Source organism: Miscanthus floridulus, chromosome 3, assembly GCF_019320115.1.
Source record: "Miscanthus floridulus cultivar M001 chromosome 3, ASM1932011v1, whole genome shotgun sequence".
In the NCBI taxonomy this organism is placed as follows: domain Eukaryota; kingdom Viridiplantae; phylum Streptophyta; class Magnoliopsida; order Poales; family Poaceae; genus Miscanthus; species Miscanthus floridulus.
In genome coordinates, this window is record NC_089582.1 from 90,015,451 (window position 1) to 90,078,366 (window position 62,916).

Genomic DNA, 62,916 nt, shown 5'->3' on the forward strand with positions numbered 1-62,916 from the left:
TGTGCAATTGATATTTGAGGTCATTTTATGAATTCTAATCATAAGCACATATTAAGGGAAGCCTCTCATAAATCATTGAATCCAAAAGCTTAAATGTTTATATTCTTTTGTAAGTTTTAATCAAGTTGTCATCAATCACTAAAAAGGGGGAGATTGAAAGTGCATCTAGCCCTTTAGTGGGTTTTGGATGATTGAATGACAACATGATTAAAGGTCTAACCCGTTTGCTAAGTGTGGATAGGTAATAGGTTATCTCATAGGTACTTAGTGAAAGCCAAAATGATGTGTTGTTGTATAAACAATCTAGTTTAAGCACAAGACAACAATGTAAATAGAATTCGTGCAAAGGTTTATTTATTGTACTATGTGAAAGTAAGCCTGGTAAAAATTAGTTGATGAGACATCAGGGATTGCATATGGAATGGTCTCATATTTGAAGCTTGCTAAATTAAAATGAAAAAAAAAACAATACAAATGAATGGATAATTCAACACAAGATATGACTTGATGACTTGAGATGGTGAAGATAGCAAGAAAAAGGCTTCGAGGTACTAAGCAAAGATGAAGGGCAAGCGATGGCTTGGCGGCCGAAGAACCTAGCTAGGGTGAAGAAGAAAGTACTTGCATTTAGTTGAGGTACTAATCAAGCTATGATGGTGAAAGCTCTAGTTTGATTTTGATGAATTGATGAAACCCTACGTGCTAACCTAGTTTATCAAGTGATCATGAGATAGGTAGCACACTCCAAGTGATGAAGCAAATGAAGATCATGACATGACAATGATGATGCCATGGTGATGATCAAGTGCTTGAACTTGAAAAGAAGAAAGAGAAAAACAAAAGGCTCAAGGCAAAGGTATAAATGATAGGAGCCATTTTGTTTTGGTGATCAAGACATTTAGCGAGTGTGATCACATTTACGATTGATAACCGTACTATTAAGAGGAGTGAAACTTGTATTAAAATGCGGTTATCAAAGTGCCACTAGATGCTCTAACTCATTGCATATGCATTTAGGATCTAGTAGAATGCTAACACCCTTGAAAATGTTTATGAAAATATGCTAACACATGTGCACAAGGTGATACACTTGGTGGTTGGCACATTTGAGCAAGAGTGAAGAAGATATAGCTGAAAAAGAGCTAGTCACGATAGTCACGTAGTGACCGAACGCTGGTCTTGGATGGACCGACGTGCCCGGTTAGTGGCAGCAAAGAACGCGTAGGCGTCGATCTTTGATCAGACGCTGGCGTTGAAAGTGACCAGACGCTGGCTGGGTGCGTTTGGTCACATAGACGTGGTGGCACACTAAGAGGCAGTGGGTGACCAGACGTTGGGTGTGTCCAGTCGGACTTGATCGGATGCATCTGGTCATGTGTGGAAGCTTACTGGAAATGACCGAACGCTGAGGTCCTGCGTCCGGTCGTGATCCAACTGACGCATCTGATCGCAGTTGGAACCTTACTAGAAACGACCGAACGCTGGTATTGGTGTGTCCGGTCACTTTGAGCAGCGCGTCCAGTCAACACTTGACGTTGAGATCTGATGAACAGAATTTGAAGCCGATGACACATGGCAAGCATCGGGCGATCGGACGCTAAGGTCCTACGTCCTGTCGATCTGAGCAGAGCGTCCGATCACCCCGAGCAATGCCCAGTAAAGGGGTACAATGGCTCTATTTCGTTGAGGCTTCTATTTAAGCCCTATGGCCGGCTCAAGCTCACTCTCTTGGCCATTTGCATTAACATAGCAACCTTGTGAGCTTAGCCAAAGCCATCCCACTCATCTCCAGCATTGATTCAACATCTTTGTGAGATTAGGAGTGAATCCAAGTGCATTGCTTGAGTGTTTGCATCTAGTGGCACTTGATGTTTGTGTTTCACTATGAGATTCGCTTGTTACTCTTGGTGGTTGCCACCACCTAGATGGCTTAGAGCAACGAGGATTATTGAGCTAAGGTTGGTGATTGTCTCTGGCTCCGATCATGGTAATTGTGAGGGGTTCTTGACCTTTCTCCGGTGGAGAACCAAAAGGTACTTTAGTAAATTACTTATGGCTTATGTGATCCTCATCTTGTGTTGGTTGTGCGGTACCCTATTAAGGGTTTGACGTGTGATGCCAATTAGCTCGTGAACTTCTAAGTGAGTGAATCGCCACAACGAGGACTAGCTTGCCGGCAAGCAAGTGAACCTTGGTAAAAAATCATTGTGTCATCATTTGATTCTGAGGTGATTGGTCTTCATTGATATTCATTCTTGTGATTGATTGGTTTCTTCCTTGACACGGCGGTATAACTATCTTGCTCACCTTACATTACCGTAAACTAGTTATCAAGCTTTTTAGTGTAACTAGTTGTGAGAGCTTGTTAGTTGGTTAGTGTGGCTCTTTAGTTAGTCTTTGAGAGCACACTAACTTAGTATAGTGCCATAGTCATTGTGTGGATAGAAACTATATAAACTAGAATTGTGGTAGGTGGCTTGCATTTTTAGTAGGCTAGCGCAACACTTGCTTTGCCTCATAATTATTTAACCGATTTATTAAGTGTTGTTGTAGAAATTTTTAATAGGTTATTCACCCCCTCCCCTCTAGCCATTAGGACCTTTCAGATGGTCATATTGATGTGGAGGATCAAATCTATAGTGGATAAAGTGTTAGAAGTGACTTGATGCATTTGGAGTTATTCATATTTAATGAATGAAATCAAGTCACGTGCTCAAGATGGCTATGTTCAAGTGATAAAGATCAAAGTTGATATGTTGGCATCCTCACTTGATAAAGATTGGAATACACGGCTTCGGTTGAAAGAGATCAACTCAAAAGGTTTAAATTCATTATACTCTTTAAATTGGAGTTAATAGGAATATCGTACTATTAAGAGGGATGCATCATGTTGATAGATAATTATTCATGTGAGTTTTGAGTGTTTGAGAGACAAAAGGGCTAACCAGTTTTTTGCTGGTCTGGCAATACTGGACATGTCCGGTATTTGCCCAATAATGGTAAAGTTGTTGTTCTCGGGTTGGTTCGTCGGTAGTTTCGATGTAAGTCGAAAGTTTCGATGGTCGAGAGTTCTAGCAATGGTCAGGAGTTTCGACGTCTCGTGCTTAACTGACTTGGAGAGTTCACTGTGGTGGTCATACCAGACATGTCTGGTATTGACGGCCAAAGGCCAATGACCAGTTTTTCAAATGCCTTGAGGGTCGGGAGTTCTGGCATGTGTCGGAAGTTTCAACACCTCATATACTTTAACTCAGTTACCATAGTTTTAAAATGCGTTGAGGGTCAGGAGTTTCGATGTGAGTTAGGAGTTCAGATAGTCGGGAGTTCCAACATTCATCGAGAGTTCCGACGCCTCACAACGTTACTGTAACTCAGTTACTGTTGGCGCAGTGTAAATCATACCGGACGTGTCCGATATGTTCGGTATGGCAACGACTATAAAACGGCTAGTTTTTCCAAGGGGGCTATAAATACCCCAAGCCTCCACCTTTGGAGGCTGCTGATTCTGCTGACAGTCTAGCACGTTTTGAGCTTTACCAACTCTCCCAAACCCTCTCTTAGTGAGTGTGTGATCCAAATTGCCAAATCAATTAGTGGGTTGAGAGAAATTCAAAAAGAGAGCAATCCAACCATTTGAGCACTTGTACATATTGTCAATCCCATGATTCACATTTGTTACTCTTGGACTCTTCGGTCCTAGACGGCTAGACGTCGCCGGAGAGCACCCAAGAGATTGTGGTGTGCCTCAGAAAGTTTGTAACGGTCGATTCCGCCATCTCGGAATCAACTAGTGGAAGAAAGAAAAGAAGTTGGAAAAGACTCTGGCTAGAGTGACCTTCATAGTACCCTCTAGGGCTGACCTTCGCTGGGTCGCCCGCAGCCCTCTCAACGGAGAGTAGGACTTGAACGAGTCCAAACTTCGGTAAAACAAATATTGTATCTCAATTCATATTTTATTTAATATTTGTGTTGCTCTAGCTCTTGTGCAGGTTCTCTGTGTTTATTGTCATCTCTAGTAGGCACCTGCAGTTGGGTTTGAAGATAGAAATCGAAAGGAGCAAGTTTGGGTTGTTCTACAGAAATCGTGTATACCGGACACGTCCGGTATTTTCTACTTGTGCTGAAAATATTTATTCTCTATTCTAACTTTGAGTTGCAGGGTTGTAGCTTCTAGATATATTCTTTATACCTTGTATACTCTGTGGCTAACCTGTAAGGGGTGGTATTACTCTTAATTTGGAGTCCCTTCACTAATCATTTTCCGCTTTTAAAAGGTGTTAATTTTCAAAAATGTCTATTCACCCCCCTCTAGATGGCATCCTAGGTCCTTTCAACACTTATGAACCACATGATCAGATAGGGATTACTCATGTACTGACTTATTCATTGAATCCATGATCTTGAGACCAAAAAATCTGGTTACTACTAACTGTTTGATAATTGTTTTGGACTTAGGTATTAATACTTGGCTGAGTTAATTTTTAAGTGGACTTCAGATTTTGAAAGTGTTTATTCAGTGGATTTAGAAGGAATGAGTGATCTTTTTAGTGCTTTTTATATGTACCTTGCAATTATTTTAATTACTTAATTAGATAAATAGTTCTGATTTTAGGTGGTTAATCTGAAGCAATTTTATGTGGGCTACATGAGGCCGTAGGAAGTATTATGGTGATCCTTTCATTAGTAAGTTATTTTTTCTTCGTATTAAATCTTCATCATTTGTAGTTTTAGGTTTCTTTTGTGAATTTGTGGGTACTGGATAATGCAAAGACAGACTATAGGTTTCTTGATGAATTATTGACAATTGCTTGATGTATTATCCTTCCGGTGATTGTTGCCCACTATTTGCTGTACGGCTACATAAATATATTTCTGCAGGCTGTTTTTTGTTTGACTCCAAACAGAGATCATGGATGCATGTATGTGTTGTACTAGCTGAACCACTGAATTGGAACTAATCTTTTATTTTTTGAAAGTGAAGTGGAAATGATATTCTTAATTTGGAATGAGAAAAACTAATGTATCATGCTACAAACATAATAGGAAGGGAAGATCCTCTGACTTCTGTATTGTTACTCTGGATTCATGAGTGCAGGGATTTAGAAATTGTTTGGAACCATTAACGCACTAGCATAAGTTGATGTTGCACTAGCTAGCTACAGAGGAACTCGCCTTTCTTTTTTTAATCTATCATATTTGCACTGTATGGCTCAGATTTATAGTTTTTTTTTGGTTAATTTGTGGATGGTACATCATGTTGCAGCTGCAAGAAGGGTCTTAACAGGTTATTCCCGTCTGACATCTCATGGAATTTGGTTTGTCTTAAGAAATTCAGAAAATCAAAATATCAGGTACTTCGATTTATGTTATGTTTGTTTCAGCTCTTCGCTTTTCTATTTGAAGAACATCACTAACACATTTTTTCAATTTGATTGAATTTCAATTCAAATATTTGGATTGCATTTCCTAGGAATTTTTAGGTGGATATCACCCTTTGCGATTCAGAACAATCCCTTGTGCTGGTTGCTGAGTATATCAAGTGGGACCTAGGTCCATGGCTTAATCTCAGTGAGGCATTTAGAGCGTTCTTCTGAAGTACATATCTTGGGTTGGCATTTAGCAAAAAGCTCGAAGCTTTGCTTTCTTTAATCCTAGATTAACTTAGCATTTGCTATATATGTTTACTCAATTTGTATGAGCGTGTTTTTTTGTTGCTTGTTTTTGTCACTAGAACTGGAATCTCAATGTGTTACTCTTATATTCTTGCTGAATTATGTTGCATCTCATAGAACATCAAGTCTCGAAAGAGGAAGAGGAAGGCAAGGCGAATGACCCTGGCATCATGTTTATTGAAACCAGTGCTAAAGTTGGGTTTAATATTAAGGTATGCTTCAGAAATATAAACTGCTAGCAAATAGATTTATAGCTGGTGGAAATTTTATGAGTGCTCTCTGTCATTTAAATTAATTTCTACTTTATAAAACACTATATTGTGATGACTTTTGTTACTTGTTGGTTTATGAAGAGTGGTGACTGTTTGAAGACATCTAAGTCAAGGTGGTGCCAGTCTCAAGCTAAACCTGAATCAAAATAGAAGCTTGTCAAGAAGAAAGCGGCGGTGGTTTTAAGAATGGGCAAAGTATATGTTACTTGATTGTGTAGTTCTCCTTGTTAACTGATACAGTTGGTTTTAAGAAACATCATCGTTTTGTTATTTTAATGTACGTCTCTGAAATGCCACCGTGACATTAGCACGGGCACTATACTAGTGCTAGAAAGAGGCCGGTGACATTCAAAAAATGCTAGTAAGAGGGATAACATAATTTTCTTAGGAGAAAGACCTGTTTTTTTTTGGCATGACATATGTCCAATATATTAGGCTGCTGGTTAATCTTGGGCCAAAATTGAGGGCCACAGTAAAGAATAAAAAAAGACACAAAAAAAAATTAATTTATCTTCCCTCAACTTTTACAAAAGTCTCTTTTGCATGGAGGGCCTAGGCATCATCGTGCTGGGCTCCAAGCCCATGGCCAATCAACAAGGATCTGTCTATCTGTCACTAGAGTGACGAATCACTCGATTTTTTTCTTCACTGTTCATCTTCCTCCTCTTGACGCGCCGGTCTCGCCGGACCTCTGCGTCCGTGGAGCTCTAGCGAGATCCTTACCACGCCCGTGGGGGTCTCCTTCCCCTAGCCCCTTCCGTCGCCGCCATGGCCATAGGCACCCTCATCCCGACCTGGTTCGGCGGCCTCCAACATCACCGGAACCTTAACACCGCCCTCCTGTTGTCCCTACCTAGTCCGGTAGCCTCCAACATCACCGGAACCCTAATACCATCCTCCTGCCGTCCCTACCGTCTAGGCGGCCTGTCTTTCCCGAGCCCCTTCTAAGGCTGACGGACTTGGAGAAGAAGGGGAGGAGAGGCTGGATTTGGAGAAGGGAAAATTCGAGTGTTGGATTGCTCCAAATCACTCGAGTGATTTATAGCTTTATCAAATCAGCAAATAAGGTTGACTTTTGAAAAAAAAAACAGATGAGGTTGTGCGTTTGGCGTGTTTCCAAAAGTTGTGGTGAGTGCTGGCTGTCAGGTATTACAGTTGGGGGAAATAAAAAGTTGACTATCATCCCGCTACGGTTCAGATAAAATGGACCTTTTTAAGACGAAAATTCCTCTCTAAAACAAACTAAGATAAAAGTAGGCAGCAGAAAAGCATAAGAATCTCACCTAAGTACATGCATGAATTCTAGTTTTAAAGTTCTTCATGAAAGTTGTTTACTTTTACCCCTCACATTTCTTTACATTTTCTGTTGTTACATTTGTTCTACATGGCCTATATATACTGATAGCTCTCCAAAACATTATAGAGCGGGTGTTTGCTATAAAAGGGTCCAACCAATATTTTTTCTTTAACAAGCACAATCCAATGATTAAGAAAACACAATCGAGATGTCCTACTACAAAAAATAAGCTATATAATTAAAACCAATCATACGTCACTCCGAGAGTTCCATGAAGCACATGACTGCAAAAAAGAATAAAATCCTTTTGATTCTGGCCAACATTTCAAAACGCTAAAGACACAGCAAAAGCAACACATAGGACACCCAAGCAGCCATTTTATATATTGAATCTTAAAAGAGAAATACAGCCAATTATATGTAGTATCTGTCCATTGTATTGTATTATATAGTAAACAAGTTAATGCTATGTCTAAAATCTCTGTCAACACAATCTCACAGAGGTGAGAAGGTAGATTTTTTTTGCTTTTTAATGTTTGGCATAGATATGGACTTTTTGTGTGCGTATTGCCTGTGTCTTGGTATATCTAATTGTTACTCCTCTTACATGATTTTTTTACGCACGCGTGTCCTCGTACTTGCATAAAATAGGGTAGGTCAACTTGATGAACAGAAGAAATAGTTGTTAGGGATGAAAATGGATCAAATCAGAGGTGGATAATGTCACTCCGTTTTTTTGTCAAATAGTATATATGTGCATATGTAGAAAATTACATACTTGTCAAGAAATAATTTAGTAAAAAGACAATAGCAACTAATACACAAATAATCTTGCATAACAATTCATTTTGTGGCTATCACACAGACAATTAACATTTACTAGGGTACACTCATAAATGATAAGTTATTAGCAACAAATTCTCAGTTCGAAATTTAGCACATAAAACAACCACATTGCAACATAAGATTTCTCAATTAACGAGCTGTTCTTTATCATGAGCTCTTTTGTTTTTTTAGGCTCCGTTCGGCTCGCTGAAACTTGACTGAAATTGGTTGAAAACACTGTTCTAGCTGAAATGTTGTGAGAGAAAAATACTGTTCCGACTAAAAAAAAAAGTTGAACAAACTGAATATAGGATAAGCCGAACGGGACCTTAGTCTAGGTAGTGAAACTAGCGCTATCCTATTTAAAACACTCGATAATCCATATTCATGTCCATTGGATTTTGCCGATTTTATATCCTACCTTGCATTCGCATACAATCAGAGTTAGATTATCTATTCTTTTTTATATCCACCGTTATAAGATTCGGATTTAGATCGGATGCTAGTCGCGCTCCCAGCTTTTGTGAGGGTGTCATTGCCCTGGTCCCTGGGCGTGGAACCAAGAGATGAACGAAGCCAAATAAACTAGGGTTTAACCGGGGCCACACGTCAACCTCCACGCCGTGGTTTTCTCCGCCATTATTCTCCCCCCACCTCCACCTCTCCACCCATCCGCCGCCTCCCAATCATCCTTCCCCGACCTCCCTCCCACCCCGCAGCATCTCCACGCCGCCACACCTCGTCGCGTCCCGTCGTCACCGGCGAGAAGATGGTCGGGCCGGGCCTCTACACCGAGATCGGCAAGAAGACCAAGGGTGGGTGCCCTTCCGTCCATCTCGCCCCTCCTTCCCCACGGATTCCTTTCAAGCTCTTGGGGTCGGGGGTGGAATTCGCTGGTTTATTCTCTTCTGTTGGTTTGCTTATTGTTTTCGGATCGCTTTTTCCGCAGATCTGCTGTACAAGGACTACCAGACTGACCACAAGTTCACCCTCACTACCTACACCTCCAATGGCGTCGTAAGTGCTCCGCTCCGTTCAAAACACCACCTCTCTTCTTCAGCTTCGGTCCTTTGCGCTAGGGCGTTGCTTTGCAGTGCTTTCGTCGGACTGGAACGAATCTGGTTGATATAGCCGTGGGATGGGTTCATGATCTTCTATTGGATTCGTCTGTGGGGTTCGGATCCTGTTGCTCGATCTTAGCGAGTGAGTGGCTGTTTGGTAGCGAAAGCCAGCACAAGAGATTATTGATTAGATTGGGTTCCTGCATAGCCTTGAGTTGTGCTCTATGCCTATCTGCTTGTTCGTTTTTTGCTGTAGGGTATAGGATTTGGCAACGTGTGATTTACATGTGATGCTCTTTTTAATGCTTGTTTTGAATAAGTGGGTCGCTAGAGAAACCCCCTTAGCCGGGGGAGAAAAGGGTTCGAATAAAAAAGGACGGTGGAACCCCACGCTGTTTTGGCTCTAATAAAAACTGGGAGGTGATGTGAAATAGCAGCCAGCTTTAGTTATGTAACTGGTGTCGGGCTCAATTTTCAGGGGATGTAACACATGTTGGCACTATCTGGATAGTGGGAGGACAGTGGGTAGTCAGTTATTGAGTAGAATAATTGTAAGTAGCTGAGCGATGTCAACACGGCTCGGTGGATTTCCTTCCATGGTTGGGATGTGAGTAAATTGTAGGTTTTGATGGGTTTTAGACTTTTAGGAAAAATGTATCTGTACTGAACTTAAACAATTGAGGATAATAAAACTATAATTGAAGTACCAAACACCTGAAAAAACGATTGTATTGAACCCCAGGTATGCTGTTACCATAATTATGTTTCTCAACTCATGATGACTTTTGCAACTTGTATTTTCCGTTGATGTATTGGAGTCTGGAATTACATATGTTGTGGTCTAAATGGTAAAGGCTTGGGTGATTTAACAACTAATTGTTTGGTTTGCGTGTATATATTTGATTGTTCTCTTAATGCTGCCTACATGCTTGTACTGAAAATCATGACTATGTTAGAATTATTTGCATGCATGGCTATCATATTCTTATAATTTTAATATCCTCTGTTGCTTTTTTTCATGCAGGCTGTCACTGCTTCTAGCACAAAGAAAGCTGACCTGATCTTTGGTGAGATCCAATCACAGATAAAGAACAAGAACATTACGGTAGATGTGAAAGCAAACTCAGAGTCAAATGTAAATCTCTCTCTCTGTATATGTATATACTTAACCCCTGGAAATTGCATGCTTTGCTCAAAATGGACCTGCAACATGTTCATTTCTTGTGATATCACCTAGACTAATAGTAGTAGTTTGACAAAATATTATCAAGCATGCTATTTGTGTTGGTCAACAATTTGCTCTTTGACTAATTAGTTGATCTGTCATATTTCTCACTGTTCGAGTTCTGTTGACTGCTTGCTTTGACGTGCTGTTCAGATCATTACTACAGTTACTGTTGATGAGATTGCAACGCCAGGACTGAAAACCATCCTTAGCTTTGCTGTTCCTGATCAGAGGTCTGGAAAGGTAATAATCTAATTCAGTTTATTATTTCTTAAGTCGAAGGTTATTCTTCAATGTATTCATGTATTTATTTCTGGTTGCAGGTTGAGCTTCAGTATTTGCATGATTATGCTGGAGTTAATGCAAGCATTGGTCTGACAGCCAATCCTGTAGTCAACCTCTCTGCTGCCTTTGGCACTAAGGCTCTTGCAGTTGGTGCAGATGTCTCACTTGATACTGCCACTGGGAACTTAACCAAATACAATGCTGGACTGAGGTTCACTCATGAAGACCTCATCGCATCCCTGACCCTGTGAGTTTTCAAAGTGTAGTAATCTTATATATTTAGGCACTGTATGCGACTGTTATTTGACAACACTTGAGCTTATTTGATACTTGTAATTTCTTTTTTTATGGTTAAGTGCAAATCCCTGCTTAATGCGTCTCAACTTCAAGCCGTTGTGTAGCTGGTTTAGTGCATAAAAAATAGTCAAAATATTAATATATTGTCACCATGATTTCACCTTGTGAGACATTTCTCAAATGGAGTTTTTGAAAGAAACAACTTTATAATTTTGCTTCACTTATATTTGTTTGCAACAAACACGAGTTTCTAACTCACTCAGATTATTGCATGTACAGAAATTGGTGAAAGTTACTGACTTTGCTAAGTGTTTATTTTTTTGTTTCATTGAAAAAAGGGATCTTTTGCAGTAAGCTGGTGGCAATATGGCTAATATTGAGCCGTGCCTCCAGGAAGGGTTTGATGCTCAGTATTTTGGTTTTCTAATTGAGTGAAAAGTCCTATGTATAATTTTGGGTTTGATGCTCAGTATTTTGGTTTTCTAATTGAGTGAAAAGTCCTATGTATAATTTTCTTATATTAAATGAAACTGATGTCATAGCTCCTCAACAGATATAATCCCGTTTCTTTTAGGATGTTTACCGTCTTATTATTGCAGTGCCTTTCCAAATTTCATGTTACTGATCCAACTTTCTCTTGCAGGAACAACAGGGGAGACAGCCTTACTGGAGCTTACTACCACAAGGTGAGCGAATTGAGCAACACAGCTGTTGGGGCAGAGCTTACCCACAGCTTCTCGACCAATGAAAACACCCTCACCTTTGGCGGGCAGCACGCTCTGGACCCACTAACCGTCTTGAAGGCCCGCATCAACAACTCTGGCAAGGCCAGCGCCCTCATCCAGCATGAGTGGAGCCCAAAGTCACTGGTCACCATCTCGGCCGAGGTCGACACAAAGACCATCGAGAAGAGCTCGAAGGTTGGGATTGCCGTGGCCCTCAAGCCCTGATTGGTTATCGAGACCATTTTTTTTTCCTTCTAAGCTCCTAGCACGACTGTTTGGATCAGATCAGGTCAGCTGGGGAAAACAAAACTGTTGGGGTTCCCGGCATCTTTCGGTCGTTGCAGTCTGTCGATTTCATGAACTGTGAAATGTTTCATTGAGGAAATTTTTCGGTCGTCTGTGTAGCGCTCTGTTCAATAAGCAACGTTTACAATAATTCAAGCTCGGTAGAATTCTGAACTTGTTTACAATGGTTGATGGTGACTTGTGTTAATTGAGGTAGGGGTGGTTATGTTTTCTGCAACCGGTTGTCTGTCTTGTGTCGGGGACTTCACCCAATCGATTGATGTGTTTTTTGTTGGTGCTGTACTTAATTCATGTCATATAGTCCGATCAGTTTATGCTGAATGCAGTTGATTGTCAACGTCATGCTTGGATAGTTTGTAAATTGGTACTACCAGGTAGTCGGTTTTCACCCATGGTCTGTACCCATGTGAGAGACGTCTTTCATCTGACAGGAGTATGAGAAATCATAATATAGTCATCTTTCCCTGATAGGAGCATGATAATTCACTTCATATTATACAGGTTTGTCGTTCATATTATACAGGTTTGTCGTTCGATGACATGCGTTGCTTTGTCGTTTGTCAAGAAAAGGTCATAATGATGCATTGGATAACGTATTTAAACTATGCTTTTAGAGCTTTATTTCAATAATTGAACGCTCCTTTATCTACAATTCTTCTCCGGGACGACCACGTTGCTAATTTTCATCCGTAGACCTGCTTATATATATACAAATAAAAAGTATCATTGTTCAATGATTGATGACAAATGCAATAGCAAATTTACTTTCATTAATTAGTTGGATTGGATACTCATAAAGATGTTGGTACTCAAAGTCCGGATGGAAAAAAAAAATCAAAGTCCAGACATGTTTTAAAGTTTATTAAAAACATATGGTCTAATTGGTTACTCGCATAAGACTTGCATTGAGATTTGCAGGATAGGTTATGCCTACATGAGTGAATGTGGTTAGGCGGATCAAATCTGAGCTTACTCAGTTGTAGAGACACCGAGCTGCTTTGAACCGAGTGCTAGCCTTTATAACGGCAGTCCTAATGCTATATCTATTAATTTCTATGGACACTATACAGAAACCATAATCCGGATAGTTTTTATAGAACAATTTTTATCCAATCACATACATTCTCTCTCCATTCTCTATCAATTACGTCCCTTCATATTTTGGTTCTCGTGTAGACATGGTTTCTAACTTAGACCTGGTTTCTATGATTTTGGCTCTCTTTTCAATAACTACCTTGCCACATCAGCAAAATATTTATATGGTAGTATAATTAATGTCCATAGAAACTATAATAATTTTTGTATTGGGAGTGCCCTAACGAGATATGTAGAAAATCAAACTACTCAGATTTGTATTACAGCATCCTGATAAGGAGATATACAAGCAACTAAGACGCATAATGGATGGCACTAGGAATTCTGATTTCCTGAAGCCCTGCCCTTGGGTTGCTTTTTTTAGCCCTTTTTTGAAAATTTTTCATAAATATGTCTCTGGATGTAAGATTTCAAAATCTGTACCCTTAGCTCGGCGCCAGAGCTCTCGGGCTCGAAGCAGACGTGGCGGTGACATGGCAGGCATCTCGGCGCCAGTAACCTTGGCGCCGTAGATCCTGGCGCCGAGCTCGGCGCCAGGGTCTATGGCGGTGAGGTGGTGTTTTAACCCCGACCCCAACCTTCCTGCCCGAGCCTTCTTCCTCTTCTTTCTTCTCCCTCTCGGATTTTCTCTCTCCCCACTTCGTCCTACCTCACGAATCGACATATTGGACCTTGGAAACTTTGATTTGATCCGTAGATCTTCGAGAGCAAGATATCCTCACCCCCTCCTAGTTTTTTCCGCATCGATTCGGTATATATTAGTCGGATTTTTCAACCTAAGAATCGTCATTACTTAGGGTTTCATTCTATCCCTCAATATTTGTATTATACAACCGTATGATGATGCCAATGCGTGGAAAAGCTAGCAAATCTAGGTAACCGCAGCGCATGTAGTTATGTTATGGGTTCATTGTTGTGCATCAAATGAAAAACCCTAGGTTTAGAGTTTAATATTAATTGCTTTCGGTTCTTAGAACGAAATTGGTTGTATTGTAGTTATGGTTCTTATTGACATTAATTTGTGATGTTTTGTTTTTTGTTTGTTAAATTACATCTGTTTTGTTAGATGCAAGAAATGTATTGGGAGGAGTTTTGGCGAAAACAGAGTCGTCCTCGAGAATTATACCCCGACGCGTCTAGCAAAGATGCTCCCGTCCCTCCTGACCTCCCTGTCCCTAACTGTGACTGTGGTTTCCTGGCCCACGTGTTTCAATCGAAACATCCGGACACAGCGGCGCGTTGCTTCTACATATACAGTCGTTTTAATGTAAGAAATTATTTCCACTATCTTTTTTTTCTTTTTTTTGTGTAAGTATGCTACTAATATTTTGTTGAAATCTTGTTGTGTAGGACCATGAGAGGTGCTTTTTCTTTCAGTGGATCGACGGTGCAGACAAGTTTGACCCTAGGTACCTCCTTTTCGATGATTGGTTTAGAGGGATACATCCACGTGAGCACTTCAAGCGATGGGTTCCACCCCCTACCCCCCCCCCACCAATGACGGCTAAGGAGAAGCACCTAGCCGCAGTTAGACGACTCGAGGAACCTCCTCTGTGCGAATACGGAGATCGAGCTGTGATAAACCTGAGAATACATTGGAGTTTGTGTGTCCGAACAAACACGAAGTAAGTGGAAAATGTATCTGTTTAAATGTTTAGCTCTATGTGTGCGTGTATTAATGTCTCCTCTTTTAGGTGTATGGATTTGCGAAGTGTTGTATCAAGTAGTGACTCTATGGTTCTAAGAATCAATGGCTGGAGCCACCAAAGGCAAAGGAAAAGAAGAAAGAAATGTTAATTTACAAAGCACCTCCAGTCAAGTGCGAATATGGTGTTAAATTCAACTACGGTCTAGTGTCTTCGGAGCTTGGAATAGGCCATTATTGCGGACATATGGTTGACTATGATGAGGTTGGTTATTTTTGTGGTTAACATGAAATTGTTTTTTGTTTCTTTTGCTAAGACATATATGATATAATTTTTCGTTTGAATAGAGTACTAGGAAATGCATGTGGGAATGTTATGATGGTCAAGCTAAGTTCTTGGATGAACTGAAGGGGAGGCAAGTAATTGCACAGAAGAGGGATATGGACCTGACTACGTCAACCTATTCGTTAAACATCATAAAAACAAGATGAGCGAGTTTGCTATACAACGCGGTATTTGTAACCCGATCGATGTTGGGCTTGACAAATGGGGATTAAAGAGATGAATGACGTTAGAGAAGGAGAGGGTAAGGAAGGAGGCAAGAGTACAGATACAGGTCTTGAACGAGCATGTTGTTGTATTATATGCCAGTGAGTGCTTGTAAGATTTTTTTTCGTGGGCGCGGGCCCTAGAGAGCGGCACGACGGGCGCGGGCGCGGTGCGGCCACGGCACGGTCACGGCGCCGGCGCGGCGGGGCGTGGCCAAGGCGACCGCGGGTGGCACGTCGGGCGAGGCGAGGGCGTGGCGAGGGCGCTGGGACCGGCGAAGGGTCCGGCGCGGGCACGGGCGCAGTGTGGCACGACGAGGGTGGCCGGGCGCGGCGCGGCGAGGCTCGAGCGCGGGCGGTCGGGGGCGGGAGAGGGCACGGGGCGACAGCGGCGGTGCGCTGCTCGGGCGATGCGAGGGAGGTGCGAGAGAGAGAGGGAGAGTAAGAGAGAAAGGATTGGGGTCCATACGTAAGACAGGCTTAGCGCCAGTAACCCTGGCGCTGAGCTCGGCGCCAAGATTAGGGATGAAAACGGTACGGATATTTTTCGACCGTATTCGAAATCGAATCCGCCGGATATCCAACATCCGATACCATATCCGTATCCGAATACTCAAATCGCAAATTTATGATGTCGATATCCAATCGTATCCTATCCGACATAGTTGACGCTATCCGTATTCTAATTCGAATCCGGACAGAAATATGAAAACAAATATAATATCGGTGATATCTGTCTGAATCCAATCCGTTTTCATCCATAGCCAAGATCTACGACGCTGAGCTCGGCGCCAGGGTTACTGGCGTCGAGCTGCCTGCCAATGTCACCGCCACGTCTGCTTCGAGCCCAAGAGCTCGGCGCCAGCAACGATGACGCCGAGCTAAGGGTCCAGATTTTGAAATCTTACCTCTAGGGACATATTTGTGATTTTTTTTTAAAAAAAAAGGGCTAAAAAATAAAAATAAAATCGCTGCCCTTGGTGACATGTCGCATGTGTGCCCACGCGATGAGCGCCGAATAACGGTTGTGCCACTTATCCCCATGCGAATCTTCTCTTATCTCCTCTCGCGACTCACGAAGGGCAAGACGCGCGCGCGTGCCGCTATGCTGCACCGCCAGTGACCCAATGTGCCGTGCTGTCCGGCCCCCGTCCTCATCCCACAGCTCTCTCACTCACAGTGCTGCTGCTGTCCGGCCTCCATCACCTCACGCTTGACGCGCGCTCGCGCAGCGCACCATGCCGCCACCGTCTTCCTCGTGCTACTCCCCGGGCCGGCTACTCGCCGCGCGCCCGGCGTCCGCGACCACGGCATGCTCCTCGTTTCCGTTACTTCCTTTTGGCCTCTTCTTGCCTTGGTCATCTATGCAGGCGGACCGTGTGCTCATATGTTTTGCACGTGCACACATCACAGGTGGGGAGATGGGCGCGCCTGTCGTGCTCGCTGTCCATGAACGGGTGCGCGCCGGGCGCCGGGGACCGCGGCGCGGTGTGCGTGCGCGAGGCGCGTGCGCTGCCGGCCGCGCCGGCGCCGCACGACGCCGTGGGCCAGCTCAGGGCCGCCGTGGACGCGCTCATCGGGTCCGAGGAGCCGCCGCCGGCCGCGCCCTCCGGCATCATCCGCATCGAGGTGCCCATTAGGCAGCGGGTGGACGCCATCGAGTGGCTGCACGCGCAGACCGCGCTGCCCCGCTGCTTCTTCTCGGCCCGGGCGCCGTTGCCCGACGCGCCTGCGCTCGCCGGCACCAGCAGCTGCGGCAACGGCAACGGCAATGGCCATCGGCAGCAGCTGGTGAGCGTCGCGGGCGTGGGCTCGGCGGTCTTCTTCCGAGGGACGGAGCCCTTTTCTCTCGCTGATTGGCGCGCAATCAAGAGGTAAATCGGCTCCTTTTGTACTGTGGCATTGACTGACGTACGTTTCCGTTTCCAGATGATGTTACTTCTTGTCTGGCTTTTTTAAACCACAACAAAATGGGCATCATCATATTTTCTGAAATTTCCATGTTTGTATGGTCGACACTGAACCTGGCTGCTTGTTGTGTTTGCAAATTTGTGTGTCTATGAAGATTTCTTCCAAGGGACTGCCCACTGATCCGTGCATATGGCGCCATCCGTTTCGATGCCACGAGTGATGCTTCAGTGGAGTGGGAGGACTATGGCTCATTCTACTTCATTGTTCCTCAAGTAAGTGGCTCTGCAACTGCTAAACTAGGAGATGGAACGGGATGCTGTGATCTTACTCTGAATTTTGTGAAACTGTCTGAAGTCTGAACTATGGTGTAGGTTGAGTTCAATGAGCTCGAGGAAAGCTCCGTCCTTGCGACGACAATCGCTTGGGATGACTCGCTTTCATGGACATGGCAGAACGCCGTGGAGGAGCTCCAATCAACTCTGCGAAAGGTGCACATTTCTCTTCGTCCAGTTTTTTTTACCACCTAGAAGATAGTAACAGTCTGTACGTTTCTCAGATATCGACTTGTTCTGTTCAAGGGAACAAGACCAGCCTACAAACAGCCATAGTAAGTCTGAATCATGTCCCAACAAAGGCATCTTGGGATCTTGCAGTTACTAAAGCTCTTCAGATGATCAAAGGGAGGCAAAGAGAATTGGTAAAGGTAAGCCGTTCTGTTAACTTTGATCCTATTATATTAACAGCCAAAAGCATCTCTGGATTTAGAGGTTGTCATTCCATCTAAACAAAAAATGCATAGAGAAAATAGAGAAGCATAATGATCAACATTATTGATTGTTGCTTGTTAACTGTGGGCCCGTGACGGAGAAAACAGACAAGTACAGTTGACACTTTGACAGAGTGCACAGGTTCATTGCTTGCTTCTCTAGCCAATAGGTTTCAAGTCGGACAACCTTATCAATTTTAGAAAAGTTCATGTATGATTGATGTAAATCCATGTTGAAGCTATTATTGACTTAATTTATGATTTATTATTCTACTTTTCTTCTATTATTTGTTTAGAGCGTGTCTGAAACTATGAATGGAGTTACCAATCTTTTTCACAGGTTGTACTGGCAAGGTGTAGCAGATACATTACTGATACTTGCATTGACCCTGTGGAACTGCTAGCTTGCTTGAAGGTCTGTATGCTTTTTCCCCTACCTTGCACTTTCAAAATCGGTTTTATTCTATGAGAAAATCACTCTGTAATTTAACTATACAGGTTGAGGGCCAAAATGCTTATCAATTCTGCATACAACCACCAGATGCTCCTGCGTTTGTTGGAAATAGCGTATGTTTACTCTGTTCTTTTTTTTAAAAAAAAATCATCGCTGCATACTTGAGTTTTTTCTTCTTCTATTTAGTTAGAAAAACTGTCAGATGTATTTCCTAGTTATGTTGCAGAAATGCTAAATCATCATTTTCTAACTAATGTTAATTTTATGCAAACATTCTGAATAGCCAGAGCAACTATTTCACCGGAAACACTTGAATATTTCCAGTGAGGCTCTAGCTGGTACTCGAGCAAGAGGAAAAACAAGGGCAGATGACTTTCAAATCGGTCAGGATTTGCTTCTAAGGTTCTTTTCCCTCCTTAGAATTTATAACTTACTATGATCGAGGGAGTCAGTGTGAAATCAACACCTTGTACTAAAATTGAGCAAGTACTGATGCAAAAGTTTCTTGCAGTACCAAAGAGGATATCGAATTTACTATAGTACGGGACAACATAAAGAACAAGTTGGAGGCAAGTTTAGTTCTAGAAATACTGGCGCTCGACATGGACATAATGCTTTTCTGTGAGGGGGATGGTCCCTGCAATTTAATAAACTAGCCTCTGTAATCTGATCTGCAGATGATCTGTGATGAGGTGGTTGTCCATCCCAGCAAGGCTCTGCGGAAACTTCCAAGAGTACAGCATTTGTCAGCGCAGTTAGCTGCGAGAATAAGGAACGAAGATGATGAGGTAACCTATGAAATGAAAGCACTTAGAGGCTGGGACCTTTGTTACGTTATCTAAAAAAATGTTTGTATGTAATCGTCAAGAACATGAACCACTCACAGTCAGAGTACACTAAAATAATGATAACAAGTTGTCCTGGCAATGCAGTTTGAGATTCTAAATACTCTTCATCCGAGTCCAGCTGTTTGTGGCTTGCCAACTGAAGAGGCGCGCCGATTCATACGAGATCATGGTATGTCTAAATAGTTTTTTTGGATAATTTGTAGAATGTGTATTTACCAGTCTTTCTAAAATAAGAACAGCACAAGAATTAAATTCAGTGATTTACAAATACTAAGTTTTGAATATTCTCAGAAATTTTTGACCGTGGAATGTATGCCGGTCCTGTTGGTTGGTTTGGAGGAGCTGAAAGCGAGTTTGCTGTTGGGATTAGATCAGCGTTACTTGGAAAAGTAAGCAAAACTACGAATCTGTTAAAAGTTTACCTACTATGCAGTTCCCATCTTGTATTCTAACTTGTTTTACCAGACTTGCATATATAGTTGATTAGTTGTCGTATTTTACAGTTACAAATCTCCAATGATTCCAGGGTCACAGCACTTTAGTGTACGCCGGTGCGGGGATTGTTGAAGGTACAAATCCATCTTTTGAATGGGATGAACTTGATCTCAAAGCATCTCAGGTACCATTTTGTCGAACTCATGACAAAACAGTGTGCTGAGTTTTAATTAAAGAGTAAGGCTAATGCATTCAATTTTTGGGTTATTTTCAGTTTGCAAAGCTGTTGCGGTACCAAGAACAACATATTCGCTACCAAGAGGCTGAAAATTTGGGAACAGTAATCTGAATAGAGAAGTACAGTAGTAACTAGTGAGTCATCACAAAGTTCATCATTCATTTAGCTAGTTATCGTACACTTATTTGTTTGATAGTAAACTAGAAGGGTTTCAGTTGAAATTGTGTAATTATGGGATTCAGAATGGGAGTGCTGAAAAATACATTGATTGAATCAGCACGTGAATGTAACAGAATATATTTATAGCATAAACTATTTGATTGAATCAGCACGTGAATGTAATAATAGACTATATTTACAGCAGAAACTCATGGCAATTGAAAGTTTGAAACATTCCATTTTGCAACTTCGCTCGGTCCTTGTATATAGGCGGCATACTATTTGACTAAATATCTGATGAAATTATGTGAAATTTGTACTCGCTGGATCAATAGTAAATCTTCTATCCAATATAAGAGCAAGAATGATACGGTTTCATACAAGCATTGTGAAAGCTGAGGTTGTAACAATCTCCAAGCTATTTGTATTAGAGAGAAATGGCAACAATGGTGCTGGTGTGCTGATTATAACAAACAAGTCCATGCCTCTCAAGGTCTTACATTCCTACAGGAATATTTTGATTGGATTATGACAATTCCAAGATGAAAGACTTGTCCTCGTAGAAACTATCAACGACTCAGGCAGAGTGTGGTGATACGGAAGTTGCAAAACGTAAAGAGATCCATAGAAAGTACTTGACATCAGTATATGTACAACAGTTGTGATTTGCAAGAACCCAGCTATCCAAAAAGCCATACTGAAGAGTACTATTCACCGATGCGTGGGAGAGGGAAACACCGTAGCATGAAGGATAAGCCAGCGGATAAGTTCAAGCGACCGGGAGTGTACAGGTATACAACTGTATACTCGAACAGTCGAATCCTCCAGCCTACTTCTACTGGGTGTTGAAGTTGTTTATACAGCGAACACCATAATGATTTCAGCTTATTCTCTCTCACATAACACTATTCGGCTAATATAGTCCTGGCTTTTTCAGCTTAATTCTCTCACATCTATTCAATCATCCAAAATCCAGCCGAAATCCACTGTTGATCGGACCAGCCGAACACGCATACATGAACGTACAGAGCTTTGTACACAAACACAACCTGCAAAATCAAGAAGAAAAAAAACTAGGCGGGCAGGTAACTGAAAAGAAGCAAAAACAGGTCACATAGTACCTTGACATCTATTCTCTTCATGCTGTGGGCTGTGGCTGTGGGCTAGTCCGTCTTCTTGACCCCAGGCAGGGGCAAGCCACCATAATGATAGAACAGCAGCAGCAGCAGCATGAGGAGGTATCCGACGGCGACAAGCGCGACCAACCTGGCGTCGTCCCTGGCCAGGTACGCGGAGAAGGCCGAGTGGACGGTGAGCACAGCGAGAGCCGTCAGCCGGAGCCATGGCGCGGCGCGATCGCCATGAGCTGCAAGGGAGGAGGAGGAAGAAGCACCGCCAGCTCTCCTGGTGTTCTTGGATTTCTTGGCCATGGATGGTGAGAGGAGAGCGCTGCTCCGCTCTGGAGAGTGGAGGGGAAAGGGGAGCTCAATTTCCCCGGGACGATGGACGAGTAGCTTTCAGCCTTGCTCGTCCCCACATCGAAGGATCAGGCCTACGTGACCACTGACAAAGTTTTTGCTCTGCCCCGTGACGACGTTCTTTTGACTATACGGCGCACAAAAAGTGTAGGGATCTGGTGCTCTCTCTTTACAGAAAAGAACGAAATTATAGAATTTATACGGGTTAAATTAACTTAAGTTTAACTAAATTTATAGCCAACATCATTAATATTTATATGTCTCTAAATAAATTTATTATAAAAATATATTCTATGTTATGTGGTGGGCTTTGGACAAACATAAAGTACCAACGAAGTACGTCGGGCTCATTAAGGACATGTACAGCAATGTTGTGACTAGAGTTTGAACAAGTGATGGAGACACCGATGACTTCCCGATTATGATAGGACTACATCAAGGGTAAGCTTTGAGTCCTTATTTGTTTGCTTTAGTGATGAATGAGGTCACAAGAAACATACAAGGGGACATCTCTTGGTGTATGCTTTTCGCGGACGATGTAGTGCTAGTTGATGAAAGCCGGACAGAAGTGAATCAGAAACTGGAGTTATGACGGGAGACTTTGGAGTCCAAAGATTTTAGACTTAGTAGAACTAAAACTGAGTATATGAGATGTGACTTCGACATTACTACTGAGGAGGAAGATGTTAGTTTGGAAGGTCAAGTGGTGCCTAAGAAGGATACCTTTCGATATTTAGGATCAATGCTACAGAGGGATGGAGATATTGATGAAGATGTTAGCAATAGAATCAAAGCAGGGTGGATGAAGTGGCGGCAAGCGTCTGGTGTCCTATGTGACAAAAGGGTACCACAGAAGCTAAAAGGCAAGTTTTATAGGACGGCGATTAGACCTGCTATGTTATATGGTGCAGAATGTTGGCCTACGAAAAGACGACATATTCAACAGCTAAGTGTCGCGGAAATGCGTATGTTGCGTTGGATTTGCGGTCATACAAGAAGGGATCGAGTTCGGAACGATGATATACGTGAGAGATTAGGGGTAGCGCCAATTGAAAAAAAGCTTGTCCAACACCGGTTGAGATGGTTTGGACATGTGCAACGGAGACCTCCAGATGCACCGGTGCGTTGTGGAATCCTAAGTCAGGATAGTAACGTGAAGAGAGACAGAGGAAGAGCGAAGTTGACTTGGGTAGAGGCAATAAAAGGAGACTTGAAAGGATAGAATATACCCAAAGACTTAGCCTTAGATAGGAGTGCTTGGAAGACAGCTATTCACGTGCCTGAATCTTGATTGCTTCTGTTGGGTTTCAACTCTAGCCTACACCAACTTGTTTGGGACTTAAAGGCTTTGTTGTTGTTGTTGTTGTTGACTAATCTAACGATACTAATTTTGTATCATGAATGTTAGTAATTTTTTATATAATTTTAGTCAAAATTCAAATTGATTGACTTTTTGAAAAACGAGAATTGCATTCTTTTATGGGACGGGAGTAATAGAGATGAGAAACCATACGAGTCAATGTCACGACTCACGACCCAGTGAAACACTATTACCAAATAGTCTCTGGTGGTGTGGTGTCAGGGCATTAATAGTTTCTCCATACGCTTATTACATATCTTCTCACAAACTCAGCTGATTTGGGGACAATCTCACAGCTAATTTCTTTAGTTTAGCTAGCCCCTTCTCAGCTTCAATGATGATGTATAATTCTCTCAAACCTTTAACTCTCCTTCTATATTAAATACAAATATATCATGTCTCATGCTAGCTTTACAGTCAGAGGCCGTTTGGATCATTTCATTTTGGAAGAATTGGATTCTACTTAAGTTGCGTTTGGAAAAGACATTGAGGCTCTGGAATTGGCATTGGTATTGGATAGCACCAAATGCCGCTGTTTGGATGTCTTAGGTATTGGAATTGGAAATCACCCTCAATGACAAGAGGTATTGGCTACAACTACACCCAGTCACCCCCAATACAGAGCATGCACCCTCCGTATTGGGCGGAATTGGAGATGAGCGCATCCATGACTGGGGTCGAGCGAGCGGTCACGAAGGCGGGCTCCTCCATGGCCGGTGGAGTCGAGCTCCCCCATGGCTGGCGGGGTTGAGCTCCCCCATGGTCGGGCCGGGGTCGAGCTCCCCCATGGCTGGGCCGGGGCCGAGCTCCTCCATGGCCGAGATCCTCCCCATCCGACGCGAGCTCCCCTTCTTCCCTATGACCGACGGCGCACCTCCCCTTCTTCTTCCCCATGGCCGGCGGTGCAACTCCCCTTCTTCCCCACACCCGCCGGGGCCAGGCACAAGGTCGTGGCCACCTCCGCCTCCGCGCCCGAGCTCGTCGCGACCAAGGTCGGGGCCACCTTCGTGCCCGAGTTCATCACAGCTGGGGCCAGGGCTGGGGCCACCTCTGCCTCCCCTTGCGTGCTCGAAGCCGAAGCCAGGGCCGAGGCCACCTCTGCCTCCACCTGCACGTGCCCATGGCTGGGGCCAAGGCCGCCTCCACCTCTGCGCTCGAGGCCGTCGTGCGAGCGGTGGGGATTGGAGAAGAAGACAGTGAATTCCTAGAGGTGTACATCCAAATATGAAATGGTATTTGATGTGTCACTCGATTTCAGCTAGCAAATTCATCTACTTCCAAACAACAGATTTGGTATTTAGTCTATTTCCAATACTAGCCTGATTTGGTAATGGTACCAATTCAATTCTAGAGTCTCAAATATCTACATCCAAATGAACCCTTAATGAATTCAAGGCTGCTAGTGCCAGGACGTGAGGCTCTTGGCTACGTCCGAACACTGCTCCTAGCTGTCCCATTCAAGCGAGCGGAACCATCAAATCCCACGTCTTCCTCTAGAACGTCTCGTTTGTCCACGTGATTCCTCCCCTGACACAAGAGCGCATGGTGCGACGTTGTGCCTTGTCCCAACCATGCTGCATTCGTCGCGCCATGCCCCGGTCTTTGTCTATTGCTACAACATGGGGAATCAACAAAGTGCAACATACAACATTCAACTACAAAGGAGATGATATATCCTTAATGGACAGGCAAAATCATCGGTTACTACATCATAGTTTTATTGCTCTGCATCATAAGAAATCGATCATGGTAATATCTTAGTCCGTTTGCTGTAACATGGTAAATCAACAAAATGCAACATCAAACAGACAACTACTACAACATCAAAATAAAGGAGACGCAACATCACTAATCAACATAAGAAAATGATTGCTTACTGCAACACCAAACATGATAGTTTGTTGCAGCAACATGAGAACACCAAACAATCATGTGACGCAACATGCTAGTTTTGTTGCAGCAACATGAGAGATCATCTACTAAAACATCTGAATTTGTTATCAAAACATGAGAAATCTCCTGATGTAACATAAAAACAACCAATGCAACATCCCAAAACCATATGCTGAGCAACAATAGCCCTAGATCCGAGAAGGAGGGTGTGGATCTGGGCCTCCCCAAGCAGCACAAAATCTCCAGCTTAGAGCATGAGGATAGTAGCAATGAACAAGCTCATAATATGCCGGCTTACCGAGATGGAAGAAGGCAGACGGACGGGGCAGAGATAGAGAGAGAGAGAGAGAGAGATGATGTTGCTTGCTCGCCGTTCTAGATGGGAGCTATCATTGGAGTCTAGAGAAGGAGCAAAGTGGGCAAGAGACATGGAAAGGGAGGAAGGTTGGCGCTTGCGGTAGGGCGCGGTGGAGAGGGTGGCCAGCGATGCCGGGTGAACCACGAGAGAGGAAAGCAAATGACTAATATGGAGATTTGGGAGAGAAGCTAGTACTGATGATAAAAAATACGTCCCATGGGTAGAGATGTGAGGTTGTTAGTGTAGGGTCTAGATGGCAGACTAGAGGGGGGTGAATAGTCCTTTCTAAATTTAATCACGCCGGCTAACCAAAACAAATGCGGAATTAAAACAATCGGTCTAGCCAAGACTACACCCCTCTATCAAAGTTCATAAGCACCTTATAAAGATCCTAATTAGGCAATAAAGGTGCCGGGCTAGCTAGAGCTCACCTATCCAATTCAAGGAGCAAGGTCACACAAACCTATGCCACTAGTATTTTGCACACCGGGGAGCACCTACACAATTCTAGTAAGCAAAAGCACAAAGCTCCTAAGCTCACTAGCAATGCTCAATAACAAGACAACTAATGTCAAATTAGAGAGCTCAAATACTTAGATACACAAACTAAGCAATGTGACTAACAAGGTTACACAAACCAAATTAGCCATGCAAGGGAGCTACTTCTATTCTACATAAGCAAGAAGGTAACTAGTGAGCTACACAAAGCTAATTAATTGCAAGAGCAACTATACAAGCACAATGTATATGAAAGTAATTACAAGCTTGTGTAAGGGGATTGCAAACCAACGAGAAGAACAATGTTAACATGGTGATTTTCTCCTGAGGTTCATGTGCTTGCCAACACGCTACGTACCCATTGAGACAAGCTCCAAGGTTATCGTCGGTCCTCTTGCTAGTGGTGACCCGCAAGTCACACTCTCTCATGTGGAGTGCTTACCACAAGCTCTAGCACTTGACCTAGTCGGATCACTTGTCGCCCTTTGTGTCTCGCTCTACTAGAGTTGCTCTTCGTGGCTCCCGCGGGGCGAGTACAATACCCCTCATAAAGTTCTTCTCCGGAGCACCGCACAAGATTCTTACGGGCTTCAATGGAGACCACCACCAAGCTGTCTAGAAGGTGGCACCTCCAAGAGTAACAAGCACCACCAGCTTGCAACTCACTCACCTAGTGCCACTTGATGCAACCTCACGATGCAATCGCACTAGAATCGCTCACTCACTCAATCGGGTGAACACTATCAAGCTAAAGTGAGTTAGAGGGCTCCTAAGTACTCTCAAGCATGGACACAAAGTCCCCCAAGGTGCTCAACCTCAGCCATTGCTGAGACCACCTTCTATTTATAGCCCCATGGGCTAAAATAGTCGTTACCCCTTCACTTGGTGTTTTTTGGGATGACCGAACGCGCCGGTCAGATCGACCGGATGCACCCTACCAACGTCCGGTCATGCTACGCCGTCCACATGTCACTCTACGTTCAACCGAAGCCGCCCGATCCCAACGGTAACTTCACGCGCCAACGGTTAAGTTGTGACCGGACACAACATAGTGAGGATGACCGGACGCTGCTACGCCTGAGTCTGGTCATTTCCAGAGAGCTCCTTGAGCCTCTATTTTGTGAACGGACACGTCCGGTCCACCATGACCGGACACAGCCCAGCGTCCAATCAGCTCTGTGCCTGTGCATCAACTTCAGCACTGCCTATGTCACCGTACATCACACGCGACCGAACACATCCGCTCCTACATGACCGGACACAAACCAGCCATAGTTCGGTCATTTCCAGATAGCTCCCCGAGCATCTGATTTGCGATCGGACGCAGCACCTGAGTCCAGTCATTCTCCGACTGCCATGCATCACTGTTGTTCCTCATGCCACCATGTCAGCGTATGTTAGCACTGACCAGACATAGGCTCTGAGCGTTTGATCACTCTTCACGCCAGCGTCCGGTCATGAGACCGAGACCGTGCGCTCACTGCTGCCACTGACCGGACACACTGGTCCTACCGAGGCCAGCGTCTGGTCACTCACAGTGACCCCTTATCGCCTCTATTTCTTCACCGAGTTGATCCATTTCAACTCCAACTCCTTCTCCTTTGTAAATATGCCAACACCACCAAGTGTACACCACTATGTGTGTGTTAGCTTTTCACAAACATTTTCCAAATGATTAGCCACTCAACTTGCCATGCCACTTGATCCTAGTGATGATGCACAGTTAGATCACTTGAGTGGCACTAGATGACCGATACACAAACAAGTTTGCCCCTCTTGATAGTACGGCCATCTATCCTAAACCCGGTTATTAACTTCTCTACACACCTATGACGGTGAAATAAAATACCCTAGGTTATACCTTTGCCTTGCGCATTCTATTCCATCTCCTCTAATGTCGATGCAACACATGCACCAACACGATCAACAATGATATGATCCACTTCATATCATCACGTGATCATATTGGTTCATCGATCTTGACTTCACTTGCTTTTCACCGTTGCCTTCGTCCATCGGCGCCAAGTCTTGCTCAAGCTTCATCGCCATGTGGTCCATCGCTCTAAAGCCTCTGACTTGCCCTTCACTCTTGCAATCGGTCCATCAAGACAAGTCTTGTCTTGATCTTCTCTACCTTGATCACATGACTCCATGTCATGTCCCATATGCAATAAGTTCCTTCATCGTCACATGTGTGAGCTTCACAACATCTTTGAGCCATCATCACCATCATGGCATATGTTGCTCACACACATGTACTTGTGGACTAATCACCTATGTTGAAAGGATCAAAATGCCCAAGAGGGGGGGTGAATTGGGCTAATTCTAAAATTATTTGCAATAATTAAACCCTACACTTAGCCCACTTCACCCCTTGTGCCTAGAATGTGTTCCTATTGTTCTACCGCACAAAAGTTTTGCACCCTAGGTTCCAATCCTACTCTAGCATGGCAATTCTAAGAATGTAAAGATAAGAAATAAATTGCTCAAATATAAATGCTTAAAGTAAAGAGAGGAGAAGGAATGCGGTGATGTTGTGCCGAGGTATCAGAGAGTCACCACTCCCCACTAGTCCTTGTTGGAGCACCCGCACAAGGGTGTAGCTCCCCCTTGAATCAACGTAAAACGTGGAAGCAAGGCAAATGAGCATAACCAAGTGACATGACATATATATAAATCAAAGTAGAGAGCACACATGTCAAATAAGTATCACAATCACATGTATGTAGTTCAATGCATGAAAGTAATCGTGAATGCATAATGTATCACACAAAAAGAGCCAAAAGAAATAAGCCATATGCTCCCCTAGATATAACGCTCCCCCTAGATCTAACATATTCGATCCCTCTCCCCCTTTGGCGTCAAGCACCAAAACCTAAGGGTCGGACAGTAGGGTAGGAGCAGACGAGTCAGGCGCTGAGGTGCGGTAAGAAATCTAGAACTGTGCAGCATCATCCTCTAACCTTGAGCTTTGAGCGGTCTGACCCTCTATCGCTGGAAGTGAAGCTGAAGCGGTCTAGGTCTGCTCTAGGACCGGTGCGACCTATGACTATAGAGGTATCACTATAGGCAGTGGCTCTGATGATGCAACAGATGATGGGAGCGTCTTTGTAGTCCTAGTAATCGGAGCAACTATGGTAGGTACAGGGACTCACAACTCTAGCGGTGTAGGCAGCCCTGTAAGCTCACTGAATGTCACACCAAGACTCCTGGATATTGGGGTGTCAGTACTAGCACTGAGGAGCTCTGAGGCAGAGTGAATCCCATAACAATGGGAGTGAAGTGAGGACCTTGGGCTATCATTGGCGAAGCAAACCACTAGGATACCTGCTCTATAGGTGAAGCAAATTAAGTAGCTGGCTATCCCTGACTTTGAAGCCCACTAGGCTATACAGCGGGAGTCACTAAAGTGGTGGCAGGCTAGCCTATCTGAGGTGTAGTCTATGGAGGAGCGACAACAATAGCAGAGAAAACGTGCTTCATGAACCCAAGTAACTACTGCTGCATCATGAGCTGCTGCTGTTGCATAGCCTGCTGCTGCCACTAGAACTCATCCTGTCGAGCCTAAACCTATACAACTATAGCTATTGTTTCTTGTGCCTGGCATGCCTAGTCCCGCCTCATCAGCTCAAGTACTGCAAGAAGAGCTAGATCTGTCTACGGTGGCTATGGAGCAGAGCTAGAGCCACTGGCCTCTCTGTCGTGAGGTCGAGGAGGTATCTGAGGAATAGGCTGATAATCATCATCTAAGCTATCACTAGGGTTGCTCTCGATCACACCCTCCTACTGAGCATCTAGTTGCTCCTCCTCTATCACTGCAATACCCCTGGTGATCTTATCCCACTGGGCTGCTGTCTCCGGGACCTCTGGGCATCGACTCGGCTGGCAAGGTGTCCTCGCACTACTATGGCGGAGCATCTGAGCCATGTTATATGGAGAGAACTCTATAGTAGCACCTGTGTACTCAGCCATCATCTCAGTGGACTTCTGAGTAACTGTCTTTCTAATCAAGAAGGTAATCTAGTTAGCATAAGGCAGCTGCCGGTGAACTCTAAAACCCTCAGCAAGTGTGTCTGGAAACCGCCACCGTTCAACAGGCGGAGAGCTCTGCATCGCGACACCGACTCATGGCCTCTCTCCCCACTAGGGGAGTGGGGACACACCAGATGAATCGCTCCATCCACTCACTGCTACAGCCACCAAGCGTGGCATAGAAGGGCGCAGCTGCGCCATAGGCTGACCCGGTACCCGCTCCACACCGACCGCCTATGCGTGAATGCCTCGGGCCAAACCAAGACACTCATAGCATCATCAGCAACTGGTGTTAGGTCTAGCATGATGATGACATCCATCGGGTAGCAGTGAGAGCAGATGACACGGGCCCTGCCCGGACCATCGAGGAGACTAGGGAGACGCACCCCAAGCGTGGTCACCGATCGGACGACTGGAGCCCCAGCCCGAATGGCCCAGGACCATGGGCCTTTGGCCGGCGCATCCAAAGAGCATTGTTCCCATAGCTCTTTCGACCACCTACCAACATCGCCAAGTATACTAGGGAGACGAACCCTGGAATATGGCTAGAAGACTTTCGGCTCGCCTGCCGAGCTGGAGGAGTGGATGATGATCACTTCATCATTCAGTACCTCCCCATCTACGTGGGGGAACATGTTTGAGCATGGCTCGAATTCCTCCCGCACGACAGCATCTGCGACTGGGCGGATCTCAAGAGGATCTTCGTCAGAAACTTCAAGGGGACGTATGTCCGCCATGGGAACTCCTAGGACCTCAAGAGCTACCAACAGGAGCCCAATGAGTCCCTACAGGATTACATCCATAGGTTCTTGAAGTGGTGCAACTCCTTTCCTGATGTCGTCAATGCGGACGTCATCAGTGCATTCCTCACTGGGATGACCTGCGAGTCCCTGATCCACAAGCTTGGCTACCTAAAGCCCCGAACCACCCATGACCTGCTCAACGTCGCCACGAACCACGCCTCCGATGAGGAGGCAGTCGGAGTGGTCTTCAACATAGGCTAGGACAAGGGCAAGGCCAAGCATAAGGACCAAGATAAGGGTCCCTCCACGTAGAGGGGCAAGAAGAACAAGAAGGATCGGCATCGATCGGCCAACTCCGCGCTAGTCACCGTAGCTGATCGCGTGGGCAAGCAGCCCTAGTAGGGCCTGCCTAACCACTTTGGCAAGCTCATGGATAGCCCCTACACCAACCACGCTTACCTCGTCAAACACCTCTACAAGGACTGTGAGCTCCTTAAGCGCTTCCTGCAACAGGCCGGCGGGCCGAAAGAAGGAAAGGGCAAGGAGGCAGCAGCCAAGAAAGGAGGCACAACGGGTAAGGATGGGGATGGCTTCCTTGACCCCGAGGAATGCATCATGATCTTCAGGGGATCTGATGTCGTCTACTCTAAGCGCCAGCACAAAGTGCGCTACCGAGAGGCGAGCGTCGCCGAAACAGCCATCCCCTCCTTCCTTCGCTAGTTGAAGTCTCCGATTACTTTTTATCAGAGGGACCATCCATCCCACGCCACTAGACTAGGATGCTACCCGCTCATCATTGACCCCATCATTCGTAAGAAGTGCCTCACCAAGGTGCTGATGGACGGAGGCAGCGGCCTCAACATCCTCTATGTCGACACCCTCGATACCATGCGCATCCCCTGGTCAGAACTCCAACCGATGAGCTCTCCTTTCCATGGCATGATCTTAGGAGTGTAAGCGTACCCGCTCGAGCAGATCGACCTACCCATCACATTTGGCGACTGAGCCAACTTCTACTCAGAGGTGCTTACCTTCGAGGTGGTGTACTTCCTACAGTCTTACCACGCCATCTTGGGGCGGCCATGCTATGCCAAGTTCATGGTGATCCCCAACTACACCTGCCTGAAGCTAAAGATGCCAGGACCAAACGACATCATCACTGTGGGTAGCACCTTCTCGCATGCCTTCACATGTGACTGTGAGCATTACGAGCTCGCCACTACCATCATCAACTCGTCCGAGCTCCCACGGCTTGGGGAGTCATTGACCTCAGCAGGCCCAGACTACAATAGGCCAACCTCTTCGACTACCTCCCGCCCACTCGAGGAAACTAAGGTGGTGAGGATCAACCGCACTGACCCTACCAAGACGGTGTGGATCGGGACCTAGCTACTAGCCAAATAGGAATGCGAGCTCACCAACTTTCTGCACGTCAATCGTGATATCTTCGCATGGAAACCTTCCAACATGCTAGGCATACCACTAGAGGTCGCCGAGCATGCACTATGCCTTGTCCTAGGCTTGAAGCCTGCCAAACAACGCCAGTGTCACTTCGATGACGAGAGGCACAGGGCCATAGGTGAGGACGCCACCAAACTCCTAGCAGCTGGATTCATCAGAGAGGTATTCCACTCTGGCTGGTTTGCTAATCCTATTCTTGTTAAAAAGAAAACTGAGAAATGGAGAATGTGTGTTGATTATACTAGCCTCAACAAAGTGTGCCCAAAGGATCACTTTCCTTTGTCGCACATAGACCAGATAGTCTACTCCACCTTGGGATACGAGATCCTATCCTTTCTGGATGCCTACTCAGGCTATCACCAGATTGTGATGAAAGAGTCTGATCAACTCACAACCTTGTTCATCACCCCGTATGGTTCACACTGTTACATAACCATGCCTTTCGATCTGAAGAACGCTAGCGCCACCTACCAAAGGTGCATGCAGCAATGTTTCGCCGACCAAATCAACTCGCTTGATCAGCCTGATCAAACCAAGCGACCGAAACCAACAATCACCGTCTATGTTGATGACATAGTGGTCAAAACGGCTCAAGCTTACGACCTGATCACAAACTTGGCTGCAACATTTGTGAACCTCCGAAGGTTCAACATCAAATTGAATCCAGAGAAATGTGTTTTCGGGGTTCCAAAGGGGAAGCTGCCTGGATACGTCATGTTCGAACAAGGTATCAAGGCCAACCCCGAAAAGATCATGGCCATCTCCAACATGGGCCCTATATGCAACGTCAAGGGCGTACAGAGGCTCATCGGTTGCTTGGCCGCCCTGAGCCGATTCATCTCCTGGGTCGGCGAGCGGGGGATGCCTCTCTACAAGCTCCTCAAAAGGATGACACCTTTGTCTAGACTGAGGAAGCACAATAGGATTTGGATAGCCTCAAAACATTACTAACATCGGCCCCAATCCTCATCGCTCCCGAATAGGGAGAATCCCTCCTCCCTTACGTCATGGCGTGCAACCACATGGTGAGCGCCACCCTAGTTGTCGAAAGCGAGGAGTCGGGACACCACCTTAAGGTCTAGCGACCCATATACTTTGTCAAGGAGGTACTCATCGACCCCAAGGTCTGGTACCCCCAGGTGCAAAAACTCCTATATGCCGTGCTGATGGTGACCCGGAAGCTCCTACACTACTTCATTGACCACGAAGTCATGGTCGTTACTTCATACCCACTCGGGGACATCGTTCGCAACCGCGATGCCATAGGATGGGTCTCCAAGTGGGAACTTGAACTCATGGGCCACGACATCAGGTATATCCCTTGCATCGCTATTAAGTCTTAGGCTCTCGCAGATTTTGTCGCCGAATGGATAGAGGTCCAGCTACGGATCCCAAATGTCACCTACAAGTACTGGACGATGTACTTCGATGGTTTCGTCATGGCGCTTGGCCTAGGGGCTAGAGTGGTTCTGATATCCCTAGATGGGAGTAGGCTTCGCTACACCGGCCACCTCCACTTTTCATCCTCAAACAACGCTGCGGAATACGAGGCCCTCATCAACGGACTACGCATCACCATCGAGCATGGCGCTACATGACTCTATGTTCACGGTGACTCAGATCAGGTCGTCAACCAGGTCATGAAGGAGTCCTCCTGCAAAAGCCCCCTCATGGCGCATACTGCCAAGAGGTACACAAGCTCGAGGGCAAATTCTAGGGGATCGAGCTACATCACGTCCCCCGAAAGAACAATGATGCCGTTGATTTTCTCGCAAAATTGGCCGCCAGGCGGGATCCATCTCCGAGCGGGGTCTTCATCTACGACCTCCACGAGCCGTCCGCCTGCATCCTAGAAGGTTTGATCTAGACACACCCCGATGCCAACTTGATGCTCAGAGGCTCCAACCCCAACGCCAAACCGGCACTCGGAGGCTTAGACCCTAGTGCCTCCATGACGACGTCGCCCATTGAGGTCGTTGTGTTGGCACTTGATCAAACCGACTGGCGAGCACCGCTACTCGCCTACCTCCCACTAGTAGAGAAATGACCTTTGATCCCACCTCGAAATTTGGCTTTAGTCCTGGTATTTTTTGTGCCCGGGACTAGAGAGACCTTTAGTCTTAGTTGGTAGCTCCAACCAGGACTAAAGGTCCCTGCCCAATGGCTACTACGGCAGGCTTTTGCTGCAGGGGACCTTTACTCCCGGTTGGTACCTCCAACCGGGAGTAAAAGTCTACTCCCGGCTAGAGGCTCCGTCCGGGACTAGAAAGGGACCTTTAGTCCCGGTTTCTGTATGCAACCGGGACTAAAGGTCTCTCTTCTCGCTGCTTCCTAAGTAATAACGTTGCACCCTCTCTCAATAAATGCGTTTGCATCCATCCGCACTCCACTCCCCAGCTTGCAATAACTCCTTCCTCCCCAGCTCCACATTCTCCCATCTACTGTTCCCCCTCCAACCATGGCGTCTTCTTCCTCCCTGAGATCTCGCCGTGCTCCTTCTCCCACCTTCTCCTAGCTACCTAGCTGCGTGCGTGCCTTTCCTCATGCGATATCACCGACAATCTTCGGAAGAAGGCATCACTGGCTAGGATCAAAGGTACAGATCATCTGTCTCAGATCTCGCAGCCTAGCCGGCTTCCTCCTCACCAGGTTCTTGGCCTAGGAGCCCTTGCGTGTGCGTGCCCAGGATCTGCTAGCTACTGCCTGTGCTGTTACGTGATGTGTAAGCTGATCTATCCGTGGACATTTTTAGGCTAACGCTTACTATTTTCCTCTCTTGGTTGACTTGCTTGGCTCATAGACATATATATGTATATGTGACATGCATCTCCTTTTTTTGTAGAATGAAAGCTGATGATAGATGTATATGTATATGTGACAACGGCTCGCACGCGACTGCCAGATGGTGGCAGGCTTGTAGCTGCTGGCACGCGGCAGCCCAGTAGTGGCTCGGCAAGGCACCAGGCATGCCCCGGTCCGACACGGATGAGGTCCCCGCAGCGTCAAGCAGTTGGCCAAGCTCGACGCCTCCGTGTGCTCGTCTATTAGGGAATATAGGGATTTGTAATTTGGTCACTCATATTTGATTTGTGCCCACCTTCATGCTTCCTAGATTTATGACTCAGTATGTTTCTATTCAATTTGGTCAAGTTGTTCATGGTGGTTTCGATTTGGTCTCAATCTAGTTGTCTGTGGTGGTTTGGATTTGTTCAGTTTGATTAGATCTGTGCTCTTGTTTTGATCTCGATTCATTGCAGGGTGTCCTCAAAGGATTCTCTTGCATCTAGTGGGCGTAGAATGCGTATTCGAAAACCAAAATGAATCATCAATTGAAAATAGAAACAAAAAAAAGAAAAAAAAGAAAACATTTAGTCCCGGTTGGTAATACCAACCGGGACTAAAGAGACAGCCCACGTGGCCAGGCCGAGAGGCCTCTTTAGTCCCGGTTGGTATTACCAACCGGGACTAAAGGTGGACCTTTAGTCCCGGGTGTGAAACCAGGACTAAAGGAGGGGGCCTTTAGTCCTGGATTCGTGCTCCCGGTTCCAAAACTGGGACTAAAGGGGGTTGAGAACTAGGAGTACAGCTCATTTCTCTACTAGTGTCCTCGAGGAAGTTCTCCCACCTACAAGAACTGAAGCACGGTGGATTGCTCGACATGCCAAGACGTTCGTTGTGCTCGATGATGGACTTTACAAATGAAGTCCATCGAGGGTACTCATGAAGTGCATCCCTACCGACCAAGGGAAACATCTCCTCCTTGAGGTCCATGCCAGAATCTACGGACATCACGTGGCCCTAAAGTCACTGGTTGGAAAAGCCTTTCACCAAGGTTTTTACTGGCTCACCGCACTACGAGATGTAGAGGAGTTCGTCCATAGGTGCGTGGGATGCCAATTCTACGCTCGGCAAACTCATTTGCCGGCGTAGGAGCTCCAAACCATTCCCATCACCTGTCCGTTCGCGGTCTGGGGCCTCAACATGGTAGGACCCCTCAAAAAGGGCCCGGGCGGCTTCACTCGCCTGCTCATAGCGGTCGACAAGTTCACCAAGTGGATAGAGGCCAAGCCCATCACCAATATCCTCTCAGAGGAGGCAGTCAAGTTCTTCCTCGACATCGTCTACCGGTTCGGTGTTCCTAACTGTATCATCACTGACCATAGAACTAATTTCATCAGGAAGAAGTTCCTGGACTTCAGTGATGGATACAACATTAGGATCGACTGGGCCTCGGTCGGACATCCACATACTAATGGCCAGGTCGAGTGTGCCAATGGCATGGTCCTCCAAGGACTTAAGCCATGCATCTTCGACCGACTCAACAAGTATGCTGGGTGATGGGTTGTAAAGGTCCTAGCGATCCTCTAGAGCCTAAGAACAACCCCGAACCGATCCACAGGGTTCACACCCTTCTTCCTGGCCTATAGAGCTAAAGCAGTGCTGCACGCCCACATCGACCATGGCACCCTAAGAGTGAAGGCCTTCGACCGCGACTGAGCCACGGAGGCTCAACAAGACACAGTCAACCTACTCGAGGAGGCCTACAAGATGACTGTCATCCACTCTGCTCACTACCAGTAGACTCTCCGTAGGTACCATGAGAGGAAAATCAGAGGAAGGATCCTCGAGGTCGGAGACCTCGTGCTTCGAAGGACCCAATCGACCAAGGAGAAACACAAACTCTCTCCACCATGGGAAGGACCCTATATGGTGAGCGAAGTGATCCAACCAGGCGCCTACCGACTGAAGGACGACAATGGCGATGTTCTCTCCAACACTTGGAACATCAAACAGTTACATCGTTTCTTCCCCTAAAAATCGGTCTTTACTATTTTTCTTTCATTCAACGTCAGCTCCTACAAAGCACCTTGGCCCGAACACTTTCGTCCTGGGTCGCTCGAGGGCTCTACGAGGGTGCAATGCCACCTCTTTTTACTATCATATGGTAAATACATTTTCCCAAATGAAAGGGTAGTCCATTCCTTTAATTATCTTACATAACTTTGCTTCAACATTCCGACCGATCGCACCCCACCTCTACATATGGTTATGAGTAGCTAAGCCTCGTAGGCCACACCTGGGCTCTTAAGGTTGCAGTCTATGGGAGGAATAGGTAGGTGTGAAAAAGAAAGAATAAAAACAAAGCTATGCTAAAGGTAAAATAAGGAACGAACGGGACAAGCTTCCCCGAACGAAGTAATTCATTACAAAACAAAAATTGATGTATTCGTCAAAACAACTGTTCACACAGGGGCTGCCCCACATACTTAAACTATTACATCTATTGGCTACTTCTACTATGGCTGCCCGATGGCATCAGCTAACGACATGACCAGCGAAGATAAAGGTTGCTCTCCCTCCGATAGGGTAACGTTCGGCTCGGATAGAGCTTCTGACCCAACCTCCACTACATCCACAGGCTGGGTGATGTCTTCTTGATGCACGCCTTTAGTCATGCTTGCAAGGGCCCCACCCGGTTCCGCTCCCTTTACTTTGGCGAGCGCAATGGGTACCTCAAGGGTGTCACACCCATAGATGCTCAGTAGAAGAACATGGAGCTCTAGACTTTTAGATACAGATAGGGTAGCCCCTGGACAGGGACACTGCCTATCATAGTATGGCTGCCATGGCTAGAGGATGTCTCTAACATCTCATCAAACTTTATGAACTGGCCGACCTGAGCAGCTACAGGGGTGAAACCCCCCACCGGCACGGTCCTAGGTGACTTCCCCTCAGACAAGGCTCGCCCAGGGAAGATCTGCCGGAAAGAGTCCACATATGGCTCCATCCCAAAGAATGCCTCGCAAACAGTGATGAAGCCGGCGACACGCAGCACCCTAGTTGGATTGAGGCACCACAGCTCTAGGCCACACTCTTTAAGGAGCCCACGCAGGATCCAGTGCGCCACTTCCTTCAATGGAAACGACCCCTTCTCGGTGAAGGCAGCCAGCACCACCTCGGGTGGCCTCTAGCTCAACATTGTGCTTTGGATTCATGAACGGATCTATGAGTTCTTCCCCTCGCTTACCCTCTCTCTCACTTAGGAACCGTCGCGGCACACAAGAACTCTTGGTGAGAAGGAAGAAGGAGGAGAGGCAACAGTTGGAGAATAGGCAAAGGATTGAGGCGAGAAGCCCTCTCCCTTCTTCTATTTAAAGAGGAGGCACATCAGTTGAGGAAAGGCAAAAGGATTGGGGTGAGAAACCCTCTCCCTTCCCCCATTCAATATGGATGGGAAACGATGGGACACGCCCTGACCGATGGGACGTGCCCTACCCGACAAGACGACGCCTAGTCAGATGGGACATGGCCTGGGTATGGCCCACCACTACTGCACACCAGCCGTGAGAAACAAAGCGCAAGTGCGTGCAGGTAGCTCTCTGCCTTCCTAGGCGGGACTTGGAAAGGCCCAACTACAGGATCTCCACCTAGGAGAGACCAACGGGCTTCCTGAGTTGATTGGACGGCTCAGGCAAACACCGAGAGACAGGTAAAGAGTAGAGGGATGCCCCATGTGGGCCATGCCGACTCCGTCACGAATGACCAGCGCGGATCCTGGTCAGACATATCTGATACAAGCTCTTCAAACCTCGTCACTCGAGTCATCAAGGTAACATTAATAAACCCCACTATTTCTTTATATGATTCATTCATTCATCTACTGTCATTCATACATTCATACACACATTTGCACATTCATCATCCATGCACACATTCATTCATCCCATACATCCGAAGCATCGCATATGCAGTTAAATGCATCACAACGCTTCGTGTTGCATCATGAAGCGGTAGTTGCCTCATTCAAACAAGAGCAACGACCGACCGGGGTTCGAAGGCTGGCCCACGAAGGCTCAAGGCCACCTCGCGTCAAACAGAGCTAGGGGAGAAAACATAGATGAGCCCCAAGCAGCCCTCGCCCAGTCTGCTCTAAAGCAGATAGGGTCATCTTGACCTTCTCATTCAATCCAAACCTCGAGCCATGCCCACAGAATCTCCATCGAGGGGAGGCTAGCAGGCCACCTGGGTTGGTCTACGGAATGACCCAGGCATCTACCGGGACATGGGTTAAGGAGTAGTGGAATGCCACATGAGGGCCATGCCAACCCTATCACGAATGATGGACCTGGATTTCACTCGAACGTGCCCTTTAGCGAGCTCACCGAGCACGTCACTTGAGCCATCGAGGCAAGCGATGTTAGCTCAGCCTCTCCGGTTGCGGAAACCACAGACGGGGTAACGCATGGAACTCAACCAACCCCTATCATGCCCAACGGGGCTCAGGACACATAAACACCTTGACACGACCTCGGTTGCGCCTGGATCCACGACTCTGACTCGCCTGATCCTTTAGGACGCCCGATGTCCGAATTCGTGACTCCGACTCACCTGATCCCTCGTTGCGCCCAACACCTAGATCCATGACTCCGGCTCGCCTGATCCCTCATTCTGCCCAGCACCTGGATCCATGACTCTGACTCACTCGATCCCTCATTACGCCTAGCGCCTAGATCCGCAACTCAGGCTCACCCGATCCCTCGTTGCACCCAGCACCTGGATCCATGACTCCGACTCGCTCGATCCCTTGGCGCGCCCGACATCTAGATCCATGACTCCAACTTGCTTGATCCCTCGTTGCGCCCAACGCCTGGATCCACGACTCTCGCTCGCCCGATCCCTCGACAAGCCCGATGTCCGGATCCATGACTCCGGCTCGCTCGATCCCTCATTGCGCCTAGCACCTAGATCCGTGACTCTGGCTCGCCCGATCCCTCATTGCGCCCAGCGCCTGGATCCATGACTCTGACTCGCCCGATCCCTCAGCGCGCCTAACATCCGGATCCGCGACTTTGACTCGCCCAATCCCTCGTTGCGCCCAGCGCCTAGATCTGTGACTCCAGCTCGCTCGATCCCTCGTTGAGCCTAGCACTTAGATCCATGACTCTAACTCGCCCGATCCCTCGATGCGCCCGATGTCTGGATCCACGACTCTGACTCTCCCAATCCCTCGTTACGCCTAGCGCCTAGATCCGTGACTCCAGCTCGCTCGATCCCTCATTGCGCCCAGCACCTAGATCGATGACCCCGGCTCGCTCGATCCCTTGTTGCGCCCAGCGCTTGGATGCCCCTTGGCGCACCTAACGCCCTGGGACCACACTCCCAGAAATGATGGGTCAGAAACTAGGAAGAGGAGGCTACGCCCACCAAGATGCACGCACACACGTCCACTGACAAACCTCCCCCCAAGCGATTCTGTCCAAATCACCCGGGGGCTCGAGGGCTCAGGGGCTACACCCGCTGTCGAAACAAAAAAAAATCCCCCACTAGCAACACAAAAAACCCCCAAGATGATTTTACCCGAATCGCTCGAGGGCTCGGGGGCTACACTCGCCGATGCACTCGCGCGCACCCACTGTCAAGACAAAAATCCCTAGACGATTCTATCCGAATCGCCCAGGGGCTCAGGGGCTCATGTCGGGTTCATAAATCTGGGGTCCCTCATGGACCTGCTTCCCAGCAAAAGCTCAGCCCAACAAATGATGCGTGACTCCTGGGCCAGCCCAAAAACCTAACGACAGGCCAGAAGGGCAATCCAATCTCTATTCGGAAGGCCTGGCCAAGGAGGAACAGTGCCTGCCTCTTCGATTGGAAGGCCTAGCCAACAATGCTTCTGACTCCGACCCGCCTCTCCGACCGAGGATACACTGAACCTCTGCTTACAGCTCTTCTCTGACTAGCGCAGTCGGAGCCAACTAGGACCAACCGACCGAGGACACCCGCTCGGTGTGGACCAGGAAACGGGCAGAGCAAGTAAAGTAGGATGCTCAAGTCAACCGTAAAACCAAGGACCGTACCCTATACACCTACAGGACAGTACCAATAGGATATGTCAGAAGGGTGCCATGCAACCTTCCAGGCATGTCAGAACTCAAGCAGTGTTATGGGCGCCGATGATTTGCCATACAGTGTTGTAGGCACCCACAATTCTCATACCAGGCAAACACGGTAAAAACCCCCCACATGCCTCTGGGCATCGACAGTGTTGTGGACGTCGTCATTTTCCATACGTGGTGAATATGGTAAAACCTCCCACATGTCTGACACAAACAGTGTTATGGGCATCTACCATCATCTTGTACCCGACAGCATGGGCAACAAGACTTAGTAGCATACGTACTCTCACTCGCTCTCTCTCATTTGTAAAGGTCGTCCCCTTCATCTATAAAAGGGGATGCGCTCTCTCCCAACAAGGAGATCAATCAGACGACAACTGAAACACGCTCCAACGATCCGAAAAACCAAGGATTCCAACGAACAATAGACGTTCGAACACTTAGCACATAGCGGAGCTCCCGTCACTCTCGGCCCTTCAGACCAGGGTCTGACCGGACCTCTTGCACCCCCCATCTTACTCCCTTCCGTTTGTAACCCCATAGCAAACTTTGAGCACCTGGGCTCAGGAATAAAGTCACTGACTGACTCAAACTGAACGTAGGGCACGTTGCCTGAACTAGTATAAACCCTATGTCATTGAGTGCTAGGCCACATCCGATCACAATGTATGGTAAAACTACAAATATTTACGTGTTGGTCACTTTCTGCACCAACACATACACTGACGGGACTATTCGATACGGTCAGTTAGCTACCACTTCCGAAGAATCACCTACTTCGGAACATGCCTTAGTTAATAAAAATTGGAAACATGCTATGGACGCGGAGTTTGATGCATTGCTTAGAAATAAAACTTGGCACTTAGTTCCACCCCAGAAAGGGAAGAATGTGATAGATTGTAAATGGGTGTACAAAATAAAGAGGCGGTCTGATTGGAAAATTGATAGGTATAAGGCATGTCTGGTAGCCAAGGGATTTAAACAAGGATATGGCATTGACCGTGAAGATACGTTTAGTCCTGTGGTTAAGGCAGCTACAATTCGTCTTGTGTTGTCACATGCTGTGTCAAGGAACTGGTGTTTGAGGCAGTTGGATGTTCAAAATGCTTTCTTACATGGTTTCCTTGAAGAAGAAGTTTACATGAAACAACCCCCGGGATATGAGGATAAATCCAAACCACACTACTCGTGTAAGCTTGATAAAGCTCTATATGGACTCAAGCAAGCCCCTCGGGCCTGGTATTCGCGCCTGTGCAATAAGTTACAGAGTCTCGGTTTTGTTCCCTCAAAGGCCGACACCTCTTTGTTCTTTTATCGCAAAGGGAATCATGTGATTTTTATGCTTGTTTACGTTGATGATATCATTGTGGCTAGTTCTTCACAGGAAGCTGTAAATGCGTTGCTTTAGGATCTAGAAAAAGATTTTGCAATCAAGGATCTTGGAGAGCTGCATTATTTCTTGGGTATAAAAGTTCAACGGAAGAATGGTGAAATGTTAATGTCACAAGAATGGTATGCCTATGAAATCCTTCAAAGGGTCAACATGCAACTTTGTAAACCTGTCAAGACGCCACTTTGTACCACTGAAAAGCTGTCGGTCACTAGTGGAATGCGACTTGGAATTGAATATTCTACAAGATATAGGAGTATTGTTGGTGCACTGCAATATCTTACCTTGACATGGCCTGATCTATCCTTCTCAGTTAACAAAGTGTGTCAATTTCTACATTCTCCGACCACCGTTCACTGGGAAGCAGTAAAGCGAATTCTAAGATATGTACAATGTACTATCAGTTTGGGTATCAAAATTAGTAAGTCTAATTCTATGCTTGTCAGCGCCTTTTTATATGCAGATTGGGTCGGGTGTCCTGATGATAGGCGATCCACGGGGGGCTTCGTTGTGTTCCTTGCTGCAACCTAATATCGTGGTGTGCTAGAAAACAGGCGACAGTTTCTCGGTCAAGTACTGAAGCCAAATATAAGTCACTAGCAAATGCAACTGCTGAGGTAATGTGGTTTCAAAAGTTACTTGATGAGTTAGGAATTCCACGTCCCCGAGCAGCTTGTCTATGGTGTGATAATATTGGGGCTAAATACCTTTTGGCTAACCCTGTTTTTCATGCACGCACAAAGCATATTGAAATTGATTATCACTTTATGAGAGAACAAGTTGCAGCCAAGCTTCTTGATATCAGATTCATCAGTACAGCAGATCAAGTAGCGTACGGGTCTACTAAAGCACTCGAAACAATCTCAACTTAACAGGTGCGTTGTGATTGACGGGGGGTGTTGAAATATCTGGTACTCGGTCCACTATGTCCGGTGTGGTGATCACGTGTTGATTGTTTCTCACGGTCAGGTTGTTGCGGCTCCATAGGATAACTCTAGTTTGTTGTAATCTTGGATTGTAAGTAGTTAGAGATAGAGATGAGATGTATCTACTTGTTGTACAAGAGGCATCAAGTTAACACCATTTTCACAGAAATGAAAATCTTCCACCGCATTTTTGTGATGGGAAGTGGAAAATACCATAAGATCGACTTTATTCACACGTGTTTGTACACATAGACTGACTCACCGTGCTTCCATATTACAATTGTTTGCCTCTGTATGTGGGACAGAGAAAGCAACAAAGAAACTCCAAACTTCTTTAGGAAAGTGAACGAACTCAGCTAGAGAGAAAGAAAACATGTGCACTATTCTTTTTGTGGCAGAGCAGTAGTATAATGTGTTAATTATTTCTTACGATAACACAAATATGTTCATGTGTCAGTTTTTTAATAACTCCAGCTGTATATGTAATTTCTAAGTTGTGCTAACTGTTACTTTCAGAAGTTCAGTTTATAATCCCCTCTTTGTTCATTCATTGGGAGTCTCTCCCCCCAACCTGCCTCCCTCCCTCCCTCCCACACTCACTAGGGTATGAGTGTCTCAATAGAATATTTTTATCTATCTCCCTCCTTGTTTCATTTTTTTATTGTTGGGTTAACCACTATCATACTTTGGACCCTTGAATCTGTTTTCGCAATCTTAGAAAGCTGTATCCAGGTGCTGTTTGAACAGTTTTGAGAGTAGACGAGTTCTATGCAAGGATGCGATACCCAAATCCATTTCCATTTGACTACTTTAATTTATCAGCTTTGCTATCCACCTTGTAATATAGGATTCTGCATTAAGGGCAAAACTAATGAAAATAATGCCTCCATCTTGATTTTCATCTAGTTGTGTTTGTAGTGAAGACGTTACTTCAAAACTAATGAAAATAATGCCTCCATCTATAAATATATACAATAATGTTTAGATTGGTCACTCATTTTACAATTCTGTGCAAACATGTTTTACTTCAAAGGTGGCAATCACACTTGCATGTCGAAAACAAAAACACAATAGTATACCATGATACTTATTTATGTAAAATTCAAGGCTGCATGTCAAAGACTTCCATGTCCTGAAGATGTCATGTTCTTGAACATGGGAAGTAATTGATTAAGGTTTCTACTGTAGCTCGCTTTTAGCTGTTCACAACTCCAGCTTTCGAATATTCCAGTTCAGTACAGTTTAGTCAAGTGAAATTTCATATGCTAGTCTTTTCCTGTATCTCATGTTTACTTTTCTTTTTTTACCTCTCAATCATTTGTAAGATGCTACCCCTTGGCACTGACTATGCTTTTTCGATCTGTATAGGTTTTAGGCCTGTTTTTTCAGACCCCCCCCCCCCCCCCCCCCCCCCCCCGAAGCTTAAAGCTGAAGACAGATCTTCTGCCACTTAATTATATTAGGAAACTAAGAGCCACGGACAACTGATATCACTAAGAATGCTGCCTTCTTCCTTTAGGATTGTTTTTAGTTCCTCCACTTGTTGTACCAAGTTAAGATTATCTACTTGGGCCTGATAAGTTTCATCCGGGGAAACACTTATCTGCCAATTAAATAAGCATGCTGCCTTTTTGTCTCTAGGTATTGTTTCCCAGTTCTACCTTTGTACTGCCAACTTTGTTGGACCTGGTTTACTCTGCTATGCTGTGTCCTGCAACCTTTCCTGTGCAGCTTACTCAAGGTGCCTAGCTTTCATTTCCAGTTAGGCCTTATTTAGTTCCTCTCTAAAATTTTACACTCTATCAGGACATATGTATGGAGTACTAAATATAGACTAAAAAAAACTAATTGCACATATTATGACTACTTTACGAGACGAATTTTTTAAGCCTAATTAATTCATTATTTGACAATGTGATGCCATGTGCTAATGACGGATTAATTAGGCTTAATAAATTCGTCTCACGGTTTACTGACGGATTCTGTAATTTGTTTTTTTATTAGTATCCGAACACCCCATACGATATTCTATGTAACATCCGATGTGATACCCCAAAACTTTATACTCTGAATCTAAACAAGGCCTTAGTATGCCATATCAACCCAGTTGCATATATCTTCTTGTTATGTGCATGTCTATTGCCTAATTCTTCCTAGATGAGACAGACATACGGACCCGTACTTAATGCCCTTGGATTGTAACTTTGATGTGTAAAATGGCGTTCAACGATGTTCTGAGTTCTGACTTACAAGTTTGGAGATTTTTTTTTTGAAACGTGAAAGTTTGGAGTTTTCTTTTGTGTGTGTTTGTAGGTTCATGTTTTCCAAATAATCTCACGACTAATCTAAATGCACATACTGCAAACTCAACTTATAAATTACACAAGCAATTTAAAAATAACTAATCTAAAGGTCTGTTTGGAGGGTGCTCTAGTTCCTGCTCTCAAAACACTATGGGTATGTTTGGTTGGGTGTCCAACTCTTAGCGAGGTTTTCTGAACCAGTTTTGGCCTGTTTGATTGCTCGTAAGTAGGGTGAAGACTGGTTAACTCTGGCCAACCGTACCACCATAGCTTGGCCCCGCAAGAAGGTATTTTTTTTTACTTTTTAGTTTTTTTTAAGTTTCTCACAAATATACCCCTAGAGGAAAGATTTCAGAGTCTGGACCCTTAGCTCGGCGCCATCGATGCTGGCGACGAGCTAACACGTCTCGGCGCCAGCGTCTCTGGCGCCGAGCTCCTGGGCTCGACATAGACGTGGTGGTGACATAGCAGGCAACTCGACGTCATAGGTCCTGACGCCGAGCTTGGCGTCGTAGATCATGGTGCCGAGGTGGTGTATGCGTGCCCAGTCATATCGCTTCTTTCGTGCACGGCACTGCGAAGTCCTCAGGCGTCGCAGGGCATGAATCGATTGCTTGCCCGTCCGATCCGGCGGGTTGTACACCGGCCGGACAGTCAAATCAAACCTGACTAGGCCAAAGCCCCGCCCGGGAAGACGCCTGCATGCACTGGCAACCCCAACCAACCATTGATGGCGGTAAATATCCTCAGTTTTTTCGTCGCCGTGACTGCGTTTGTCACGTGGTACAACAATGCCTGGTTCGTCAGTTTTTTCGTCGCCGGCGCCGTCTATTGTCTGCTCTGCAGACGGAGAGGGATGCAAGCGAAACAACAGTACAATTGATACTATGCTGAACTTGTAAAAATGGCAGTACACAGTTGAAGTGTAATGGGAGCGAAAAAAAAGGTTAACCAGCATTTGGCTAAAGTTTAGTCCATATCACATCGAATGTTTAGTGGCTTATTAGGAGGATTAGACTTGAGCTAATTATAAAACTAATTACATAAGCCCTAGACTAATTTGTGAGATGAATCTATTAAGCCTAATTAATCTATCATTAGCAAATGTTTACTGTAGTATCACATTATCAAATCATAGACTAATTAGAATTAATAGAATTAGCCTCTATCTGTATAATTAGTTTTATAATTAGCATATTCCTAATTGGTATCCTAAGATTAACGTGACAGAGCTAAAGTTTAGCCCACAAGAAACAAACACCAATTCATGAACTAGCCTAGTCCCTACCGTTCGTGCTAAGTAACAGAAACAACCAAAATTAATACTATATATACTACTTGGATTTGATATTCGTTGGCAATATAATGTCCATCCCGAACTACCATGGCAAATGTATAAAATGATAAGATTCGACAAACAATTTCAAATAGACAAATTATAATGGTATATTTCAGAAATATAATAATTGTAATGGCACTGTTTCAAATAACCTCCTTTGCAATGAATCGTGAAAACTCACTAGAAAGACATACTTAAAAAAATTTGAAATAATTCACATCCATAGTACTTGTATAGATGTATATTGTCACAAAAGTTGATATTCAAACTCCATCTTGAAAAATCCGTACAAAAAGAACAATTGTTGCCCCTATAAAAGGGTGACACTTGTGGCAGGCGGGTGAACTTGTAGCTGCTACTCCAACTGATGGTCTTTAGCATGCCCTAATCGAAAGTATTATATGTCTTTTTCTTCTATACAAGCATAAATCTTCAGAAGGATTTATTTAAAACTATACAGCTAGCTTGCCTGTGTTACGTTCATCTCACCTTGACGCACAAATAAAAAAACACTCAAATTTCTTCTAGCAAGCATCATGTTACACTACACCGGCTTGGATCGCGCATCTGGCCACAACTGTAGCTTGACATGAACAGTGCCGCTACGCCTCTGTAGGAGTGCTGGTAACTTTGAATCGAAGCACTGGTGAGAAAAAAAGGGAAAATAACAGTCCCACGCATGCATGTAGAACAGCGAATGAGTGCAGCAGCTGAGCTCTGCATGCCGCCTCTGCCGGCCGGATAGGGGCAGCACCGATTTTTTACCGTATCTGTGTGGCAATCTTTCCGGTACTGTGTGAAGGGGCGAAGGCGACGCGACGAGATCGATGATCCTGCGTCTCAGCGTCTGCAAGCCCTGCGAGTTTTCTACCGAGGATATTTACCGCCATCAGTTGGGGTTGCCAGTGCATGCACCACCTCGGCGTCAGAGGTCCCGGCGCCAAGCTCGATGCCAGGACCTATGGCGTCGAGCTGTCTGCTATGTCATCGTCACGTCTGCGTCGAACCCAAGAGCTCGGCGCCAGAGACGCTGGCGTCGAAATGTGTTAGCTCGGTGTCTACATCGATGGAGCCAAACTAAAGGTCTAGATTCTAAAAATTTTTATACGGGAGTCTATTTGTGAGAAATTTTAAAAAGAAAAAGCTAAAAAGTAAAAATTTCGACAAGTACGCTCAATCTGGTCGTTTTTTTGAGCCTGGCCCGAGCCAGCGTCCGAAGCGAGTTCCGTTACCTCCCGTCCTCCCGATCTCATGCCTTGTACGCCGACCCGAACGCGCCCTTGCTCAGCACCACCGCCGACGCGCGCAGCAGGTGCTCCAGGTCGAACGGCGGAAAGCGGTACACAGTAGTAGTTTCCACGCTGGTGCAGCAGATTGGCGCGGGGCTCGGGCGGCCACCGGCGGCGTCCATGGAGGCCGCCGTGAGGGGGTGGCGCGCAGTTGTGACTGCAGTGGCGGTGACGATGCTGCGCGGGCCACTGCGGATTGCCGAAGAGGACCGTGAGCTCCTCCGCGTGTTCGCCCGCCCGCGGGGAAGCGGATTCGAGCGCGGCGCGGTACAAGCTGGTCAACCGGGGCACGGGCGAGTACGAGAGGACGTCGGTGATCGACACTGCGGCGGCCGCCGTCGCGGAGGGCGGCGGGGAGGGGATGCGGCGGTGGGTACTGGCCGTAACCTCCAATCCCCATCCTATGGAACGGAGGTGGCGCTGCGCGAGCTCCTGCTTCTGCTCGGCTCGCGGCCACGGCGGCCAGGGCTGCGGTGCCCACGCCAGCCACCATTGCCAAGAGGACGCCAGGATTGGTTAGCGTCAGGTGAGTCGGCGTCGGCGCTCCCCCATTCTATCTCAGTGCTTGCTGCTGAATCGAAATGTGTGTTCAATTCACCACTTCCAAGTTAACTGAGAGATTCAGAGAACGAAAGATTGATGTTAGGTAGCTCAACTGGGATTCAGAGTTCGTGCAGGCTCGTTCGGTCCCATTCTTTCTTGTTTTGCTTTGGTGTGTATCCTGTATGTACGTAGAACGGGGGCGAGTTCTCTCGTAGGAGAAAATTGGAAATTTGCCTCATGCCAGGTGGGCTTCGCTTAAATGGCATTAAGTTTGTGGGCTTCGCTGAAATGGTCTTATAAAATGAGTCTAACACGTTATAATGCCATCTTGAGATTTAAATCCACTTTTAATATTTTTCACCCAAAATTTTAGCCTGAAGTGATCATTTTGCCTCTGAACTCGTTGACCCTTTCCTCCCATCTCTCCCCCTCTCGTTCTCTCGCTCGCGAGAAAGGCAGAGCGCCTCGCCGCGGCTAGCGCAGGGCAGGACAGAGGCATGGCCTTGCAGGCCAGTCGTCCTCATCTTTCCCCCACTCCATCCCTCCTGTTGTGGCCGCTCAGGGTGCTTGTGCCCGGTGCCGGTGGGTCTCAGTGGTGCCATGATTGGCACAGAGCAGTCTCAGGTGCTCCCATTTTCTCTTGTATTTTAGGATTTTGCTTTTGCCTCTCTGGTTCGTCCCTTCGATGACTTCGATTCGTGTTCTAGTATTTGGCCTATAAGGCCTATTATTCCAATGTTTGCCTTCTTTGTGTTTATCTGTGAAAGGACGGCACCGATTGGCAATGACACTACTTATCTCAAAGATGAAAAGTCTCCACTGATGAGATCAAATTAACACCTCTGTGTGGGATTTAAGGGATTGTGTCTGTGATTTTATTTTTACAGCTTTTTTTTTCTCGGTTTTTCCGTCCCCGTTCTTGCTTCGATTCTTCATTTTGAGACCGATTTAGTTCGTTCTTTTTTGCTCAGATTCGTGCTATGACATGAGTTGATGCTACCCCTTAAGTGAATTTGATTGAATCTAGTCGAGCACAAAGAAATTGAACGAATTTTGTTTTTGGGGAGTTTTTCGTGTTCTTGGCTGTGATCTAATTTTCCTGGAGTTTGGGTTGAAATTGGGCGATGATCTCTTAGAGTATGCTCACCAACTCCCTTGTGATGGCCTGTGAAAAGTTTGGTCGCGATTTGTTTTGATTTGGTCTAGTTTTTCATCGATTTTGTGGCCGTCGGTTTCCTGTTCTTGCGTTCGAGCTCCCTTCTCCTTTCTGTTCATAGCGTCGGTCGGGTTTCCAAGGAGACCGTTCTTTGCCGTGACCGTGTGCAACTCTAGTCGGCTCTCTCTCTCTCTCTCTCTCTCTCTCTCTCTCTCTCTCTCTCTCTCTCTCTCTCTCTCTCTCTCAGCGCGGCAACGTGTAGCCCCACCACTGGCGTCTCCTCCTTCTAGGTCATGGCTTTCTTCTCTGAGCCGAGCGGTGAAGCATCGAGCTAAGCCCGGCACCGTGAGCCTCTTCCCTCTGTCGTGTGCTTCGGTGCTTTCCTGGTGGCCTCCTGCGCCATGCCAGGAGCGGGCGGTGCAGACCCCGCCGTTCCTCTCTGCTTTGCGTTGCCCAGATCGCGCGGGTTGAGCGCTCACTCAGGGGTAAAACGGTCAGTTTAGGCTAAAATTTTAGGTAAAAAATATTAAAAGTGGACTTAAATCTTAAAATGACATTATAACGTATTGGACTCGTTTCATAAGGGTATTTCAGCGAAGCCCAAAAACTTGATGGCATTTAGGCAAAGCCCACCTGACATGAAGGCAAATTTTCAATTTTCTCCTCTCGAAGAGGTAACCTTATCAACTGGGTGAAGATGTGACTGTATCAAAATAAATCAGGCAACCAAATACACCCTGAGTCCAGCTAGGCTATCATAGTATAGACAACCAAATAACCAGAGACTGGTTTGGTAGGAGCAGGTTAAGGCTGCCGAGGCTAGGATTCTAAACAGGCCCGAGAAAACCAAACACACCATATATATCACTGCTGGATACTACGTCATAATGTAGAACGAAGAAAACCGGGTCCGGCTTCTTTAAACATGAGCTAGAAATGGTCAAGTATTTTGGGAGTACTTAATATCTATGCAGTGTCCGAATCTAAATACTTCAAGTTAGATTTCTGATATGTATATGGAATATATATCAATTAATTAATACTCCCTCTGTTCAAGAAAACATGTAACTACGGGTTGCATGCTGGCAAAATTAGTTTACGTTTGACCAAATTTCTAGTGAATACTATTCACATTTATGACTCCAAATTAATTTATTAAGAAAATATATTTCATAATTAATCTAATGGTGTTTATTTGATATTATAAATAATGATATTTTTTATCTATAATTAATCAAACTTGAGATACTAAATCACGACGCTCTGCTAGAATTGCATGTTTTTGTGGACGGACGGAGTATTTGATGCATGCGATACTATCCCATATGACTCTGAATTTTAGAAAGAAACAACTACTCATATTAAGTATTAATGTCCGTTCGTATCTGATCTGGTTTTATCCCTGCTCCTAATTCATGTCGGGTGTTTTTTGGCAATCTGGACCATTTCTTCTTCATTTGTCCAAATTCGGCCGCTCAGTTATCTCTTTGTTATTATTGTGTGTCACGATTCAAAGTGTCGTGAGATTCACCGAGAACATCGAGTGGCATGATCATGACGAACAAGGTGGTGCTATGAGGCTCATGCATTGCGTTCTTCTCATCGCCGTCCATCTTGAATCATGATGGGGTCATTGGGGTGCTTAAAACTAAAAGCAACTCCAAGAAGTGCCAATAAACCATTCTAGAACCAGATTTGGCTGTGATCACACAAAAAAAAAGACATCATCTCTAAGAACTCGATAAGGTCGTTTAGCATCTTTTCGGGTGGCGTAAAACCGCCGTCTTCTCACTTTTAACCGGCGTGGGTAAGCTCTCCCAATCGTGATTTGGCTCCTTTCTTTTTCCTCTAGCATGTCTTGCGGTCGTGGGGGCCTTTCTTCTTTGTTTTCCCGTTGAGCACGTCGCGCCTGCCCTGTTATGGTCGGCAAGGTTTATCAGCGCCGTGGCAAGGCAAGTGGCTGAAGGGTGGGCTGCGTCGGGTCACGCCAGAGCGCGGTCACCACCGGAGGCACGCCGCAGCCACGTCGCCCAGGAGCTCGCTGTTTAGTTATTCCTTCCGATTGTTTAGGAAGGAGAATTATCTTGGTTTGTTAGTCTTTAAAGTTAGCAGATTGGTTGTTAGGATCTTTGTATAAGTTTGGAACACTTTGCTTAATAGAAGATTAGCCAGAGATTGAGATTAATCTCTCTCGCTCCCTGACGCCTTAGTCGCTCTCTCGTTCTCGCGTGTTCGCTCTAGCCACCGACTCGGTGCCCAGCACGGCACCGCCGGACATTAAGGGCTTGTTTGGTTGCCGCCTCCCAGGCAGCTCCGACGCCGGGTAGTGTCCCCAGGCATTGAATTTCGATCGCCTGGAGCTGCGATCGCTTGCCTGGCAGGCAAGCCCATGCGAGGACGGCATCCAAACATGCCCTAAAAGCCGAGACCTGCTACTTCCCACTCCAAACTTCCTACGCATCAACCCACGCTCCAACATGGCCCCTGCTACATGTTGCCTTGGGCGTTTGACGAACTGTATCCTCGAAGTATGATTTGGATTTGTGCCTACCAATTTTCGTTTGATGCTGAGCAGTCAAAGCACTTCTCGTGGCTCAGGAAACTTGCACTGTTAATTAATCAGAAAGACGAAGTACGTCATGGCCCTATAAATTCACCCTCAAGCAAAAAAGGACACACTTTACACCCTCGAGCTAAAAATAAGCATCATCTGAAGTTTTGAATCTTCCAACTAAAATACTACTCCCTCCATCGATCTGAAAAAAACTTGCAATGTACGGATTTTTTACAGTTTTTGTAGCCATGCTTCGTTACACATCACTTATTTATACTAAAATATACCGCAAAAGCTAAGTCAGCTTATTTTGACCACGCTTTTGCTTTATTTGTGCAACTTCTCAGATAAGCATTTTTTTTACCGCTCTACCAAAGGGGTCAACATAACACCATCTGTTCCAAATTTTAATGCACAATTTGGAACAGAGAGAGTACATCATATCTCAGCTCTTAGTATTTGTCGTTATTGTACTTCTTTGTCTCAAAATAAATAAACTTCTAAAGTTATTCTAACTAGAACAATCCATATTAAGTTTGATCGAATTTTTAGATAAAAGTACAAATATTTAGGAAGGTGAACTAGTATCATCAAGTACACTATAAATTTTCTTTCATAGCGTATTTATTTGGGGTCATAAATAGTGGTAGTTTGTTATAAAGTTAGTCAAATCCAAAACAACTTGATTTGAGACAACTATTTAAGTTGTCTTATTTTGGGATTGGTGGGATATGTGATTCCATCTGTACTTCCTTTCTTTTGTTATTATTACTGCGGTCTGGTAGTCAGCTACTCAGCTCTACTAAATCTACTTCTGTTTTATTTTTAAAAAAATTGATAGTTATTCTAAAAATTTTACTTCCACAAAAACATGTTGTTATGGAAATATTTGGTCACACCTTAAAAACTACAAAGATTAATTACTATTACATATTTACATTGTCATTTAGTTTCGAAACATTTAAGTTATATGTACAAATTTGTATTATCTCTTAAATTTAGAGAATTTTAAGAATATGTTCTAGAAAAAATTAGTGACCAAACATACGCATCGAAGAACATGCAATGCTGAACATGTAAATATTTCTTTTGACATGAGGTAGTCTATTTTATTTTATTTTTCTTTTACAGAAACTAACAAATTTATAGCTAGCTAGCTACATTCAAATCCGTAGAGAATTAAAATAATTTGGGCGCAAACGCGCAGTGACGAACGAGGGCCTTTTGAGCTGTATTCTCTACACTGGATCCAAGAGAAAATACAACTCTTTAAAAAGAATAGAGAAAAATACGGCTATACACAACTTGCTTAGCACATGGTACAGAATGAGCAACATCTGATCAAATCACGCGTTGAGCAATATATTATTATTAGTATTATTTGAGCAGCTTTCCCTCCTCTTTCTGGGTATGCATGGTTTGGTTCTGATTGACAGGACAACGACTCGTATTCATATGCATGATAATACTGATGTAGGAACGTGTATCCTGGCGACCAATCCTACCTGTTTGATTCCCTCGATCTGTCTTATGTTTGAAACAGACCAGGTCACTTTACCTTTTTGCATTACGTCGTCCTCGAATAGGTATGTTTGACACAACTCTAGCTTCAGAATAGGTTATATGAGTCTATATTCAGACTTCTGCAATGTTTAACTGTCCGTAGAGCCTTTTATATAAACTTAGGCATCCGTCCCCCGGACGCTCTGTTGCTGAGCCATATGCCAGTCCAACAACCCACGTTTTACGCCTATTCGTTTGGTCGTATTCGGCTTATAAACCATGACTTATCAGCCAACGAACGATATTTTTTTCTCACACCAAATCAGCCAACAGTGCTTTCAGCCATGGCTTATAAGCCAAACAAGCCCAAACAAACAGGTCCTTATTCGTTTCTCAAAACAAAAAACTGAGCATCCACTTATTGACATCCACTCGTTCCTCTCCCTATCACTCTTATCCACTTGCCTACCGCCTCCAAGCGCACGACCGCTAGCCCTCCGAGGCGCAGCGTGCGGCCACCTTCGACGCGCACTGCTCGGGCCCTAGCCTTGCCAGGCATGACACGAGGCCGCCTCCGGGTCGCGGTGCTCGGCTGCGGCCTTACCATGCACGGCGCGTTTGCTGCCCTCTCTAAATCGCGCGGCCTCCCCACTGCTCGTGCGCTCGATGCCTCCCTCCGCGACGTGCAGCCATTGTCGCCGGCCCGCCGCCTACAAGCGCCACCGGGCCGCTACCTCCGGTAAACACCACGCACGACGAGCCTCCATTCTGCCGAGCAGCAAGGAGATGTTGCGTTAAAAGCGCATGTTGCAAGAGTGTGTTTTAATTATTTCGGAGGTATGTTGCAAATGTTTTATGTGGATGTTGCAAAAATAGATCATGATATTGCACATACTGTAATGGTTGTATACGTATGTTGCAAGCATATGTTCCAAATGTTTCATCTGCTTTTTCAGACGTATGTTGTAAGTGTGCTTATTTGGATGTTGTATATGTTTCACACATATGCTGTAAGAGTGTGTTCAAAATGGTACCGTTTGTTTCAGTCTTATATTGCAACAAATATTTTCATGCTGCAAGTGTTTTATCTAGATATTGCATATATGTTTACATACATGTTTCAATTGTATGTTCCAATGTTTGGATTGTGCATTGTGCAACCACCGACCGCGGCACTGCCGCTTCCGGCGTGGCAGTGGCAGTGGCAGAGCAGCAGTTTTACTGCACGCAGACAGGAACGGCCCTCACTTCCACTTCCATCACTGGCCACCAGGACGGGGCCCCCGCCTGTCATCCTCGCGCCCACCGCCCGTCCGTCGACGCTCGACAGGCGCGCCCGTCCCCCCGCTAGGCGCTATGCGGCGGTTCACGTTCACCGCCACGTATGACCCGAGCGTCGGGTGGTCCCGTCCGTCTACATCGTATCCCATCCCACGCCCACTTCCTTCCCGCGACCTGTCTCGCTCGCGCACGGTCAACGTGGCGGTGCTGCCCGCCCGCCCGGTCCGCGCGCGTCTCCTGCATATATACACACGCGGGTGCGGCCTCGGGACGTGGGACGGACGGGGGTGGAGGTGGAGGAGCGCCGCGCCTCACAGGCTCGCAGTCGAAGTCGGCCGGCGGTCACCAGCGCCCACCCGGTGGCTCTGCTTGTGCTGGAGAAGCAGAGTAGTAGAACGAGGCAGCAAGCAGAGAGCGCACGGCTCGGCTGGCCGGGCAGCCCGGCCAGCAGGCCCAGCGGCCGAGCGGGCGGCGCGTCCGTCTCCATGGCTACACCTACACGCGCGGCCACGACAGCGGCGGGGCTGTTGCTGCTGCTGCTCCTCGTGGCGCCAGCAGGGACGACGACGGGCGCCGCCGACGCCGTGCGGAGGCTGGAGCTGGAGGAGGGCGCCGCCAAGGTAAACTACCCAAGAACCTTTACCTCACTTTCCTTACCGGGTCTATGGGTGTGGCCCGCAAGCCACCACACTAGTAGCACTGTAAATATTTATTTATCTGGGTTATTAACTCGGCTGTCTGTTTGTTACGTGCACGATGCTGGTGCTGGTAGAGCAACGTTACTGCCACACAGCGAGTGTTGACTATGCTCTTTGCGTTGCATCCGCAAGTTGCAACACCGTAGGACCAGGGCGCCAGGCCGCTCTGATCGACACCAAAATACAGATAGGAGTGCTTAGAAACACGAGCATCTCCAGGAATTTCCAAAATATGCTTCTAATCTAGGATTTTTAGTAAGATTGGAAAAAAAAAATCATCTCCAACAACTCCTAGTACCACCTCATAATCTTTTAGGACTTGGGGAAAACAAGCCGCCGGCGCGTAAAGTTACGCGCGATGTGCGTGCGCGTATCCTCCTCGCGCTAGTCCCAGCGACAATTCCCCGGGACCAACTCAACAACTCCGGCGTCGTGCCTCACGGCGTCGACGTGCACTGTATTGTAGGCCTCATCAAGGTTTCTGGTACCGTACCGTAGTTCTGGGAGCAGGTGTGGTTCCAGGAGCTCCCCGGCTGGCTGCTGGACGCGCTGCTGGCGGAGGAGGTGACGCGGTGCGAGATGGAGGATGACTGCGCACGGCTCTGCGGCGGCTGCGCCAGGCTGACGGTGCTCAAGGCGGCGCTGCTAGACTGGGCGGTGAACCTCATGGTGGACGGGCGCAGGAGGAGAAGGCCAACAAGATGGGCACACGCAACTTGCTCACGACGCTCGGCCACGCTGCGCAGCACATGTACTTCCTCAACATGCTCGTCAAGAGGGCGCTGAAGCACCACCACCAGCCATCCTTGTCTTGCTCTGCCTCCTCTGTCCTCGTCAAGGCAGCTCTGGTCACCAACTGATCAATGTCCAAGTTCGGAGAGATGCTCAGTGGTCATGACGATGTTGATCGATCGCCCGATTAAGTAGTAGCAAGGTGACGATCGACAAAGGGCTTGTTCACAGGAAGAAGATGATCAAAATTTAATTTTTTAAAGTGAATTATTAGGTACTATTGGAGATGGCCTTTTTTTCCTAATATATTTTTGGGAGTTGAAAAACATGGAGTTTTTTAAGAAAAATTTAGGATACTCTTAGAGATGCTCTGAGCCCGGTTTGGATACTTGTAATTAGATTCATTTTAATAATTATAATTTATGCACATATCATTTTAATATCATTGCTAGTATAGGGAAGTGAGCTGAGTTCAAGAGCGTACTATAAGTTACAGAATAAAAATATAACAAGGTGATATATTGAATCAATTTTCATCTTCCATCCTATAAATTTGAAATAGGCTTATGTGTAAGCTTATGTGTGAGCTTGGGGAAATTATGAAATATCAAATTCCAAGCCAAATAGTCTAATCCATTAAACATATTCCAATTCATTCAAAATGAAAGGATCCAAACGGCCTCTAAATGCTTTGTCATTTGCTTCCCACCTATGTATAAAAAAACTAGTAGGAGTATCCATTTTTTCATTTTATATACATAGCAGCGCACGTGCCAAGCTACGCGTTTGGAATAGCCACTGAGCTCGGCAAGTAGGGGCGAACTAGGAAGTTGTTTTTTTGAATTCTAGAGGGGACCAGCAGTGTTAATTTTTTAAAATATATTTGAATTTAAAAAAAATTAGTGAAATTTTCACATTCATAGGGGGCATGTGCCCCTACTCGCCCCCTTGTCTGCGCCCCTGTCGACAAGTTGCAATATCTACGCCGACTTCAACCTTAGAGGATCTCATGTTTACCAAAAGAAAACTTAGAAAATCTTCTTAGTAGAAAATAAAAAGAACATAGGACGTGTCCGGCTACAATCATTTGTAGCAGCTGTCGTTGCTGCGAATGCGCTGCCTAGAAAGGCAACCGGACAGACCCATACAATTGCTAAGAGTCATAATATGCATCACTATGACGTTTTATATGATTTTTATTTGTCAAGCTTTGTTATCTCTGACTATATATCAACTCATATGCTTCATTGATCTTCCATAAAATCAATATGAAATAATATTTATATCCCTTTCTGTTGAAAACAGATGCACCTAATATGCACTTCCATCGTGGCCTGCACTTACTATGCCCCCGTTGAGGCTTACAAATAACGTTTGACTTAGGTTATGGGTTATACTCTACATTATTGGACTTGAACCCTTGATGAAATTGAAGTCTGTCTTGGTGACAAATGGTGGTGGTACACGGGGCACAGAGAGGTGATATGGGCTGTTGCTGCCACAACCGTGAGCTAAGATGGCTGGGTCATCACAGCGGACGATAATAGGAGGGCGATCTGATGCAACGAGAGATAGGAGGTCTGACCGTTATCAACGAAATGAAGGTGTTAACGATCGAGGCAGAATAGTTAAGGCACCGACCTAGTGGCTTAATCTCCTAAAACAATTTTTTTTTCTTTTCTTATTTCCAAAGTAAACTAGAAGCCTCGGTGAGACTAACAAAAATTAGCTTCATTGGTTCATTAGCATAGAGAGATAACCAGAAAAGCCATTCCAAATAGCCTCTGGCATATGTATATGGGATGATTGTAGCCACAATAATAAGTCAATAATATCACGGCAGCAGAGTGACATCGGAGGATGAATTGGCATTTGGTTCGAATGACAGGACAAGACATGATGGGTTGCCCACTTCTACAATTTTCTGGTTAGACGAGGGTAGTAGAGATAGAATCGTCCTCGTTAGAAAATATTTGCATAAGATAGAGGACATCCTCACCCATAAAAAAGGCTAGACCAACTCATCCCTCGCTCAAGCCAAAGCATTTTTTGGTACATACATATTGAGCATGTGCTATCCTCACCATCCAAACATCACATCGAGATATGTGCCTTCCCAATCAGTAGTGTGAAACATTGGGGAGAGTGAGCAGCACGAATCTCAAAGCAGTACTCAACGGTGAAGATAGAACTTGTTCAGCATATACATGCTGCAAATATGTTTTCGCTTGCTCAAGTCGTTTTCTCCCGTCTCATGCATGCACGCCTTCTCTTTCTGTCCCGCTTCGAGACCAACATGTGCCCAACCCTCCATGCCATAGGCCCTAGCCCCCACGAGTCACTAGCCACTGGCTAGCCCCTCGATCTGTGGCCCGCACGTCTGTGCACCACAGGGCGGGCGGGCGCGTAGTATCGTAGCTGCTCGATAGGTGAGGTATGCTCGTGCACTGTGTAGGGCTAGCAATGGCTAAGAACCCTCTAGGTACCGCCAATCTATACCCGTACTCAATATGATAAAATATGTTGAACAATAAGGCATTTTCATATTTATTTTAATCCATAAAAATAACGCAATAAAAAGGAGAGTGAAGTCATGAATAACAAGACAGAAACACTTCATGACAAATGTTAACATGATGATAAGACAAATTATAGAGCCGAAATATATGTGAAATATTGTTTTACATAGCTGAAACATCACAGACATGATCACAAATATAAAAGATGTGTTCTCAAATATCAAGATCATGATAATCACAAAATTAAAAGGAACCAGAAAACCAGTACTAGCATAATCATCCAAATCAATCAAACAGAGCATGTTGAACATGAAAGCAGTATTGCCTAGGAACATCATGATATTGATAATGAAACTCAGAAGAGGGTGAAGGAGATTATACCCTGCGGCGGAGCCGCTCGCACCAGGAAAAGCCATGGTGGTGCTTTGCTGTTGTAGTCGTCCCGCTCGATGCAGTGCAGAAAAGGACGCCGTGAAGAAGCACCGCTACAGGTTCACCAGCGAGTAGTCGTGCCAGCACCGACACTCCCCAAAAACGTAATCGCCCGTCTTCACCCGAGCAGGTGAAACCCACGACGGAGACGCGTTCCGGAGGCCCTACTCTTCCATCTCTGGTGCTCGCCGGAGGTGGAACGGGAAGAACTTGCGCTGGAACGGGAAGAACTTGCGCTGCTGGAAAGTGGTGTACTCCGCCAAGAGAGCTTAACCGAGAGGGGAGGATTTTGTTTTATAGGCAGAGGCCAGAAGACGACGGCACCGAGGGGTCACACCTCCCTTCTGCGGTGGAAGAGACGGAGACGGAGAGCCAGGAGTCACGGGAGTTACCAGAAACTCCTCCAATCAATTCCAATCAATTCGTCAGTTTCAAAAATAAAAGCCTCGCCCGCCCGTCCGCTCGCTCGCCGCCGCCCACCTGCCTGCCTCGCCTCGCCTCGCCACGCCACGCCACGCCACGCCACGCCACGCCCACGCCCACGCCCACGCCACGCGCACGGGCACGGGCTCGGGCCGGGCCGGGCGGCGGCGGCGGCGGCGCGCACGCGCGCGCGTGTGGCATCCAGGTGACCCACTTTTACTTCTCAAATAGATCGATCATTGATCAAGTATTTAAGTAGAGTCGTCTCTCGATTAAATTCCCATATGGTACAAAACCATTAATGCACATGTACGGACCATAGAGTTTAATAGAGATATTAAATAAATGGGCCAAGCCCATAATATCTAACAATCCCCACCAAACTCTAGGGTACGCAGTTTGAAGTTCTCAGAACCACATTCCTTTTATATACCAGTGTTTCGATAGAGACTGTTAAGTTGAACATCCATCTAGAGAGCTAGCTACACTCATCCACAACTGAACAATGGACAGAACCTTGAATTGACAGTTTTGTGCGAGATGAGTTTCACATAGCCTCTTAACTGATACTAGGCTGCCAAGTGCCTTCCCTCTGTTTTGAAGCATATAAGTCACACTTCGAGGCCTTTTCATGAGCATCTAGAGATTACCCACATCTCATAGATTGTGACTAGCAATCGAGCTCATATAGGTGTGTTCCTTATAGGATGTTCTGTAGGACAACATCCCCGCTATACCAAGCCGCTCGGATCACATTAAGAACTTAATCATCCTGCCTAACAGTATTAGAGAGACGGTGCATCTCCAACGAACTGAGCTATAATCTAAGGGGTCTCTCCCTCAGTCAATCAACAGCTTGTTTCGCCATCCTAATTCACGGGATCTCCGATCACATAGGATAGGTTACCACTGTTGATGGCTCTATGTGGGTCTCAAACCCAGTTCCCTCGACGCACCTTCTATCACATTGCGTGACAGACCCTTAGTGAATTGATCTGCCAGATTATTTGATGTATGGACATAGTCCAATGCAATTACTCCGGAGTTTCTCAGTTTTCTGACAGTCTTCAAACGTCTCTTCACATGCTTTGTGGACTTCATGTTATCCTTAGAACTATTTACCTTAGTGATCACAGTTTGATTATCACAGTTCATGGAAATTGCTGGGATTGGTTTCTCAACAACCGGCAAATCCATCAGGAGATCACGAAGCCACTCTGCCTCAGCACTAGCGGTATCCAATGCGGTCAGTTCTGCTTCCATTGTAGACTTCGTTAAGATAGTCTGCTTGCAAGACTTCCAAGAAACAGCACCACCTCCAAGTAGAAACACGTATCCACTCGTGGCATACAGCTGATCCGCATCAGAAATCCAATTAGCATCACAATAACCCTCTAGTACCCTCGGATACCCGGAAAAGTGAATGCTGTAACTCATTGTCCCTTTCAAATAGCGCAGCACTCTCTCAAGAGCATTCCAGTGAGTATCTCCCGGATTTGACACAAACCGGCTCAGTTTGCTTACAGCGAACGAGATATCAGGCCTGGTTGCGCTAGCTAGGTACATAAGAGAACCAATTATCTGTGAATATCTCAATTGATCTCTTGCAATTCTGTGATTCTTCCTCAAATGAATACTTGGATCGTACGGAGTAGGAGCAGGCGTACACTCATTGTACCCAAATCGGTTCAAGACCTTTTCCACATAGTGAGACTGCATAAGAGTTACCCCACCATTTCCTTCCTCCCTTGAAAGCTTAATGTTGAGAATAACATCAGCCTCTCCCAAGTCTTTCATCTCAAAGTTACTCGACAAAAAATCTTTTACTTCTTTAATCACATTTAGATTGTTGCCAAATATTAATATATCATCCACATATAAGCATAGTATCACACCATCACCACCACCAAACCGATAATATACACATTTATCAGCTTCATTCACAACAAAGCCGGCTGATGTTAAAGTTTTATCAAACTTCTCATGCCACTGCTTGGGGGCTTGCTTTAGGCCGTACAGGGACTTCAATAACTTACAGACTTTACCCTCTTGACCATTTGCAATAAACCCATCAGGCTGATCCATGTAGATCTCTTCCTCAAGCTCTCCATTTAGGAAGGCTGTCTTAACATCCATCTGATGAATGAAAAGACCATGTGAGGCAGCCAGGGATAGCAACACACGAATGGTCGTCAATCGAGCAACAGGTGAGTAAGTATCAAAGTAATCTTCACCTTCCTTCTGTGTATAACCCTTAGCAACAAGCCTAGCTTTGTACTTCTCAATTGTACCATCAGGCCTCAGCTTCTTTTTAAACACCCATTTACAGCCCACAGGTTTGCAACCAAATGGACGATCAACCACTTCCCACGTCCCATTGGACATAATGGAGTCCATCTCACTTTGCACTGCCTCCTTCCACATGTCAGAATCAGGAGAGGAGTATGCCTCAGAAACTGTTGTGGGAGTGTCATCCACGAGATATATAATAAAGTCTTCTCCAAAGGATTTTGCAACTCTTTGCCTCTTACTCCTTCGAGTGACAGTATTATCATCCTCCTCAGGATTTTGCTCAAGCTCATGGGTGTTATCATCAGCGTGTATATTCGATTCATGAAATTCAGGAACAGGATCATGACTAGACATGCTAGATGCACCTATTTTCATTGGAAATTCATTCTCAAAGAACGTGGCATCTCTAGACTCCATGACCGTTCCAACAGCCATATCAGGAGCACTAGAATTTATTATTAAAAACCGATAGCCCACACTATGAATGGCATAGCCTAGAAAAACACAATCTACAGTTTTTGGTCCAAGCTTTCGCTTTTTGTTTATTGGCACGTTCACTTTGGCCAAACAACCCCAAACGCGAAGATAAGAAATATTTAACCTCTTTTTCTCCCATTCCTCAAATGGAGTGATTTCTTTGTTCTTTGTGGGCACTCTATTTAGGACATGATTCGCAGTTAAAATTGCCTCACCCCACCATTCCTTAGATAAACCAGCTGTCTCCAACATGGCATTCACCAAGTCAGTTAGAGTG

At 45.7% G+C, this 62,916-nt stretch overlaps 2 protein-coding genes and 1 long non-coding RNA gene across 4 annotated transcripts; 2 read left to right on the forward strand and 1 right to left on the reverse strand.

Annotated features, from left to right (window-relative positions):
• The first annotated feature begins 8,612 nt into the window (after window positions 1–8,612).
• Window positions 8,613–12,182, forward strand: LOC136546087 (mitochondrial outer membrane protein porin 1-like). The gene is made up of 6 exons (XM_066538063.1): window positions 8,613–8,881; window positions 9,016–9,083; window positions 10,152–10,262; window positions 10,506–10,595; window positions 10,676–10,884; window positions 11,578–12,182. Exons 1-6 carry the CDS (start codon window positions 8,836–8,838, stop codon window positions 11,882–11,884), a joined length of 831 nt encoding a protein of 276 aa, XP_066394160.1. The 5' UTR covers window positions 8,613–8,835; the 3' UTR covers window positions 11,885–12,182.
• A 4,134-nt stretch (window positions 12,183–16,316) lies between these two features.
• Window positions 16,317–20,293, forward strand: LOC136546088 (isochorismate synthase 2, chloroplastic-like). Of its 2 annotated transcripts, none has more exons than XR_010781247.1 (14): window positions 16,317–16,564; window positions 16,668–17,128; window positions 17,320–17,437; window positions 17,537–17,653; window positions 17,722–17,868; window positions 18,272–18,346; window positions 18,430–18,498; window positions 18,669–18,787; window positions 18,897–18,954; window positions 19,063–19,173; window positions 19,318–19,402; window positions 19,525–19,622; window positions 19,737–19,852; window positions 19,943–19,972. XR_010781247.1 is itself a non-coding variant. In XM_066538065.1 (14 exons), the coding sequence occupies exons 1-14, from the start codon at window positions 16,493–16,495 to the stop codon at window positions 20,015–20,017; spliced, it is 1,698 nt and encodes a 565-aa protein (XP_066394162.1). In that variant the 5' UTR covers window positions 16,319–16,492; the 3' UTR covers window positions 20,018–20,293. The 2 variants fall into 2 exon arrangements, 1 of the variants encoding a protein (XP_066394162.1); XM_066538065.1 differs by having other exon boundaries at window positions 16,319–16,564; window positions 19,760–19,852; window positions 19,943–20,293.
• Window positions 20,294–20,668: 375 nt separating this feature from the next.
• Window positions 20,669–21,656, reverse strand: LOC136546089 (uncharacterized). Its single transcript, XR_010781248.1, has 2 exons — window positions 21,187–21,656; window positions 20,669–21,114 (listed from the first exon to the last, which is right to left on the reverse strand). It is a non-coding gene; the product is annotated as an uncharacterized lncRNA (long non-coding RNA).
• Window positions 21,657–62,916: the final 41,260 nt, after the last annotated feature.

Coding starts and splice junctions, on each gene's coding strand:
- LOC136546087 (XM_066538063.1), top strand. CDS start 8,836: ATGGTCGGGCCGGGCCTCTACACCGAGATCGGCAAGAAGACCAAGG. Junction 8,882..9,015: donor GATCGGCAAGAAGACCAAGG/GTGGGTGCCCTT, acceptor CTTTTTCCGCAG/ATCTGCTGTACAAGGACTAC. Junction 10,596..10,675: donor CTGATCAGAGGTCTGGAAAG/GTAATAATCTAA, acceptor TTCTGGTTGCAG/GTTGAGCTTCAGTATTTGCA.
- LOC136546088 (XM_066538065.1), top strand. CDS start 16,493: ATGCCGCCACCGTCTTCCTCGTGCTACTCCCCGGGCCGGCTACTCGCC. Junction 18,788..18,896: donor GGTCAGGATTTGCTTCTAAG/GTTCTTTTCCCT, acceptor AGTTTCTTGCAG/TACCAAAGAGGATATCGAAT. Junction 19,174..19,317: donor TAAGGAACGAAGATGATGAG/GTAACCTATGAA, acceptor CTGGCAATGCAG/TTTGAGATTCTAAATACTCT.